General features: G+C 52.1%; 3 protein-coding genes across 3 annotated transcripts; all 3 read right to left on the bottom strand.

Moving 5' to 3' along the window:
- Window positions 1–6,873: 6,873 nt before the first annotated feature.
- Window positions 6,874–7,564, bottom strand: LOC131483076 (solute carrier family 52, riboflavin transporter, member 3-like). The gene has a single exon (XM_058679988.1). The coding sequence runs from the start codon at window positions 7,507–7,509 to the stop codon at window positions 6,874–6,876; it is 636 nt and encodes a 211-aa protein (XP_058535971.1). The 5' UTR covers window positions 7,510–7,564.
- A 4,178-nt stretch (window positions 7,565–11,742) lies between these two features.
- LOC131483075 (uncharacterized) lies at window positions 11,743–27,266 on the bottom strand. Its single transcript, XM_058679987.1, has 6 exons — window positions 27,225–27,266; window positions 26,829–26,981; window positions 26,046–26,220; window positions 25,006–25,142; window positions 12,919–12,944; window positions 11,743–11,874 (listed from the first exon to the last, which is right to left on the bottom strand). Exons 1-6 carry the CDS (start codon window positions 27,253–27,255, stop codon window positions 11,743–11,745), a joined length of 654 nt encoding a protein of 217 aa, XP_058535970.1. The 5' UTR covers window positions 27,256–27,266.
- A 1,811-nt stretch (window positions 27,267–29,077) lies between these two features.
- Window positions 29,078–35,639, bottom strand: LOC131483119 (TBC1 domain family member 26-like). Its single transcript, XM_058680193.1, has 8 exons — window positions 35,572–35,639; window positions 35,338–35,405; window positions 33,667–33,706; window positions 33,179–33,259; window positions 32,600–32,707; window positions 31,652–31,761; window positions 30,309–30,357; window positions 29,078–29,373 (listed from the first exon to the last, which is right to left on the bottom strand). The coding sequence occupies exons 4-8, from the start codon at window positions 33,215–33,217 to the stop codon at window positions 29,245–29,247; spliced, it is 435 nt and encodes a 144-aa protein (XP_058536176.1). The 5' UTR covers window positions 33,218–33,259; window positions 33,667–33,706; window positions 35,338–35,405; window positions 35,572–35,639; the 3' UTR covers window positions 29,078–29,244.
- Window positions 35,640–69,853: the final 34,214 nt, after the last annotated feature.

The raw sequence follows: 69,853 nt of genomic DNA, 5'->3' as shown, positions 1-69,853 counted from the left end.
GGACCTGGGGCTGACCCCTCCCAGAGTCTTCTGGCCACAGGCATCTGCCATCACGGTCAAATTTGGATTTACATTCTTTTTTCCAGTGTTGTCCTCTTCGGCACTTAGGACATATTCCAGGGGAGTGACTGTTAAAAGTATCCGCATGGTATTTTTGAGTTGAAGGAAGCATTCGGCAATCTTTTCTAAGGTGTCCTGTCTTGCCACAATTAAAACATTTAGCCTTCATTTGTTTTTGAATAGCAAAAGTTTCAAGTGCTGCTAGGCGGGCACGGTGTTTAAATGTCCCTATGTTGCGACAGGCTCTCAGGTAACCCAGAAGATCCTCTTTTTCTTTGATAGGACGAATAACAGCCTGGCAGTCCTCATTTGCATTATCAAAGGCCAGTTGCTTTAACAACAATTTCCTAGTGCCTTCTCCCCTAACTTGTTTTTCAATGGAGTCTGTCAAACGTCTTACAAAATCAGCATAAGATTCTCTGGCTCCTTGAATGACTTTTGTATAACTGCCTGCAAATTCAGACCCAGTCTCAATTTTCTCCCATGCCCACAATGCTACACCTCGTATATGCATGAACGCAGCTTGAGGTAGCTGTATCTGTTGCTCTGTAGTAACCCACTGTCCATCTCCAACCAACATATCATAAGTCAATTGTCCCCCACCAGGGAGTTGCCAACCTGATGCTCCTAAGGACAGCAGTTTTTCTTTAGCCATATCGCTTCTCCACATTTTCCATTGTAAATATTGAGAAGGAGAAAACCCTATTTTTGCTATTACTTCAAAATCATAAGGAATCCAGTTTGCTCCCTGGCTCCAGCCATTTAAATATTCTCACACATAAGAAGAAGTAGGTCCATAGGACACGCAAGCCTTTTTAAAAGCTATGATGGCATTAACATCTAGGCTTTCATAGGTAGGTTGATTATTTTCTTGACTAAGAATGATTGGAAAAAGCAATAGGAATTCATGAGGTCTCCGGAAAACATCAGGCATTTGGAAATGTCTTTGATCAGATTTAAGAGCAAGACGGCATGGGCTGATATTTAACTGTTGTTTTATCCCAGCCTCATTTACCTCACTAGAGAAATCCTGTGGTTTAACACTGAAAATTTTCTTTTTCTTAGTTCTGATTTCATTTTCAGTCACATTATGGTAACATCTTCCAAGTTTTCTTTTCCTAATTTCCACATCTGTAGTGTAAGGCCTTTCTCTTTTAGCTGCATTACAGTGGCATCTCCTCGTGGGAGGGTCTCTCACACATTCTTTCTCATCTTCATCTCTAGTATAAGCCATTTCTTTCTTAGCCACATTATGGTGGCGTCTCCCGTTAGGGAAATCTCTCACTGGCTCCTCTTTGCTGTCCTCCTCATCTGTACTATGAGGCGTTTCTTTTTTAGCCATATTACAGCGTCCTTTCCTGTTAGGTGGGCCTCTTAAGGATTCCCTTTCTCTTTCTTCCTTGTTCGTACTATGAAACACTTCTTTTTTAGCTACATTTCGGGGGTGTCTCCCCTTAGAGGAATTTCTTGCAGATTCCCCTTCTAAAATTATAATAATAGCTCTAATTAAAGCCGATATAATCCAAAAACTAACTTGAATATCTTCTATCCTTCCGGCCTTTTCACCATTTTTCTGAGTAAAATTCTTAAGTCCAGTTTCTAGTGTCCATTCATCTGGAGACCAGGAATTATATTCACTAACAAGCTCTAAATAAGAACGCAATTGCTGCCTAGTTATCTTCGTTCCACTTTTCACTAAAAAATTCTGCATAAGAGAGATAAAAGACTGTGCCCTACACTGGTTCTGACCCATTGTCCCACTCACCACTTTCTGTGGGGGTCTCCACTGCACTTTCTTTTCTTCTTTCAAGTCCCCGTTCAGGCGCCAGTTGTCGCTGTCCCGCAGCGATGGACTTGGTGCACAGAGCCGATAATAACAGGTGGACCCTGACTGATGGTCAAAAGCCGTAGTTTATTAGTAGCATCAGACTTTATACTCTGAGGGTCATATAGGATAAGGGAGGAAGCGCTGAGCTTATCAACAAAACCATTAATGCTTGTTTGGAACTCCTTTTGTCTTGTATATTCCACCAGGTGTTCTCATATACATATGCAGATGATATCCAATAAGGTATACAAAAGGTAGCCATTTGGTTATTCTCCTCCAAATATTATCCAACCAACTGTAATCCTGTGCTCACTGACCTTTTAGGGTCACAATGTCCTCCTACAAACGTCCATGATGATTTACAGTTTCATTGTGAGATCACATCTCCCCAAAAATTCTATGTGTCCCGGAAACCACGTATCTGATATGTTAGGGTTTTCCTACAGCGGGGTAATCGTTCTGTCTCCTCAGAGATTGGAAGAGATCAGGACACAGAGGATTGAGTGTGGTGACAGTCCACTGCCTCCCTCCCCAGTCCTTTTTTTTTAAAATATATATATATATAAAAATACAATAAAATATATATATATATATTATTGTATTTTTGTTGACAATCTTTACATAGTTAATTACAGAAAAAAAAAAAGGTTCAGGGGGTATAGGGAAGTGGGTAATAGTATTATGTCCATATTGTTTCCATCATGTATCTGAGGTAAAGGAGGATATTGATGGAGAAGCCCCACCCAGTTTCCCACCCACCCCAAGTCCCGGATGTGGGGCATGCTCTGAGATCCTTGCTCAAATGGCTTTAATAGTTCTCCAGTTATGAATCGTTGCCAGTTTCACTCGATGAGGTCGTCCACTGATTGACACAGTCCATCATAGAGTCTTCATTTGCCCAGTATTTCGCTGCCAACATATAGCTGAGGTGGTTGATTGACTTGCTCTGTCATCTGTCTTTTCTTGGCTAGGGTTCTGAGTTCAGCAGTTCGATTGGGGAGATCTCCAAAGAAACTTTGAAGTATTCCCAGATCAGATTCTTGTATGCTCTAGCAAGCACAGGGCCCAGCACAGTCCGTCACCAAGATCAGCTGGTGGTTTCAATTGCTGGGTTGGTTCTGTTTTCAGTCCTGATTTCCACTGGAACCAATGGGTGTTGTAGTCCAGCCTGGCTCTGCCCAGCACACACTCGGCCCTTGCATCAACCAGTGAGAGCTGCAGCCTAGTTGGGTTGACCCACAATAACCCCCACCAGGCCCACCCCCTACCCTGGCCTGCCAGTATATATAGCAGACTAGTCCAGTCTGTCCCACATACCATCTGGCTCTCATACTTCTCAGTGGGTATTAAAGCTAAGTTCCATCTAACCAATTCAACTCTCCAGCCCTCACGGATGTTGTTGAGTGCCTCTCTGTCTAGCCACCCCAGACCCCGTCTAAGTTTTCATGCCATCCCACGGGAGTAGTGACCCAAGAGGGGGAAACCCACTATTTCCCTCCCAGGTCTCTCTCAGTCCTGGTTTATGCACTCTGTGGGTGGTTCTGTGATTTGACTTGACAGAATTAGTCCCCAGTGCCAGCTTCTGCCAGTTGATGCTGCGGCTAAGCCCAAACATCCCTCACCCACTCTAATTTATGCTTGCACCAGCAGGAATAATCAGCCCAGCCTAGCTTTTCCCTGATCTAGTCCACGTGCAGCGCACAGGTGTTGCAGCCTTGCTTAGTCTGGTCTGTCCCCATCCCAGCCCAAGCTCTCCAGTGGGAGTAGCTGTCTGGCGAGGGGACCAGCCCCTTAATACCCCCGCCGGCTCTGCCCCTCCCTTCCTGGATCTCGCACATGCTGGTTGGGTGATGCAGTCAAATCCAGTACAGGCAACCTCACCCAGTGTTCCATAGTGTGCACTGGTTTTGTCGCGACCAGTCCCGGCTCGATCCACACTCTGTTCTGGTGTTTGGATTTACCAGTGTATGACATGAACCGATTCAGCCTGGTCTGCCCCTGACCCGTGCCAAATGTATGCCAGTGGGAAACTTTCCATGGCCTATTCTGGGCTGTTTCCTGTCATGCTTCTTGCGCTTACCTGCAGGGACTGTGTCCTGCCAGAGGAGTTGCCCAGGCTCCTCCATCAGAACCTCTCCCAATGCCAGATTTTGCACATACCAGGAGGTCCTTGAGCCAGCCCTATTCAGTTCACCTCCTGTCCTAGCAGGAACAGTGGCTTTTCCTGGCTTGCTTTCACCCCGTTCTGGTTCTTGTTGTTGGATGTTTCAGCCCAGCCATGGCTCGTCCATACCCACCTGCAGCTCACACATGGCTCAGTATGGGGTTGAGACCCAGCCTAGTCAGTCCCACATCCACCCTGGTTCTCCAGGACACCAGATGGTGTTGGAGTCTGGCCTGGCCTGGTGCATCCAATCCCAGTCCACACTAATGCCTCGGGAGATTGCAACTGTTTCCTAGATAGAATGCAGCCCCCATTCCAGCACACGCGCCCCTTGGTGGGAACCTCAACCCAGTTAAGGTGTCCCCTTACCTCCCCAACTGGGCCTGTTCCTAGCCTTAGATCATGTGCCTGCCAGTGGTTGCTCTAACTCACCTTATCTCAGTCCCTCACTTGTCCTGGCCTCTGCCTTAGACAGTGTGACTTAGTGTTCTTGACTCAAGTAGCTACCTAAGCAGCGATTCAGACAACCAATACCCCAGAGCTCCCTGGAACACACCCTACTTCTTCCATTCCTGTCAGGCCCAGCCCCCTCCTTGGCCCAGCATCTTCGCGGTCTACACCACCCATCACCAGCAGTCCAGGGTTGGGGTTGCAGCCCTGGCTGCTTCAGGCCTCTGGAGAGCAAGCCTGCAGATCTCCCAGGTGTTTGCCTTCCAGACATCAATAGATGAAGGAATCTGCAGATTCTGGAGCAAACTCTGGCCCCAAGGATTTCAGGAACCCCTAACCTTCAGAAACGGACTGGCCTGGAGGCGGGGTTGGTTGGTTTCAGAGGCTCCCCCAGGCCAGGAACTGTCTGGGAGCAGGGCTCTTCTGAAGGGGCTCACTTGTCCTCCTGTGTGGGGACATACCCCCTGGCCCCGACAAAAGTGCCAGGCATGGAAAGACTGCCAGAGTGGGATGCACTGCCCCAGAATCGACTTCTGGCACATAGAGGACTTGTGGCTAGTTATTTTGAGAAACTGCCAACTCAGGAACAGCTCTGCCAAGCTGCCCTTTTGCAAAGGAGATTCCCTAAAGGAAATACTCCTGCGCCTGGAGGAGAAAATGGGCAACATTTTATCACTGGTATGCTTGCATCTGCAGAGCAGGGTGCCACGTACTGCCCCCTCCTCCCTTCTGTTTCCTGGAATCCCACCACCCTGCAAAATCCCCAGGCCCTTGTTCCTTTTTCACCTACAGTTTTATCTTATTATTTTTATTTGAAAAGCAGATTGAGAGAGAGAGAGAGAGACCTTATTACTATTACATCCACTGATTCACTCCCCCAAATAACCACAACGGCGAGAGCTGGGCTTGTCTGAAGCCAGGAGTCTGGAGCTTCTTCAAGGTTTCCTACATGGGTGCAGGGGCTCAAGGACTTGGACCATCCTCTGCTGTGATCTTAGGGAGCTGGATTGGAAGTGGAGCATCTGGAACTTGAACTGGTGATGCTCATATGGAATGCCAGCACTGCAGGCAGAGGTTTAGTCTACTACCCTATGTGGCCGACCCCTGTCCCCTTACTCCATTTTTTTTTTTTTTTTCTGTAGCACAGGGTACCAAGCTTCCATCATCTGGCCCTTCTTGGCATCTCACATTCTCGTTGGGCTCACATATTACTCACACAGCTTTACCGGGGTGGGCATTTGGAGCAGCACTTAACATGCCCCTTAGGAACCCTGCAACCTGCATCCTGTATTGGAGTCCCCGAGTTTTGAGTTCAGACTCCACTTCCAAGGCAGCTTCCTGGCAATGTAAACCCTGGCAGGCAGCAGCTGATGGCTTGGCAGCCTGGGTCCCTGTCACCCATGTGGGAGAGACCCAGGCTGAGTTATGGGTCCCTGCTTTCAGCCTGGCCCTGCTCCTGCTACTGCAGGAATGGATGGATGCTCTTTCTCCCTCTACATCTTTCTGCCTTTAAAATAAAATGATAGAACTGACCCAATCATTCCAACTACCAGTATGTGTATAGACTGACATGAGTGACAGACTGAGCTGAACCCCATACTGTCAAACACACATGACTCAGGCCTGAGATCAGTTCAGACTATGCCCAAACTGAACCACTGGACTCAGAGGTCCAACCATAAGGAGAATTACAGGATCTGTGGTCTGATCATAGAGTGCATGAGTCAGAACTGAAGCTCCTAAGTGGCTAAGATGGGGCAGTGGACGGCATGCCCAGGTGCACATGGATGATATGACAGTCCATTGGGGCCTACAGAGGGCATCTGGTATCAAGGCAGAGTAAGGAGAGAAGAATAAATTGCTCAACTACCCCAGCCAAGCATTGGCAACAAATAGCTGGATGAATGGAGACTCTGAGGTGTGCTGTGTCAGCCGATGGACCTTGGAAGGATTTCCTCATCCTTGGATCAGTGAGATTGACAGCATTTCAGAACTATTGAAACCAATGAGCACAACCCTCAGAGCAGGTCCCACACTGGGAACCCTGGATGGCACTGGGTGGCCATTCCCCATTCCTGGGCACCAGGGTGATGGGGAGGCTGGTGCAGTATCTCCCATAATTTCCCTCCTTCCACAGATACAAGAAGGAGAGTGGGAATATTTGGAAATAACAGTCTTACCCACACTCCCCTAGTCCTCAACCCTTCCCACCCTGGTCAACTATGTAAACATCTTCATTGTCATCAAAACAATATAATATTGTGAAATATATGATACATAGTAATTAAAATTTATTTTTGCATCTGTAAAAAAAAATAAAATGAAAAGGAAATAAAATTTTTTCAAATGGTGCTTCTGTGGCTCATGTGCTTTAGGTCACTTTGTGTCCTAGGCCAGCCACAGAGCACTCTGCAGAGGTAGAGGGAAGTGGATGTGTCGTGGCTCTGGGCCATGCTGGGTACCTGTGTGATGCTGCTGTCCTTGGCAGTGACCAGCGTGTCTGTGACATTGACGCAGAGAGCCCTGAGCCCTGGGCCAGAGCAACCAGGGCAGGCAGGAGGCCGCTGAGCCCTTCGCCCATGAAGAAGGTGGTGAGATAGTAGGAGGGCAGGCGGCTCATGAAGGGCAGAAAGGTGACAGAGGAGGTGCAGTCCACCAGGGCCAGGAAGAAGGTGAGGACCACGAAGGCGACACTGTGCTGGCCGCCCTGCAGCCAGGAGGTCATGTTCCAGAGGAAGGCGATGAGCAGACAGGCCAGGGTGCCCACCCCCAGCACGGTGAAGATCACAGGAACCTCTGAGAGGCAGCCAGGCCGGAAGCAATGCAGCAGGCTGACCAGCAGGGGCCCGATGTTGGCCAACTGGATGACCACGGTGAGGTAGGAGGGCAGGTTCCAGCCTTCAGGCAGCTCTGTCACCAGCAGTGGCAGCTCCACCCACAGACCATTGATGGCCACCCAGGAGCCCGTGCCGAAGATGCAAACCAGCAGGTGTGTGAGCACGGTCATGGTGGTGTCCTCCTGGGGGCCAGCGGCTTCTGCCAGCCTGGCTCAGCCTGAAGGGGGACTGACAGAGAGGGATCCCATGAGTGACCCCAAGCCCACTGCTTAGCAGGAGACTGCTTGGGGGCCTAGGTTTTCTCTTATCACCCCCCTGCCTTACTTCCTGTGAATAAATTTATTAGCAGGAAGGGGGCTCCTGGGCAGCTCCAGCTGGACAGTCAGTTACACATCGATAAGCCCTGGTGACTCTCCTGCAGAATCCCCTATGGGCACTGGACGCCAGGCACCACAAGCCCAAACACCCACCCCATGGGAGCCAAGCTCCTTGGGTACCTGCCTGGGTTCCACCACAGCTGTGTGGCTTGAAGGGAATGACTTGGTCTCATGCCTGGCATCACCCAACCTCCTAAATGCCCCTGCTTCTGGACCTTGGGACACAGTGAAAAGCAGCCAGTAGGGACAAAGTGGAGAAGCAGGCTGGGAAAATGCCTGGCTGTTTCAGAGCAAAGCAAAGAAGGTGCTAGGGGAGGGGTGAAGCTGAAGTGGTGGGGGGCCACTTGGGATAGAGGCCTAGTACTCCATGTTTTCTCTCTCAGAGACGCGGGCTCCTGCTCCATTGTGCTGCCGCTGTGCATTGGCCAGTGCTCTCTGCTCTTGGCTGTGGGCAGGAAGCAGACTTTGAGTGGACAGCAAGGAAGGACATGTCTGAGGAAGCAGAGACTTGGGGAGGAGGCAGTGGTGAGTGTGAAGGGCCTGGAGTGAGGAGTGGGGAAGGATCCAGCAGGAGCCAGGAGCCAGTTGCCGGTAAAGCAGCCCCTGGGGGCACAGCTCAGTGTCCGCCTGGCAGACACAGGCGCTGCCTCAAGGAGATGACAGATGGATAATCAGGAAGACAAGGGGCCCATAAAGCACTGAAAGGTACCAGACCGGGTCACATCACAAAGCAGCTACCTCAGCATTCCTTTCTGATCAGGTCAACAATAAAGTTCTCTATGCTCACACTGTTTGGTGGCTTGCGAGCTAGTGAGCTGAGCGTCTGTGAACGGATCTGCAGCTGTGACCATATCCAAAAGGGCAGGGCACACACAATCCTGGTGTCAGGATTGACTGACAAGTGTCCCCTCTGAAACCCCGTGCTCAGCTGCCCCTGCGGCTCTCCCTGTTTCGCCATAAAACCGACCTTGGTGTCTGCTTACTCCCCACAACCCACCTGCCCTGTCCATGTTGTCATTTCTAGCTGCCTGCATCGAGACAAGAACAGACTGGAAATTCCTGTCCCACCCCATTCTGGGAGGCGGGGCCTCATCTGTCAAGTCCCAGGGCAAGATATGAGATCCAGCTGTTCAAAGAGCAGCCAGGAAGCCAGCTTGGCTGTGGCAGGAGTGGGATAAGGCAGCCAGCCTGGGGCCCATTGGGGAGCGCTCCACATGGCCCCTAGACACCTGCTCTCATTTAATTTTTAAACATGTAGCCCTCTGAGAGGAAGTTCCAGGGAGGAGTCAGGGAGGAAGAGGGGGTGTCCCTGGTATGGGAACTGCTGCAACACCCTTGGGGAAGCACCAGGATAACAGCAGCAATAATGGCCATCCTCTCCTGACGTGTGTGCGCACACACACACACACACATACACACACACACACACACCATGATGACTACATGGCATCATGATTGCATTCATTTTACAGATAAGGCAACTGAGGTGGCACAGCCAGTCTGTGGACTATGCCTCAGGGTGATGGTCTGATGAGGCTCAGGTCTGCCCTGAGCATCTCCCCCAGGCCACTCTAGCTCTCGGGAAAGTCTCCAAGCCCAATCTTGACCCTTATGGCCTTTTGGGGGAGTGGCCTGGCAGTGGGAAGCTCTCTCCCTCCCTGTCACTCTGTCTTCCAAATACATAAATAAATTCATAAATAAATGCTACAAAAGGCTCCAAGGCAGCCCGCAGGGCCTTCTGTAATGAATGCTTTGTGTGAGCTAGTGGAGCTACCCTGTACTGTGTGGGGTTGGGGTCTCCTGCATTCTTGCCTCACAACTGGAGGCTAAAACTGAGGGTTCTAGCCACTCAAAAAGAGTGCAGGGCTCTGTCCACCCTAGAGTGAGGACTGGGCCATGCCCTTCCCTCCCTGTTTGACCTTGGCCATTGGCGCTCTAGCAGCTTCCACTCCCAATGTTGCCGACTTCACATCTTCCTGGCGTTATCAGCGGCAGCTTGGTTCCAGGAGCTTATCTGCTGAGCGTTGAGTTCTCCCGAGGGAGGGTGAACCCCATGTGCTCTCCCTGCCATCCCTGTGCCCAGGTGGCCATCTGCTTTGTGAAGGGATGGACCACCTGACCCCCTCTCCCCCAACCCCCATCCAGGGCTGGCTCTGAAGAAACAAGCTGGCAGGCACCAAGCCCCTGGGCCAGCCTGCAAGGAGCCTGCTCAGTCACGCAGCACAGTGCCAGCTGCAGCCCGGGCATGGGACACATGCTGCTTTGTGTGTCACTGTGCTCGGGGTCCCAGCCTCCCGGAGAAGCACCCCTACCCGCCCCCCATGGGTCTTGTGGGTTGAAGACTGGAAGGAAAGACGGAGGGACAGACATAGGGACAAAGCAGCAGGTGGGGCAAGGGAAGGCCCGGCCCACCACCGACATCCCTGCATAGCCAGCAGTCACCCCAGCTCTCCCTGTGCTGGCCTCTTCCTAACAAGGCGCAGGTGGCAGGGACGGGTGGCTCCTTGCTTATTCCAATCTCAGACAGACCTGTGCTCCTGGGCTGTGTGACTTAGCAGGCTGCTCACCCTCTCTGAGCCTGGAGTGAAAGGTTGGGATGACCCGGGCGAGCTCAGCTCCCCTCAGCAGGGAGGAAAGGAGGAGATAACGGGAGCTCCGCTGGTCCACTGGCCGGGATGGCGTGTCTCTTCTCGCCACCCTCCCTAAGCTGACCTTGATGATGCAGCCTCCCCCAGGTCATCCCCTTCCCAGCTCTTGCCCCAGTGTGGCAGGGGCGGCCGCAGTGTGGAGGTACAACCAGGCAATGTTTAGTGCGAGCCCAGTGAGCAGGCTCAGCCTGCCTGATTCAACTCCAGCCCAACTTGCGGGCCAGGTGCACAGGCAGCCCTGATCACCAGGCTGTATGTCTGCTGCTGAGCCGGAAACCTGCAACTTGGGTAAAGTCCACGCTGGTTCGTTCTCCAAGGCAGGTGCTCAGCGTCACTGACCTATGCCCCCAGGTGGCGGCAACTGTGCCCCCCCAGCTCCGGCTGGCAGCTGCCCGGCTGGCTCTGCCCACTTACCTGCTGGTCCCTTTCCCAGGAGCTCTGCATGGGAGGGGTTGAGGCAGCTGGGTTAGTAGCAACCTGTTCCCGCCCCATGGCCTGGAGCAGCAGGCAGAGCCTACTTGTAGAGTGTGTCCCAGCCCTCAGTGAGGACTCACTGACCTGTACGCTAACCCACCCCTCCCCCCACCCCGGGGAGGCAGAAACCCGAGTCTTTGTGGTGGTTGTGGTGGCTCATTTCATCTGATGGCTTGCAAAGTTGTCTTTCAGGGACAAGTGCCAACACCAGCCCCTGGATGGAATGGCAGGAGCACGGGAGGCGGGGGGAGGTCCTGAAAAACCACCCAGTGGAAAAGGGAATTTCATCCTATTTGAAAAGGATACAGAGAAAGAGAGAGAGGTAGAGATCTTCCTTCTGCTGGCTTATTCTCCGAACATCCCCAACAGCCAGAGGCTGGGCCAGGGTGAAGCCAGGAACCCAGAACTCAACCCAGGCCTTCCGGAGGGTGGCAGCGACTTGCGTGCCTCCCAGGGTGTGCACCTGCAGGAAGCTGGATCTGGACCAGAGCCAGAATGCTGACCAGGTGCTCTCACACGGGATGCAGGGGTCGCACACGGTGTCTTAACTGTGACGCCAAGCACCCTCCTTCTTCACTTAGTTTTGGCACTCCGGTCTCCACCCCCGTGAAGGTGGGACACACAATGGTGGTTGGCACACGAGGCTGACTGGACGCTCTGTGAACCCGTACCTGCCCTTGTTTGCAATGACAAGAATGTCCCCTCCAGCGCAGTAATTTCCACCTGAAGCAAGCTGCCTGTTCCCTGGCTCAGGTTTTAGATGCAATTTCTTCACTGCAAACGCATCACTGCCCAATCACTCTGGGGTGTCTTCACTGAACCAGGAAGTGGGGTAATGGCTTGTGGTGGGTGAATACTGGATAAAGACCCTGCAGCAGAAATAGTTCAAGCAGTGGCATTTTAGCTAGTCACTGCCTGGGGGAGGAGGGGTGGTGGAGGTGGGCAGCACCAGCGGCCAGTGTGTGCTGAGCAGCTCCACGCTGGGCATGGTCTTAGGGCTCGTATGAAGGAATGCGTTGCTCTGCATATCAGCCTTCTGGGGTGATGGAGGGTCAGAGGTCAAGGGTCTTACAAGCTGATCTGATGCTCACAGAGCGACCCTGACAGACACTAACAAACATCTGATTATGTCTTAGCAGTTCCAGGAGGCAGGGGCCCCATCTGTGAGATAGGAGAATAAAAGAGCTCGCTCAAGGCGCTGGAGCCAGGACTGGGATTCAAATCCTGGCTCCGACACGGGCCGCATGGTATCAGAGCTCCCAGGTGTTGGCAGCCAGGACGGGCTCGGCACATGTGTGATGACGTGGGTGACGGACTCTGTGCTGCTTTCAGTGTCATTCTGGCAGATGTGCGGACTCCAGGGAGCGGCCACTGCCAGGCTGGTGCCTAGGATGACTGATGGGACACATTGGGAGTGGAGGCCCAGGCAGGAGTTCAGAAAGTGCTGGATTTATTTACTTAAAACGTTGATTTAGAGAGAGGAAGAGAGAGATGTTCCATGTGCTGGTTCATGTCCCAAATGTCCACAATGGCCAGACCAAAGCCAGGAGCCAGGAGCTTCCTTCGGGTCTCCACATAGGTACCAGGGCCCAGACATTTGGGCCATTTTCCCCGGAGCATCTGATTCCCTCCGAGATTTCTACATTGATTTGTGAACTGCCTGTGGAGGGTCACCTCAGGACACTGGGGAATTTTCAAGGCTACAGGTGGTGCAGGCAGCTCTGCCCAGCAATGCAAATCCAAACCAGTTGGCTCATGGGAGAAAACCTCACCCTAACTGAGGAGACACTGCAGCCACAGCATGCCTCTGAGCATGCAGCCCCTGCAGCAGCTACCATGTGGCTCTCCCAACTCTGTGCCCCCTGTAGCAGCAACTGGCCCCTATCTAGCCATCCTACCTGCCATGCGTTGTAGTAGGTTCAAAAACACAACCACTCTCCCATTCCTTATAATATCCAGAGGTTCTTAAAATAATTTCTTTTAGAGGGTTTTGTTCTTGGGGCTAGCACTGTGAGATGGTGGGGTCAAGTGCTACCTGCAATGTCAGAATCACATTTCCACACTTGCTTACTCTACTCACTGTAGGGCTGAAGTACTGAATTGAGTCTACGGACACAAAAGAGTGTGGGCCCAGTGCGGCAGCCCAGTTGCTAAAGTCCTCACCTTGCATGCATCTGCATCCCATATTGGTGCTGGTTCATGTCCTGGCTGTTCCACTTCCATCCAGCTCCCTGCTGGTGGCCTGGGAAAGAGGATGCCCCAAAACCATGGGACCCTGCACTGCTTGCACTTCACATGGGAGACCTGGAAGAAGCTCCTGACTTTGAATCAGCTCAGCTCTGGCTGTTGTGGACACTTGGGAAGTGAGCCAGCAGATGCAAGATCTTTTTCTCTCTCTCCTTTTCTCTGTAAATCTGATTTTGCAATATATATGGCCCAGTGTGATAGACCAGTGGCTGGAACCTCATCTTGTATCCACCAGGATCCCACATGGGTATGCTTGTGTATCCTGGCTGTTCCACTTCCCTTCCAGCTCCCTGTCTGCAGCCTGGGAAAGCAGTGGAGGATGACCCAAGCCTTGGGACCCCACCCCATGCCCATTTGGGGGACCCGGAAGAAGCTCCTGGCTTTGGATTGGCTCAGCTCCAGCCATTGCAGCCACCTGGGGAATGAATCAATGGACAGAAAATCTTTCTGTCTCCTTCTCTCTGTATATCTGACTTTGTAATAAAAAAATTAATAATAAATCTTAAGAAAAAAAGGAGAAGTGCTTGTGGCCTGGGAAAGCAGTCGAGGACGGTCCAGAGCACTGGGACCCTGCACCCGCGTGGGAGACCCGGAAGAGGTTCCTGGTTCCTGGCTTCGGATCGGCATAGCACCGGCCATTGCAGCTCACTTGGGGAGTGAATCATCGGACGGAAGATCTTCCCCTCTGTCTCTCCTCCTCTGTATATCTGACTTTGTAATAAAAAAAAAAAAAAAAAGTAAATCTTTAAAGAAAAAAAGGAGAGGAAGATGGCTAGTAGAGTCTTTCTTAGCTGTGTTCCTGGGTGAGGTCTACTGGTGGGAGGAGAGGCAACGGGCCAGTGGAGACACACCTTTTGAGGGTTGTTTGGGGTTGATGTAGAGTAGACTGGACTGGTGAGTAGGGTCAGGATGAGGCTTTTGTGAATGAGAAAGTTATTTACAGGCCACAGCGAATGCTGCAATAAGCCAACTCTGGAAATTGGGAGTATTTTCGATAAAGCCCTGCACCTTTACCTGGGAGGGGTGGGGAAACCGCCTTAGGGGTGTTGTTGGTGTTGCCCCCCCCCCCCAGTCGACCCTACACTCACTGTCATCTGGCACATCCAGGCCTTTGTTCATTGGATTCGTTTATTCACCTGAACTCATTTGTAAGACTGGGACCATGATATAGAAAAAAAGACATTATTGGGTGTGCGGGAGGATGGGATCCTAGGAGGGGAGAGCGGGCTGGCTGCCACCTGACCCAGTGGGCCTGCCTGGGTGTACGGGTGCAAGCTAAGGCTGCAGGACCAGTACTGCATGCCCCTCCGCACGCCCCACATCCAGCCCTGTTCTGGGGTGCACGAGGCTTTCTTCTTATCTCAGCTTCTTTTCAAAGAGGTGTGTGTGGTGGGGATGTCTGGTCAAGTCAGGTCTAATCTGGCCACTGCTGAACCTCCAGGACACCCCTGGGGCGGCAGAAGGAATGCGGGGCGCCACACAGCACACCGCAGCCTCGCCCCAAACACCCACCCCCATCAGCCGGCAGAGTGAAGATTTTCCTTCCGTGATTTCACTTTGGCCCTGGGGACGGCGATGGGCGCGGAGACGGGCAGGGGAGAGTGTGCCGGTCGCTCCCAGGCACCTTCTTCCCCTCAAGGCAGGAGCCCAGAGCCCCACGATGCGGGCCAAACCCCAAGGCCGGAGGCCTTCCACTCCTCTGCGCGGAGCTCCCGAAGAACCCACGACTGCCAGTGAACCTGAGGGACGCCCGGGGGAGCAGCAGCGGCTACAGCGGCTACAGCCGAGCCTCCAGCCTCCAGCCCACTCCCTCGGAGCGCCCCCGGGCCAACGTGCGCTCATCTGCGCCTGCGTGCCACGGAGCCCCGCCCAGGACGGTGGCCCCGCGGGGGCGGGACTTCCTGCTCTCCGGGAACGCGGGCGGAAGAGGCTGCTGGCCGCTGGGCGGCGCGGAAGCATCAGGGTTCCTGCTGCTGCGGGACCTTGTCCTCTTACACCAGGGCCTGAGTGTGGGAAGGGCGGGAGAGAGCCGCTTCTGAGGAGTCCGAGGGGTCCGAGGGACAGTCCAGGGTCCGTTTACGTCTCCTAGGGGCGTGCGGTGTGGCAGGATCCCCACAGACAGCGGGAGTCCGTGGTTGTCAGAAACAGTGTCCCCGTTCTAAATTCCTTACGGGTGTGTGTGTGTGACCACCCGGTGTGCTCAACTGCAAGGACATGGAAGAATCTGGAAGCCCGATTGCTGGTGGACAGCAGGGGTTACCTTTGGACCCGTGCGGGTGCACATGCGTGTGTATGCACGTGTCTGTGCATGTATATGCCTGTGTGTGCATGTGTGTATGCAGGCTTGCATGGTGTGTGTGTGTGCTTGTGTATGTATGTATGCAAACTTTCATGGTGTATATGTGTGTGTGTGTGTGTATGCAGGCATGCATGGTGTACGTGTGTGTGTGTGTGTGTGTGTGTAGGGAGATGGGGCACAGGAGCCTCTTGCAGCTGTGGAAAACAGCAGTGGGAAGCCCGAGACACGGAACTATCAGTGCGTGGGGACCAGGTTCCCACACGGTCTCCCGGTATGTTCAGTGTCCTCGTGTGTACAGTGAGTGGACCCGTGGAGGGCGGTTTATGATTCTGGGCACTTAGGAACATGGGAAATATACTGTATAGGAAAAAACACGCATGTATTTCAAAACGTTTTACACCCACACAAAGTTAGCTTCAACTGTTGTTTTTCCGAAGTGTTTGAAGCTCCTGGTCTGGCCATGGCCTTGGGGTTCCTGGTTAAGACCTTTAAAGGGGGCCTGGTGCAGTAGCGTAGTGGCTAAAGTCCTCGCCTTGCACGTGCCAGGGTCCTATATGAGCATCAGTTCGTGTCCCGCAGCCCCATCTCCCATCCAGCTCCCTGCCTGTGACCTGGGAAAGCAGTCAAGGACGGCTCAAAGCCTTGGGACCCTGCACCCACGGAAGACCTGGAAAAAGTTCCTGGCTCCTGGCTTCGGATCGGTTCAGCTCTGGTCGTTGAGGCCACGTGAGGAATGAATCAACGGACAGAAGATCTTCCTCTCTGTCTCTCCTCAGTATATCTGAATTTTCAATAAAAACAAAATAAATCTTGCAAACCAACCAACGTGTAAGGGGGAGGTTGCAGTTACCACGGTCAGCCACCAGAGGGTGCCTTCTGAAGGCTTTGAAGACCACTGGGTTGCGGGGGATGCCGAGGCCGGACGCCTTTCCCCTGGCTGGCAGTTTCTCCTTCAGTGACTGGAAAGGTCTACTGGACCCCTTTCTCTGGGACTGCATCGCGGTCTGGGGCTGCTGACTGTCCATGGACGGATCCCTCTGTGGGAGCCTGCCATCCCACAGCCCTCTGCTGCCCACTGGCCACCCCAGCCTCCCTGGCATCCTACCCCGGCTGTCACAGTATCTCCCGTGACTTCTGGCTGCTGCCCTTCCTCCACAGCATACTCAGCTGCAGGGAGAAGCAGTGAGAGCCTTTTCTCCTGGGACCTCCTCCGCTCCCCTCCCCAGCTCTACCACACTGTCCTGCTACATCAGGCCCTTGCATTTGATGCTTGCTCTATCTGAGGGGTTGGTGAGGGCTGATCTTCCACCCACTGCTTCACTCTCCAGATGACCACAGCAGCCAGGGCTAGGCCAGGCCAAAGCCAGGAGCTAGGCACTTCATCTTGGTCTCCCATGTGAATGCGCAGAGGCCCAAGAACTTGAACCATCCTCTGCTGCTTCCCAGGTTCCTAGCAGGAGCTGGATGGGAAGTAGAGCAGCCGGAACTCATACTGGTGCCGTGTGGGATGCTGACACTGCAGGTGGTGCTGCGATATTGGCTCCCAGTGGCCAATGTCTGACACCTTCTGTGCCCTTGGCTCCTCTCCATCTCTTCCCATTGCAGGCCTTGGGGGCTTGGATCCTTTGGAAACTTCCAGGCCTTGAGCCCAGGAACTCCCCTCAGTTTCCCCATCTGTCCCAGGAAGTGGACAGCGGGAGCACAGACCCCTGGGAAAGGGAGGACCGGGCTGGTGCAGAGGGATCATGCCCTGCCATCCTCTCCCAACCCCAGGCACCAGTAGAGTGGCCCAGTCTCGCAGGGTCTGGGGACAGGATGCTATCGGCTTCGTGGCTGGCCCCAAACCTGAAGACAGATGTCCGGGGAAGGGGAACGGTGAGTGGCCAGGCCCTGACAGCTGCTTGGAGCTACGGCTGCTGCTCGGGGTGTCCTAGGAAAGGGACACCAGGGATCTAGGCCCTCCCAGCCACAGGGCTGTCTCCCCAGAGTGCTTGCCTGGCTCTCTGATCTTCTCCTGAGCTGTGTGGCCGACCAGAAGGAACCCACCGGGGGTCAAAGAGCTGGGGCAAGGGGTTCCTGACTGCAGGAATGGGGTGTGCCAGGGCCTGGCGTGAACACCACAAGGGCCAGGCTGCGGGAGGAGGCAGGGCTGGGGCAGGCAGGAGGGCAGTCTGAGCTGCAGAAGACAGATGAAGCCAGCCCTGCTCCTGTCCTTGTCCTTACTGTACGCCCCGCCCTGTACTGGGGAGAGAGCCTTTGGGCCTGGGGTGTCAGCAGGAGTCCAGCCCTCCACAGGAGACGACATCCAGGGAGACCAGGAAGCAGCAGCACCCCCAACCCCCACCTCTGCATGCCCAGGGTAGGCTCAGCTGTGTCCAATTTGCATGGGAAGCAGAGAGGTCAAGTCGAAGAGACCTTGGGTGAGGCATCTCCACAAAGCCTGTCCCCAAGCATGGCCTGCTGTCCAGGAAGGACCCTATACCTTCCAGTTCCCCCCTGTTCCCCATAAGCCCCTGTGACCTGGCTCTGCCATCTGGGGTCGAGGAGGTGCCACGGGGACATCTGCTTTCATGAGCTGTCTGTGTGCTAGGACAAGGCCCCACCCCCGAGCCCCTACAGAATGCCATCTGTCAGGCCAGACCCGGACCTAGGACTCTGTGTAGACTGTGCAGGTTAGAGGGAGAGGAAGGAGGAGGGGAGACCCTTCCCCCAACCCTTGGGGAGACCCCAGCCTCTGTACTTCCAGCCTCCACCATCTGTTCTTCCTTTTTCGGCCACCTGTTCCTTCCTCCCTTCCTGGGCCCTGGTTTTCCCGACATGTCCCATGTGGCTTTGCTGACCCTGAAGTTTGGGTCCTACTTTTGGAATCATTGTTGGAGCTGCAATCCTCCTGCTCTCCAGGTAGTTAGGGTTTTTCCTAGGAACTCACTCTCCTTTCCTGCCATAAATTCCATTGTCTTCCACAATGCTGTAAGGAGAAAGCCAGTGTCATTGGTCTTGTGTAGAAACACACTGGGGAAAAAGTGGGAAGATCCCCATGGGAAAGCAATGGCAGGGAAATAAAGCAACCTGCGGAAGTCTGGCCTGGCCCCAAGTGACAGGGTCACACCTGTGTGATTCTGCAACACCACAGGTGGGGACGTCAGTCACGTGCTGTGGCCTTCCCGTGACCACTGCAAGCGGGATTTAAAATTCAGGCTTGTTTTTCAGTTGCTGATTTTCTGCCTGCGAACATGTCATAGATACCTGGATGACCCTCAGCAGAAAGAGGGGGCCTCACCCCTGCAGGCAAAATGCTAGGGAGACAAAACACAGAGAGATTACATGGTGTATGGTAAACCAAATCAGAACCTGGGGAGGGGTGGGTGGCCTGTTGCAGGCAAGTGGGGATTTCCAGTGACCAAAGTAGTTGTTGTAGGGGGTGGGGACAGACACCTGTCCCAAGTGCCCCCAGCACAAACCCTAAAATTGGGGAATTTTCTTGTGTGCATTATCTCATAAAGAAAAAATTTAATAAATGAAATTATAAAGGCCTCCTTTCTGGCTCAGAGTTAGTAGGGAAGGGTCCTAACGGGGTCTCCTGGCTGGCGAAAGGCCGGCTGGGGGCTATAGGGCAGATACAAAATGCTTCATCTCCAAGGAAGGTTCTTGCAGGCGGAACCCGAGAGGATCCTTTGTTTATTTAATTTCTTTGATTCCTTCATTCCTTTCTATTATTTGCAAAGCAGAAAGACACTCAGGGAATGGGAATGAGATCTCCCTTCTGTTGGATTCTGAAACATGTACAGCAAGCAAGACTGGCTAGGCCGGGCCAAGGCCCAAACCCAAGAACTCGACCCAGGTCTGTCACATGGGTTCTAGGGGCCCAGCCCCCTGTGTCCTCCTCTGCTGCCTCCCAGGGTGTATAGGAGCAGGAAGCTGGATTGCCAAGGAAGACGGGGGCCGAAGCAGGCCCTCGGATACAGGGTGCTGTGTCCCCCTTGTAGGTGTCACCACTGTGCCTGCCGCGCACCAGCCCTTCTCTGGGAGTTGATTGGCTTGGCGTATGCCAGCTCACCTCTCTACCCTTCCTGCTTTGACTTCCGGAAGCCCTGGACTTAACTTTCACCCCACTCTTCCCCCCTTGGATGCTCTCCACTTTGACTTCCCCTTGTCACTTGCTGCTGGCCAGATCTGCTTGTGCTCTCAAGCCCTGGAGGCCGAGAGCTGACCGCGCAGGCTGGGGGAGGGGCAGGGGAAGGAGAGGCAGAGCAGATGGAGGGAACGCTGGCCCTCTGAGGACCTCAGGCTGAACTACCTGAAGGACTTCCGGGCTCCAACGTCATCCCTGTCCCTGAGGCCTCGGGACTGGAGAGTCACCAGGGCCAATCTAGGGCTCTCAGGCCTGGCTGCTTTCTTCTCCTGTGTCTTTCAGTGCCAGCCTGGCCCCAAGGCCAGAGGCTCCAGTTGTCCCATGTGGGCCACAGGCTTGGCTGGATCTAGCATCCCGGCCTTGCTTTCTTAGCCAGAATCAAGGAGATCCAACAGAGAACCTCCCAGCTGCTCCGGGTGATTCTCTGTTAGGGATTCAATAGTTGTGGCCCCCAAATCCCAGACAATAGTGTCTGGAGATGGGTTTTGTGGAATGGCAATTATGCTATTTCTAAGATTTGTCTATTTATTTATTTATTGAAAGGCAGTTGTATAGAGAGAAGGAAAGACAAACAGAAATATCTTCCATTCGCTGCTTCACTCCCCAAAGGGCTACAGTAGCCAAAGCTAGGCAGATCCAAAGCCAGAAGCCAGGAGCTTCCTCCAGATCACCCGCAGGGGTACACGGGTCCCAGCAATTGGGCCACCCCCCACCTCTTTCCCAGGCCACAAACAGGTAGCTGGATTGGAAGTGGAGCAGCCAGGACTCAAACTGGATCCTGCACTGTAGGTGGAGGATTAGCCTGATTATCACCGTGCCGGTCCTGGGGGGTGACAATATAGTCATGGTAGGTGATTGGCACCACCGTTCAAGACATGTGCTTCCTGTCTGCTTCCCATCCAGGCTCCTGCTAACAGGCAGTGGAGGGAGCACAACAGCTGAGGGCTCAAGCACTTGGCCCACTTCATGGGCGACCCGCCTGAGTTCCCTGCCCCTGGCTCTGATGTGGCCTAACCCTGGCTGGGGTAGGCAACCCAGGGAATGATTCCCTCTCTGGCACATTCTCTCTCTCTCTCTCCTCCTCTGCCTTTGCTGTAGATAAATGAGCAGATAACCAGAGAGAGGTTCTGTAGAGACAATAGCACTGGGTACCAGCTCGGCCTGGGTATCTGCACACAACAGTGGTGACCCATGGGGGTTTTCAGAGAGCAGGAGGCCAGGGGAAGCCGGGCTTCTAAAGGCCAGACTGAAGGGAGTACATCAAATATTTCCACGTCATCTTGTCCCAATGGTGAATACCCAGAGTAGGGGAGTGTCCGAGGCTGAACACGGAGCAGCCGGCAGGGTCCTTGCTGGGAGGTCGATGCCACCTCCTGGTTCTGGCCGAGACTTTTGTACCAGTCCCTCCTGGACACTCGGGCGTAGGAACCTTCCCTCAGCCCCTCCCCACTTCCTCTCTGTACGAGGCTGGACCAGAGCAAGCTCATCCTGACTATGACCGTGTTCTCATTCTTGTCCCAGGAGGTCTCTGGAGTTCCATGAGGGCAGAGGATGAGGCTGCCATGTAGGTCAATGGGTATAATGGCCTTACACGCCCAGCAAGGTGGCCCCCTCTCTCAGCCCTGTCCTCAGACACACACACTGAACCTGAGTCTCCTGGCTGAATGTGGATGGAGATACAACAGGCACTGACTCTGCCAGCCAGACGGGCACTGCCCTTGTGCAGCCTCAGCTGAGACCTCATGAGAGACCCGAGAGAATCGGCCTCCTAGTGCCCTGCAGCCAGGCGATGAGCTTGTGGTCATTACCAACGAAGAACAATGCTGGAGGAAGAGCACCTGTCGCTCAGTCTTCCTGACTCTTCCTCACTCTCTGCTTATGAGCCGCTTCTAAAAGTGCCTGGCCACTCAGTCCCATCCCAGGCCCCCCATACAGCGTTCAGCAGTGCTGACTCCTGTGGTTTCGACACATGACTGTATCCTCCTCCAGAAAGAACAACTCAGGTTACCTTAGCAACAGGCCCTGGAAAGACATAGTTTTGTTTGTGCTGTCTAGTGTTCTGTTGCCTTCCAGACTTCTTTTGTTCTCTTGGGTCCTGGTGTTGTAGTTCTGTGAGATAAGCTGCTGCTTATGACACCAGCATCCTGGAATGGAGTGCTAGTTCCAGTGCCACCTGCTCCAGTTCTGATCCCACTTCGTGCTGTTGCTCCTGGGAAGGCAGCAGATGACGGCCCAGGTGCTTGGGCCGCTGTCATCCCCGTGGGAGACACAGATGGAGTTTCTACCTCTGGCTTCTTTGTGGCTGTTGTAACCATTTGAGGAAGAGTGAATCAGCAGACTTAAAGTCTCTCTATCCCTTTGTTGTGTTATTTTTGACTGAATGACTAAATTGTAAAAAAAGTTTTTGTAAGTTTTATTTAAGATAAAGCATGTGCACATATAAGCTTCCAAAGGACTAATTCATGTTTCATAAAATGCTTCCCTCCCTCCTTTCCTTGACCCTCGAGTCAGTCCAAATAGCTACTACTGGGACCTTCCAGAAACCTCCAGGCGCAAGAGCACTCGTGCATACAGAGAACATCCTTGAAACAAAATGAACAGAAAAAAACCTGGGCCGCTGAAGCCCAGGAGACAGTGAGTGGGTGTTGAGGGCTGACTTCACTTCTGTTTCAAGCTAAGCAGAGAGAACTCTGCCAATGTCAAGTTCTGGAGGTGGCAAATTGCACACAGGGAAGCAGCCGGAGGCATGCTGGGAACAGGAGGGGAACCTGCTGCTCATGTGCTGGGCAGGGATGGCAGAAGCCAGTCAGCATGGACTGGCACCAGCACCCATGTTAGGTGCTGACATTGTCAGTGTCAGCTTAAACTGTGTACCAGGATGGTGCCCCTAGAGCTGGCTTGCACCAAGTTGTACAGAGAGATGGCAGCTAATGTGATTTTGCCAGTTTCCATGTTTGTGGACTTTAATGTTTGGTTCCTTTTGTTTTTTTAGCAGCATATTCAGTTTGTTCATTCATATCTGTAGTCTTTGTATTCCTTCTTTTGAAATTTTATTACTGGGCCCGGCGGCGTGGCCTAGCAGCTTAAGTCCTCGCCTTGAACGCCCCGGGATCCCATATGGGTGCTGGTTCTAATCCCGGCAGCTCCACTTCCCATCCAGCTCCCTGCTTGTTGCCTGGGAAAGCAGTCGAGGACGGCCCAAAGCTTTGGGACCCTGCACCCATGTGGGAGACCTGGAAGAGGTTCCTGGTTCCCAGCTTCAGATCAGTGTGCACCGGCCTTTGCGGCTCACTTGGGGAGTGAATCATCAGATGGAAGATCTTCCTCTCTGTCTCTCCTCCTCTCTGTATATCTGACTTTGTAATACAATAAATAATTTTAAAAAAAGAAATTTCATTATCATTTTAATAGTGGTTACATAATTGAGAGGGATACATGCCAGGTGGGAGGGTCAGGTGTGGAGGAAGGTGGGTGGGACGCATGTTTCATCTTTCTGTTTTCTCCTGTGCCCACAGGGGAAGAAGGAGAAGGGACTGTCCCGTGCTGTCAACTACATCAGCACTGGGGGATGGGAAAGGGGCGATGGTCACTAGATGTCGCCTTAGAGACCCCCATGTGGGGAAGTGTGTTCTGAAGCTATTACTTGAGTGGTTTCATAGTTGTGACAAGTTGTTGGTTTCATTGTTCCAGGGTTGAGAAATTCTTTCCAAGGTCTATTGGTTGACAATGTCCAGCTCTGCTGGAGACCAGTTCCAGCTGACTCGAGAGCTTACAAAGGATGCGTGGATCAGTGAGAAAAACGAGAGACGTAGACTACTAAGACATGATTCTCGTAATGGACAACTCAGAAAAGTTGCCTTCTTTATACACAAATCATCACAAGCTTTTGCACAACATCCAATTGTTTCATTTTTACTTCATTATAAAAGAATGCTTATTTAAAAATCCTAAAAAACATTATTATTATTTTACTTCAGAGAAAATATTTTTAGCAAGCTATTACTCATTCAAACCTGCAGTGACCTGGCTGAAGCCAGGAACTCCACCGTTGGCAGCACATGCAGTGACATAGTGACAAGTGGTTTATTGCATTCAAAATCAATTTTCACTAAACATAAACTAATATTTCTTAAAATATCAAGAATACAGAATTAAAAGAAAAACTCATAAATGAAAGGAATTTATAAAAGCATGTAACATAGATTCTTTATTAAATCTTATAATCAATCATGCATTAATTACCATCACCTTCATCTAGTACTGATTCAATTGTTTTTTGTTCTTTTGTTAAAGGGCAGTGAAAGAGATCAGGGCAACTCAACCATTCCACAAACAGGGCCTTTACAATAAACTTCTTTTTATCTTTACAAACTGTTTTCTTTCCCTAAATATGAGTGCCAATATAAGTTAGAAGTTTTAAGCCATTTTTGGGGGAGTTCAAATTTGTCTCCGTTTAGAAGATCCTCCATATACTTTCTGCTTTCCGTGGTGAGAAACCAAAATGAGTCATTTCATGTGTTGTAACAGCTCAAGGAGCATGGTAAACAAACTCTTTGTACCTCCATGATTGCCATTTGTTCCAAGATATTATCAAGCCATTTCTTAAGGAAAACATTACTTATATTAGGGCACGCTTCAAAGGTGGGCACATAACAAAATGTTTGGAGACACTGTGACCTCAGTTGTACTATTGTATGCTTTTAGCTGTGTGTCATTGCCTTAATTGCTAAAGATGTTTTTATCATAATACGATTGATCAGTTTGAGGTGCTATACCAGTTACAGGAGTCATTTTACATTTGCAGAAAAACAACAACACCCCCGTAAGGAAAATTCTGTGAAACATCAGAGAGGTGATTGAGTATCCATACAGTGGGGTGAGGCAGCAATAAGGTGACCAGTGACATTCTGCCGGGCCTTGCCACGCAGCCAAAAACTCCTCCTAGTCTTGTTCCCACATCACCCATAGGGGAGGACACATGCAGAGCCTCCTTGCCTAAGGGAATGGGTGGGGTCTTGCCCTTCTGGGAAATCTATAATGTTACAGGAGTAGAGTAAGTGATGGAGTGACCCTGATGAAGTCATCATCCATGGTTCATGTTCATTGACACGGTGTCCCAAGTGGTGCCCACTGCACCCAGTCTCCCCTGAGGCATGGCCTGCCCTCAGATCACCTCAGGATCCTCCCTCCAGCTCTTGGACCTGCCCCAGCTCCCCGGGTGCACAGGATTACTTAAAAAAAAAAAAAGAAAAGAAAAGAGGTCACATCTTGGAACTAATGCATTGGAATGCTGAATGTCTGTAAATATCAGGAAATGCCCCCAAATCCCACCCTGCTTGTGCTGTCTCCACTGACCAGAGCATTTTCCAGGCCCTGGGTGCTAAGGGACCCTGGCAAGTCCTTGCCTGGGTGGTCCTCATATGACTGTGGGCTCCGGGGCTCTACCATCTTCAGGGCCAGCCCAGAGTGAGCGAGGCCAGCACACATACCCCCATCCCCATAGTGCTTCTTCCCCAGCAGGGCAGTGCAGACACCGGGGTCGGTCAGCAGGTCTGTGCCTGGAGCTGGGGGCCCGGGTGCCTCTGGCCACTCACCAGGAACCTGAGGCAACTGCTGCAGCTGGGCTCTGGGAACACAAAATGGGAGCAGACACATTCCAAGCAAACAATTTAATGAAGCCTTATTCCAAATTGAGGATCTATGCTTCCAAAATGAGTACAATTTAAGCATCAAGAGGGTAAAAGTCCTTGAGGTTCCTTTGAGAGTGTCCAAGGGGGCAGAGCCAGGTGGCTCGTGTTTCAGTGTCCTGACATATACATATAACTCTCCACTCTGCCCAGGGTGACGCCAGCAGAGGAATAGAGATGATGGCATTCAACATGGGGGGCAGGAGCTCTGTAGGCGAGGCTCCTGCAACAAGGGGGCCACCATACTTAGACAAGGCAGGCTGTGGCCCTTTCTGAGGTGGCCACTGCAGGGGCTCACCCCGTCTTCCAGGCCATCAGAGATAGAAAGCTGCCCCATGGAGTGGGCAGCAAGGAGGCCTCCAGCTGGGGAGGGCAGGTGGGGCTGTGCTCCCATCATTTTGCTGGCTCGGGGAGGCTCTAGTCCATCTGTGTAACCATATTCTTGGCATGTCTCTTGGACATTGTTGAGGGAAGCACTCTTTAGCCCTGTCCCTGGGGCTGGGCCTGCCTGCATGGGCCATGGGCCCAGGGGCTCCAAGAAAGGCAGGGAAGAGGCCCGGACACGGGTATCGGTTCCCAGCACTGGAGACGGGCAGTCTGCACTTTGGACAGGCATCCAGAGACGGGACAGACTCCACCACTGGAGCAGCCTCCCTTTGTCCCACACGCTCCATGGGGTCTGGGCAGGACTGGGCACACGTGAAGGCCCCGAAGCCTGCATTGGCGTGCCTAGGCCAAGGGACTCTGAGGGATCTTCATTGGCGGTGCATTTCTCCTCCTCCTCCTCCTCCTCTTTCTCCTCCTTTTCCTCCTCTTCATCTTTTCCACAGATGGGGCGAAACGTGACTGGTTCCACGGGGGGAGTCTCAGCAAGTGGTGCTGAAGATTCAGGGTGTGGGCACAGTGGCTCCAGGGCCTGAGCTGTCTCCGTGCCCTGCAGTGTTGTGGGGGCAGGAACTGGCTGCTCAGGGACATTGACAGGCTGCTGATCCAGGCTGCAGGACTGGCCAGGCATTGCTGAAAGGCAAACAGACAAGGTGTGCTTCTCCACAGACACCACATGGCCTGCAGGGGGCAGTGTCCGCACCTGATCCCTAATGTCCCTGTCTGCTTGGGTGCCACTGAGGACACCCAAGGGAAGACTGTGTGCAGCCTGGGCCAGGGCAGTGTTGGGGACACTTCTGGCTCATCTTGGAGAGCCTCACAGGGGTGCACAGGCCCTGAGCGCCTTGCCTTTCAGTCTCATCTCTGGGGACACCTGGCAGCTAAGCAGCACCTGGTGGTGCTCCTATCACCTAAAGCCCCTGCATCCTGTGCTGTATCATGGGAATGGCTGAGCTCTGAGTATTTGGGTCCATGCTTGCAGGAGTGGGGTGGTGCCTTTGTTTGGTTAACAGCCATCACCCTGCCCCATCCCACAAGAGCACACCAGGAAGCTGCCCAAGGCCCAGCCAGGTCTTGGGCTCAGAAGTGTTTCCAGCAGAGCTGAGGAGCAGGGGGAGAACTAGGCAGCACGGAATGGATAGAAGGCCCTGCAGCAGGTGGCCAGCCCGGGGCCCTCCACTGCAGACACCACCACCCCACACCCAGGGGAGATTGGGGCCTGAGCCCTGAGCTGGGCTCACCCTGGGGAGGCAGGAGGCATTGTCGCTTGGCCAGATCCCTCTTGGAAGCTTGAAGGTGCTTGACAATGATGTTGTCATCCTGGTCCCAGGCTTGCTTGAGAGTCACCTGCAGGAACTCCCGGATGTGGTCCTGGGGCATCTTCAGTAAGCGTTCTAGGCATGAGGGTGGGTGTCAGGCTGGGAGGGGCCCAAGGGATGGCCCAGAAGCCATGGCTGCTCTGATCCCATCTCAAGGCTAATGGGTGCTGGTTGCTGCCTTTGCAGAGACCTACCCCAGTGGCCCACGACCGGCCAGCCCTCCACATCCCCACCCAAACCACCTTCACTGCTCCTCAGCAGGGGATCCTGGTTCCTCTACCCACAACACCTTGGCTCCTTTGGTCCCTGAGCACTTACTTTTGTTCAATTTTAGGGTGACATAGGCCATGGTGGTGAGGACGTGTGCCCCTTCTAATATAAAAATGTCCCAAATCCTCACAGCCAGATGGAATGGCACCTAGGAAGATCAGATGAGAGAGGACCTCACCCATGCTGGCCTGAGCAGAGCCCTCAGAGGCTGTTGGAGTGCAGTGTTCTGCCCCCAGCACAGCCAGAGACCCCAGGAGGCTGCCTCACAGGAAGTCCTAGGCTCCTATGTGAGAGACCCATCTCAGTGACAGGTGGGACCATGTCTATCAGCCACATCTGAGCCCACTGAGCTGTCCACAGGCCCTGAGAGAGGAGGGATAAGGCCTGCCTGGCCAGCACAGCCCGTATGCTGGAGAAACCAACACACTTCTTTGCACAGTTTGGAGGCCACACGGGAGATGCTGGAGACCCTTGTGACCTGGGTGAGGAGTCAGTCATCCTGTGGGCTAACCCCAGGTGGCCTTCTACAAGTGAGACTGAGGCAGCCCAGTTACACACAGGGGTCGAAACAGAGGTCATTGGGGTCTTCCATTTCCTTCTGGAGGGTTCTGGACTTATTCAGGCTTCTGTGGATATGTGCTCATAGGACCTGTCTCCTACGTGCTTGCCCTGGAATGCAACTTCAGCCTGGGCCAGCCTCTGCTTTTCTGGGCCTGCATTGTGTGCACAGGCGGCGTGCTGCTGTGTCGGTTGGGCTGTACGAGCTCAGCTCTACTTTGGGCAATTGGATATAGGGTTGGGAGAGCCAGGCACTGTGGTGGAAGCTTCCTTGTGAAAGAGGTTCCTGGTTCGCGGAGCTGGGGATGAGGGAGGAGTGGGCACTTACAGCATCCAGGAAACACTGGATGAACCAGTGTGTGGTGCAGGTCTTGAGGCTCACTCCCTGCTCCTCCTGAAGGAGAGGTAAGAGGAGGTGTCAAGGTGTGGAGCAGGCCTAGAAGCCCTCCCTGCTCTGATTCCATTAGCAAAGCCCCCAGGGTGCAGGCAGCCCAGCAACAGGTACATCTGTACCTCACAGCCACACAGGTGTCTGAAGGGACACAGGTCCCCTCCAACCACTCTCCCTGGTGAGTCTCACAAGATCTATGCCAACTCTGGGGACCACTTGGCTAGGAGGCAAACCTGATGCCTGTACTGCTGCAGAGCCAAGGAACTAAGGAAAGGCTTAGCAGGACAGGCCTCCCTGGCCACCAGGGCCTGTAGACCTTGTTGAGCCTCCCTCATCCCTGTGAACACAGCCCTCGGGGTTGGGGAGGAGGCAAGGAGGCACTTTACTCACCAGGTGTTTTGAGAGAGTGGGCATTGTGCACTGCACAGTATCACCCAGATGTTCCTGGAGCTTTTCCAGCTGTGGCAATCCAGGTTTGTAGAGACCTGAGCAGAATCAGCCCCCACGCCTCACATCAGAGCCTCATCCCAGGAAGGCTGCAGAGCCACAGGCAGGGGCAGAGCCTTTCTGATCACCCAGGGGAGGGAAGGCAATAAAGGGGCAGGAGGATGGACAGACAACCAGGGCAGTGTAACCTCAGAGTGTGGGTTCCAATGCAGGACTGTGTGGGTTCCAATGCAAGTCGCCCCCAAGTGACTGCTGGGAACACTGCAGTCAGACCATGTGCATCACGACATCCCAACATTCATGAATGAGGGGGCTGGGGGTGACCCTACAGGGATGCTGCCCTCTGGAGTGCCCTAGTGTGGTTCAGTGGGATGGAGTCTGTGTAGATTCCAGGAAGAGGCCAGTGAAGACATGTGCCACTTGGACAGACAGGACTCATTGACCTGTAGGCTCCCACACAGGTGACAGCCTGGGCAAGGCCGCAGGACTTGATGATGGGAAGGGAGGGGCGTGTGGTCAGTAGAGGAGGCCTCTGCCAGCCCTGGCTTCTCAGGAATCCTCCAGAGGAGGACTGCCCTATACACCCAGCAAACAGTAAGGGAGAAAAGACTGAATCCCATGCCTTCATGGCCATGTGAGTGGATGTGCACAGAGTGGGCCCACCATTGTGGTCTACCTACCATCCATTGAGTATTTTTCCTTCTCCATGAGCTGGACCAGAGCCCAAAATGCATCCTCCTCACCTAGCCACATTAGCAGCAGGGCTGCTACGTGGCTCAGGCCCTGGCCATAGCCCACCTCCTGCAAGAAAACCCAGAACACTGTTGAGTTACCTGTCTGCTTAGGCTGATCTCACATGGGTTGGGTGACCTCGCTTGGAGGGCTGGGTCACTGATGAAGGGAGTAGGAAGATGGAGGTGGCAGCCCCTGGTCTTCCCTTGCCCCTGGGTGTCAGGACTTTCACAAGTAGAGCATGTACCAGGTTTCCCTGTTCCTGGAAGTCCTACAGGGCCTCAGCTAGGCAGCGTGGAGACCAGAGGCAGGGGTACAGGTGCACCCCCAAGAACTCAAGGTGAGGCATGCTGGTCTGAGAATCCAGACTCCATCCCATGGTCACCTCTGGAGCTCTGTGCTATCTACCCTGATGGGGTCATTTCAGACAAAAGGAAGAACTAGGACTGTGAGACCTGCCAGAGCCAGAACAGAGAACAGACAAGTGATGGGTGTGGACCAGGCTTCCTGGAAGCACTCCTCTAAGGTCAGGGAGTGGATGCTCTGCTGGGGTCACTGGAGGGAGTCCAGCAGCTGTGTCTCCTGGGAAAGGTGTGTGTGGGTTTGCATGGTCATGGAACTGTGTGGAGTGGAATTCCGGCTAGTGGCACCTGCCACATGTCTGATGGGTGCAATGGCATCAGGCGGACCCAGACTTGACTGTGATGACCACAGCATAGTTGCACGGCTTGTCCAACCCCTTGTGGAAGGCTGGTACTCAAGAGGAGCATCCTCCACCCTGCCTGCTTCCTGGGATGCAGAGAGCAACACAAGAGGAAGGCACTCCTTCTGTTCCCAAAACTTGAGGTTGGGACCAGGGAGGCTGTTAGCCTGGCCTCTTTACTGGCTTTCTCAGATGTGGCTTGGGGAGCCCCCAAAAAGCCAGCTTGGTCCTCTGTCACAAGGCACACCCTGAATGGACAGCCTTGGAATTGGACTTGTGGAGCTGATCCCCAAGTACTCACCGGCTTATACATGGCATAGGCCATCAAGACTTCGAACAAACCTCGCTGCCTGCAATGAGAGAGGAGGTAGCAGCGTTTCCTTCCCTGCTGAGGCTCTTGGTGCAGTCCTGTCTCCCAGACCCTGCCGGCCCCAACCAGGGCCCAGTCCACCTCTCCACCACGTGAGCAGGGCCGTGACCTAAGGCACCTGCATGTTCTGCACCGTCTGGGTAAGAGTTGCCTGCCAGGACCCGCACACACCTCAGGGTGCAGTTGTGTGTGGTTTAATCTTCCTCTGGTAGATTTCAGCTTTCCTGGCTTAGCATCGTTCTATCAAAGTATAGTCTGACAAGGTTCCATGCCATGGGGAATCAATGAGCCCACAAGGCAGTGCAGGCATGTAAAGAGCAACTCCTATATCCAACAGTTCCCCATGGGTTGTTTGGGGCAAGCTCTCCACCCTCCAGCAGCCTTGGCCACCCTTGCCTCATCCTTGCCTCTTGGCCTTGGACACCTTCAGGTGCCCCCGAGTGGATCACAGCCTAGCTAGCCTTTGTGGGTCGGGCTGCTCTGAGTAGAATGCACCTGAGATCCACTCATGTCGGCCCACGGCCCTGCATTTCCTGCCTCTCCCTGATCCTGCTTTGTGACTCACATGCAACACAGAATGCTTCTCGGTGCCCAGCTGACCATCACTCAAACTACTTCCATGTTAGTGATTGTGAACACAGCAGTGACTCTAGCAGGCAGGTTTTCTTGGCCCTGAGTTTCTCCTGGTTGGGTGGTGTGCACGCATGTGGTTGCTTCACTCAGAAGGTGAGTGTTGATCTGTGACAGTCTGCCTTGCTGTTTTGTTGAGTGTCGTGACTCTGACCCTTCCTTCCTTACAATGACCCAGATTTGTGCTTGTGTCCCACACTCACTAGCAGCTGATGTCCTCATTGGGTTCATTCCACCAATTCTAACAGCATTTACTGGCACCCCATGTTGGTTTAGGCATTAAGCACGTGTTCATATGTTGACAGGATGAATTGTGTGTGATTTCATGAAGTGTCCCTTCTGAGCATGTGTCCGTGGGGTGCTGGGGCGCTGTCCATTGCCTTGTTATTGAGTTTAGGTGTTCCTTGTGTATTCTGCAAATAACACCATTATTTGATGAGAGTTCAATGTATTCTCTTCCCTTGTGCTTTGTTGATTTTTTTTCCATTTTCTTCTTTCATTGTTGTCTTTGGAAAATGTATATAAATAAAGCTGCATAGATCCTTTTTTTTGTTCATAAACTGCCTGTGCTTTAGGTTTGTACCCCATTTCTCCCAGGAAACTAGCTCTCAACCCCCTGGGACCCCTGCAAACCAGCATCTCACTTTAGTCCATATCGTTTTTGGAACATGAGGTGGTTTCTAAATGTCCAACACACCGCAGAATCAATTTGATGAAATTGATTGGAGCGCAGCTTGGCTTGCTCTTTAAGCTCCTGCAGAGGGGACCACTATGATCAGCATCAGCCAGGGGCTCCCCCGGCTCTATTTGTAACCCACCTCTCCCCCACCGTGCCCGCCCACAGTGCTTCTCAGTCAACAGCGCATCAGGCCTCCAATCCTCCTCCCTAGGGTCTCAGCCACATCCTCATCAGCCCACCCTGCTGCCCCTCCAAGAGGGCCTGTCTCCACCTAGACCTTGGAAGCTTCTCCTGGCTTTGCCTGGAGCCTGAGCAAAACATTGCTCCAAGCCCAGCACCCAAGGACAGCCCCAAACACAAGGCTTGGAGGAGAAATTGGTTGCATCCCCAGCTGGGCTCTGTTTCCTGATGGCAGCCTGACAGGGTGATAGTGGGCAGTTGTTGCCGACCCTCTGAAGTCCTGGCTTCTACATCTCCCAGAAGCAGCTGAGAGCTAAGTGTCACAAGTCAACCAGTCACCTGAGGTTTGGGCACTGCTGGTTAATGCAAGGCCAGGAGAAGGCAGGCCCAGGTGAGGGCAGCCCATGGTAGCACAGAGCCTGTCCCCAGGTTGGGGGCTCATGCCAGGAGCCTTGTGCCCATCATTACTGAGCCACCAATCAGCATCTGCCCTGTGACAAGTTTCCCAGGGCCCGGTAGGGAGAAGGGCAGGGCCTGGGCAGAAGTATGGATGTCCAGGCTGAGTTGGGCATGGAAGACGTGAAGGGATGCTTGCAGGTGAATGCAGATGGATTCAGGCAGGATTAGGCGGCAGCCCCGTGCTCCTTTGCAGGACCGAACACCATGGGGAACCCACTGCTCTGCTAAGGCCTGAGCAGGGTAGCTTGTTTGTGGGTTGAGGACACAGACCCACCTCAAATTTTCCTGGGTTCTGGGCCTTCTTTGCATCCACACCCAGGAGTAGCCTCCACACTTTCCCGTGCACCTGACCAGGGATTCCCTTAAAAATGCGTTGATGGAACTGCAGGAGAGAAGAGGCTCAGGTGAGTGGGGCCATGACTGCTCAGGGGAAGGAGTGCAGGCAAGGTGTCAGGAGGGGGCGCCCTGGGCTCCATGCTGTGTCCTCAGAGGAAAGATCTGCCTAGTCCTGGTGACCCAGCATGAGAGGGGGGCGGGGCTGAGGACACAGTTTTGCTGTGCACTGCCTGCTCCCTAGGGAGCCGGAGAATGCATGTGCACCTGCATCTGGGATTCCCACCCATGTTGATTGACCTCAGAGGTTTCACCAGGACTGTGAAGTGTGCATAGGGACAAGGGGTGCAGATGACCCATGTAACTCTGGGCAGGACAGTGGCCTCAGGCGTCTGAGAGCCCAGTGGTGTCCAGCCCCACTGGGGGAGCTCCCACTTCCCACTTCCTTTGTCCCAGCAAAGGACACCCCTCACCCCTGCTTTGCTCCATGTGCTCCCCAGAGGTGTTCTCCCCACAGTACCTTCTCACTGTCATGGTACTTGCTATAGTTTTTTAGCATTTTGACCCACTTGGTCAGTCTCCTGGACTCTGTTCGTCTCTGCTGGAAAAGGAGAGAAGATGGCATGAGCCCAGGGTCTAACCTCTGAGCATGGCCTTTAGATGCAGCTCAGGAGCCCAAGACGCTGCAGACCTGGGCCCCAGAGCTAGTGTCAGAGGAAGTGCCGAGGGCCTAGCCTCTGAGCATAGCACACCCCATGCTCAAGGCAGAGACCCCTGAGCTGCCTTCAAGACAGTCACAACCACGCAAATGGGTTGAGGTGGCTCACAGTTCTGGAAGCCAGATCTACAGCCAGCTTTGGGACAGGTGAGTGAGTTCCCACCCCCACAGGCACCTGCAATCGCTGTGGGTTCTGGACCCTAGGGCTCCCACTTCCCACCTTGTGCACCCACAAGTGCTCTAGCTCTGTTTAGCAGAAGAGGGGCCCAAGGCCAAGGCCTAGCTCTCACCTTAGTCCCCAGTGTGTTGTCTTTGGGAAGTGGCTTCTCACTGGAAAGGAAGGGGAGGGAAGCAGAGCTGTGAGGCTAGGTCCTAGACCAGGCCCTTCTACCTGCTGCAAAGCAGCCAGGAAAGAACGAACTGCATCTCCTCAGCTCACGGGATGGAGAAGAGGGGAGGTGGCCTCCCTGATGGCAGATGCCAGGCAGGCCTTGGGGCCTGGGAGCACAGGGATGCCAGGGCCACATGAGCACTCTCACTGTCCATGGGGGTCCAGTGCTCTCCCGAGGCCCATGCTCTGGATGTGGCAGCCCCCTCTGCAGCAGCTGTGAGGCTGCTGTCCTCAGAAGGGACAGGCTGCCCAGGGCTGAGGGGGCTGTATACCCACATCAGCCAGCCCTGGGAAGGCAGCCTGGAATTGGCCAACTCTAGGAGGCCTAATGCATTCTGCTCTGAAATGTGAGTGTGCTGCTTGGGCTCAGGGCACCTGGGAGCACCTCCGCCTTTCCCAGAACTGCCTCCTCTTCTCTCCTCCCTTGTGCACTCCCAGCCTGGAGTACCTGCTCCCACCGTGGTCCTCAGGAGGCCAAGCCCTTGGTGTTCTTTCCCCCTGACTTAGACCCTTCTTCCCACCTGGGTTCTTTTTTAGACCACGAGGCAAAATTCCCTGCCTAATCCCAGTCCTAAGGTGAGCTGCTAAGACATGACCAGAAACAGCCCAGGCTCCACCCCTACTGGCCACTTGCATCCACCCTTCTGGGCCTCTCTGCTGTCCTGCACAGCATGGGGGGGGGGAGCCTCAGTCCTGGCTGCTGCACCCCAGCCCTACTATCCTCTCAGAGCAGACCCAGGACCAGGGCCCTCAGCTGCCAAACCTCCTACCTAGTCTCTTCTTCAGAGGTCCCAGGCAGTTTGGAGCCCTGAGACCACTCCCTGGCTGTCCCTGAGCCCTGACCTCAACAGGCCTTTTGAGAGCCAGGCCCCCAAAGGCAGGCACCTGCTGGACAACTGCCAGGCTGGTGCCTGAGCCTGTACACACAGTTCTGGAATGCTGATGGCCAGGCCAAGTCCTCTGAGAACAGGCCAGGACCCTCACTCTGCCCCCTGAACTCAACAGAAACCTCCCTCAAAACAAAGTGTCCCACACCTGCCTCATGTCCAGATCCATCCCTGTCATGTCCCGAGTCACTCATTGGGTCACCCTGCTCTGGCCAAATGATGACCCCTAAGATGGCAACATGGATCCAAGACAGGATTTGGGGAAAGGTGTGCTGCCTCATGTAGAGGGGCTTTCTTTTTCTCCTTTTAAGGATTTGTTAATTTGAAAGATAAAATTATAGAATGAGTAAGTGTGTGTGTGTGAGAGAGAGATATCACTGATGCATGGGTTCACTGTCCAGATGGCCACAACAGCTGGAGCTATGCCAGGTCAAAGCCAGGAGCCAGGCAATTCATCTGGATGGCTCACTTAGGTTCAGGTCGCAAGCACTTGGGCTGTCTTCCTCTGCTTTCCCAGACCATCCACAGGGAAGTGAATCAGAAGTGGAACAGCCAGGACACAGAGTGGTGTTGTCTAACATGCCAGCATTGGTGGTGGAGATTACCCGCTATACCACAGTGTCAGTTGTAGGAGTTTGAAAGCTATCCCTGCCCAGAGATGAGCTTGGATGCGAACAAATCACCACAAGAAACCAAACCTGTCCGGAACAACTTCATCGTCACCATCATCGTCCTGTCCAATAGATGGTCCCTGCAGCCAAGAGGGGACCTCAGTCAGACCCCAGGGCTGTTCAAAGTCCAGGACAGCTCTGCAGCCCCTCTCTCTTTAGTATCCCCTGGGATCCCAGAGTCTGAGGATCATAGGCACAGCCAATGAGGCAAGGGACCCCCATCCTCTCCCAGCACCTGGCCTGTACCTGTTGATACAGGGAAAAGACTTGAGCACGTTCCTGGTCCCTGCGGGTCCTCAGGGCGGCCCCTTTGAATCTGTAAAACACAAGTACAAAGCACAGGTGAGTTGATGGGAGCTGATGGCCCAGGAGATCTGTGCCCACAGTCAGAGAGAGGGCAGCCAAAAAGCCAGGTAGGGAGGCACCTGCAGGCTTGGACCCAGAGCATGGGACAGTGGGATGGACAGTGGGATCTCCCTGTCTGGCCTCCCAGTAGGGTATCCTAACCCAGGAGTTCCTTTCTCTTTTTGGATTTCCATATCTCTGGGACCCTCAGGGCCAGACCTGCTGCCCCCAACCTCGGCTCCAAACAAGAGCAGAGCAGAGAACAGGTTGTTGTGAACATTCACAGAGGCCTAACTTGACACATTCACACCTAACAACTTCACAGTGTAGGAGTGAGGTGACTGTACACATGCCTTGCACACAGGGAAATCCCTGTGACTCAATGATGTCACCCATGGACACAGGTGTGGGAGACCAGGGAAACCCACCTGGCAGGGGTTGGCATCACACTGTAGTACAGAGAACAAGTCCCACTCACCTCCATCGGAAATCCATCGTCTCTCTGAAAATCTCTCCTGCTTTGGTTAGCAACAACTTTACAGTGTACTAGTCAGCAGACTACTGGTCACCAGTTGCCTCATGCCCAGGGGAGTCACCTTCAGCGAGTGTGACATCATAGATACCACCAGTCACTCACAGCTGGTGTCCATGTGGCAGGTGAGGGTCCTAAGCCCCACCTTCATGTGAGGCCTATGATCTTTCGAGGGCACAGAAGAGGGCAGAGCTGAGGTTGGGATGCCATGAAGCCAGGGGTGCCAAGACCCTCTGTCACCCGCCTGAAAGTTCCCAGGTCCCAGGAGACTTCCCCTCCACCCCCTTCAATTCCTCCTCTGCATAACAGCTGTGAAGGCCTCTTTCCTTGAGCACAAGGTAGCACCAGAGCTTACATGTGCTGTGCATCCAACTGAAGTCCCCACAGGCTGTGTTTCTTGCTGCAGTGACCAGACCTGGGAGCGCCAGGCCAGCTCCTGTCCTGACACAGACCCCACTCCAGCACTGCTGTCCTGGCTGTTCCTGCTCACACTCGTCTTGCTCCTCCTCCCTGGTGCTTTAGGTGTGGGCACCAGTGGGTCCTCCTTGGATGCAGGGGAGGAAAACAGCCAGCTGAGCACTACCTGCCACATCTGGACTGCTCCCTGCCAGGAGAGCCAGCCCTGGAGGACACAGCAGCCACTCTTGGCAGCAGCTCAGCCCTGCCAGCATCTGGGCCACCACAGTGGTCATCATGGACCCTGCAGGCGACCCCAGTGGCTCTTCCCACACTGGGGATCCTCTGAGTACTCAATGGTGTCACCCATGGACACAGGTGTGGGAGATCAGGGACACCCACCTGGCAGGGGTTGGCTCCATGCCACAGCAGAAAATAAGTCCCACTCACCTCCATCAGAAATCCATCATCTCTCTGAAAATATCTCCTGCTTTGGTTAGCAACAACTTTACAGTGTGCTAGTCAGCAGACTACTGGTCACCAGTTGCCTCATGCCCAGGGGAGGCACCTTCATTGACTGTGACATCATAGATACTGCCAGTCACTCACAGCTGGTGTCCCTGTGGCAGGAGGTGAGGGTCCTAAACTGTGCCTGTCTTAAAAACCAGCAGTACCCTACATTCTTGAGCTAGTCACCCAATTACTGAATTGAAAGGCCATGGTCTTTATTCTGCCATTGGAATGGTGGTAGTTTGGGTTGTTGGCCATGGGGTCCCATAGTCACTTCACCAGGAGACAAGGGCAGGAGTGTCTGAAGCTGCGATGAGGGAGATGGGGGATCAGCAAGGAAGTTAGGCAGCAAGGCCATGACATGGGTTTGTGAGTTTCACTTGTAGAAGCAGAGAGTATGGTCCAGCCAAAGGTGATGGAGAAAACCCCATTGGAGAGTGAGGGTAGAAGCACCAGCCTGCTGGCCGAGTCCCCTGCTGAGACTCAGGGAGCAGGACACAGCAGCAGGAGCCCTCAGGCCATGCGGGGGGCGGGGGGAAAGAGGTGGAGGAGGAGACCCTGTCCTTTTTGTGGCTGCTAGGCGCTCTCCACTGCCAGGGCCACACCTCAGGCCTCACAGAGCTCCCATTCTCCTGAGCATTCAGGAATCAAGCCTGACTTTCCCAGAGATGTCTGAGACCCTGTGTTCGCAAAGGTGGCCTCACCACAGCTGAGCTACTTGTGTCAGTGTCCCTACACCCACTTGACATGATCTCTGCCTCCTGGGCAGCTAAACTGTCACACAGCAGGTGGCCAGAGGAGCCTAGAGTCCTGCTGGCACCCAGTAGGTCACGTGTCTATTGGGATTGAAGCAATGGCAGGGGCTCAGTGCACAGAAGGCAGAGCTGAGCGACAGTGGGCAGGAGAAGGCCAAGGCTGCTTGGGTTCCTCTCCTGAAGGTCAAAGCAGCTCCCGTGGGGCTGAGGAGTAGCCCCATGCTGGGCACTAAAACAGCTTTGCCTGCTGTGATTGCTTCTCTCTTGTGCTCTTAGTTTAAGAAGATGTAGGCCTTGTGGAGTGTTAAGAGAGCCTCATTCTTTGCTGCCTTCAGGGAAAAGATGGAGGGTCCTGTGTGCAGAGAATCCCAGGCCACGAACAAGAGCCTGCAGAGTTTTCTGGGGGTTCTATTTGTTCCTGTCTTCCACTGCCGTGTGCTGAGTGAGTGCCTGTCCTCACGGTGAGTGGTGGATTGTGTCCTCATGGAGCCTGTCCTCTGTCCTTGGGTCTGTCCCTATCCCTCCATTGGGATAGGGATTTGCAAGAGTTGAGTGTTGACAGCGGGAATGTTGTGTAGATGTTCCCCTTATGGGTCAATTTTGTAAGTGAGGGTGATGAGAGGTGCTCATATGGGCACAGAACAAGGGAGGCATTCAGTGGTAGAAATGACAATCATGGACTCCACAGGACATGCTGGGGAAGGAACCCCAAGCTGGGCATGACCGGTGCCACAGAAAGAGGCAGATGGGAGAGGAGGGTCGGAAGGAGGAGGGAATGTCAGGTCAGATGGACGAGGGCCTTGTATGCTGCACAGGGCAGGTCGAAGCTGGAATCATGCCAGTTTCCTCTTCCTTGTCCAACAGAAGGTGGTCTCCAGCTCCAGAGAGAGGGGCCATCATGTCAACCTATGTTCTGGTCCACTGCCCTGGCCATCCCTACAAGATGGAAGCTGTCAGGCTTGAGTTCTTCCTCCAAGGCAGGTGGGAGGGGTCTTTTGAACTGGATGTGACTTGGGATCCTGGTTTACCTGAGCTGTGATCCTGCCTGCTTTGCTGTGTAAGCACAGGAAGTGACTTCACTGCTTTTCTAATGGTCAAAACGCGGGCCATCTCCTTGTACACACACACACACACAGCTTTGACAGTTGTACATATGTAAGTGTGTGTATGTGTGTGTCTGAGATTAGGGGTACTGGCAAATCAAAACACCTGCCCCTTCATGTTGAGCCCTCCTCCAGCACCCCTTGGGGCTGTTTGGTGTGACAAACCACTGGCAACTTGACCTTGAACCTCACATTCCTTTTTCTTTTTTCCTGTTGTGATGGCAACGGCTCCACAACAAGAAGGAGACATTCAAACAGAGGAATCATCTGGAACCTTTGAATTTGCCTTCAGCCGTTCCCACTCCCTGGACCCCTTCCCTCGGGCAGTTGCAGTGCCCCTGCCTTGGTGCTGGACTGGCATGTCTTGGTCTGCCCAGCCTTCTCCTGATATCTTCAAAAAGAAAGACAAAGTATAAGCAACTATACTGTCACACTGGCACAGGTAACACACATTTGCCCTGAACCAGGCCCAGAATGCCAGCCAGCTGTGGCTGCTCTTCTCCAGTGTAACACTTGCCCAAGTACAGGTCAACCTCGGCAGGTGCCAACAGCTGGGGGTGTTCCTTTTTAGCAGAAGTCCCCCCAGTTACATGAATCAAGAAGCAGTAAGTCTATTTTTTCTTAAGATTTATTTATTTTTATTTGAATGTCAGGTTTAGAGAGAAAGGAGAGACAGCAGGGAAAAAAATCTTCCATTTGCTATTTCACTCCCCAAATGGCTGCAATAGCTGAAGCTTGACCTAATATGAAACCAGGAGCTAGGAGTTCATGCAGGTCTTCCACGTGGGTGCAGGATCCGAAGGCTTTGGGCCATCCTGTGCAGCTTTCCCAGGCTACAATCAGGAGCTGGATAGATCATGAAGCAGCTGTCGCGGCTAACTGAGCCGGCATAGTAGGCACGGCGAATGTCCGAGTGAAAAGCACCGGCACACGGAGACCATGATGGTGTTACAAGTGGTGGGAGCCATCTCTCCACAAGCCTCTTTATTACCATATTATCTCCTCTTCCCCCAAGCCCATTTACAGGACAATAGGACGCCAATGAATCTGCAAAGGCCAGGTGCTACTGCAGTAGGCCTGATTCCTGAGTGCTCAGCTAAAGGAATGTAAATCAGCTCCTCAGCCCACAACATATTCCCCCTTCTGTATTAAAGCAGACTTGAATGCACCTGTCTTAGGTTGTGGACTCTCAGGTTTAACAGCCTTACCCATCATGGGGAATCTCCGTAGCATGACAGAGTCCCTGTCTTAGGTCGGTCAGTGCCTGTGTCCATCTTACCAGTCACTGGCTGCCTTTCTTTTTTTTTTTTTTTTCAATTATTTTTTTTATTTATTATTTTTACTTCATTAATTACATTGTATTATGTGACACAGTTACATAGATACTTGGGTTCTCCTCACCCCTCCCCAAACCCTCCCACCATCATGGATTCCTCCACCTTGTTGCATAACCACAGCTCAAGTTCAGTTGAGATTCCCCCATTGCAAGCGTATACCAAACATAGAGTCCAGCATCTTATTGTCCAGTCAAGTTCAACAGCTTCTTAGGTATACCCTCTCTGGTCTGAAGACAGAGCCAGCAGAGTATCATCCCAGTCAATTGAAAGCTCCAACATACCATCAGCAAAAATTTACATCATTATGGAATTAATTGACATAGTAATGTGTAACCAATATGTTAAAAGTAAATGCGAGTTCCCAGCCACCTTCTGTGACCACCTCACCTATACTTCAATTTCAGTTTATACACAACATATAACATTCAAAACATAACATGTTATACATGACATCATATCATCTTAAATTAAGGCAAACATGTGGTATTTAACCTTTTGGGATTGGCTCATTTCCCTTAGCATTATGGTTTCCAGTTTGGCCCATTTGGCCACAAAGAACTGCATTTTGTTTTTTTTAATAGCTGAGTAGTATTCCATGGAGTAGATGAACCATAGCTTTCTTATCCAATCCTCTGTTGATGGGCATTTTGGTTGCTTCCATGTTTTTGCAATTACTGATTGTGCTGCTATGAGCATAGGAGTGCATGTTGGTTTCTCATAAAACAATTGTTCTGGATATATTCCTAGGAGTGCTATTGCTGGATCATACGGTATGTTGATTTTGAGTTGTTTGAATATTCTCCATACTGATTTCCATAGAGGCTGTACCAGCCTGCAGCCCCACCAGCAGTGGAGTAGGGATCCCTTTTCCCCACAACCTCGCCAACAAGTGTTGTTGGTGCTTTTATTCATGTGGGCCAGTCTGACTGGCGTTAGGTGGTACCTCATTGATGTTTTAATTTGGATTTCCCTTATTGCCAGGGAACTTGAGCATTTTTTCATATGTTTATTTGCCATTTGGGTTTGTTCCTTTGTGAAGTGTTTGCCCATTTCCCGTGCCCATTTCTTGAGTGGCTTGTTTGTTTTGACATTTTGGTTGTTTTGTAGCTCTTTGTATATTCTGGAGATCAGCCCTCTATCACCTATGTCATGTGCGAAGATCTTCTCCCATTCTGTGGGTTGCCTTTTTACTTTGTTGATTGTTTCTCTAGCTGTACAGAAGCTTCTTAGTTTGATGAGGTCCCAATTGTTTATTTTGGTCTTGATTTCTACTGCATTTGGAGTCTTTTTTAGGAAGTGAGGGCCTACCCCTAAGTGTTGCAGTGTGTTTCCAACATTTTCTTCCAAAAGTTTGAAGGTTTCTGGATGTAGGTTTAGATCTGTTATCCATTTAGATCTGATCTTAGTGTATGGTGAGAGATGTGGATCTATTTTTTTGTTTCTGCAGGCTATTAACCAGTTGTCCCAACAGCATTTATTGAACAGACATTCCCATTTGCCTGGATTGTCGTTTGTCTTTTTGTCAAAGATTATTTGGCTGTATCTGTGTGGGTTCCCTTCTGCTGTTTCTATTCAGCTCCATTGATCTTCCTCTCTATCTTTGTGCCAGTACCACGCTGTTTTGATAACCACTGCCCTATAGTATGTCCAGAGGTCCGGAACTGTGATTCCCCCTGCTAACTTCCTGTTCTTCAGGATAGTTGTAGCTATCCGTGTTTTTTTGTGCTTCCAGATGAACCTTTGGATCATTATTTCCAGTTCCATGAAGAATGTTTTGGGCAATTTGATTGGGATTGCGTTGAATGTATATATTGCTTTTGGCAGTATAGACATTTTAATGATATTGATTTTACCTATCCAGGAGCATGGGATGTTACTCCATCTTTTGAGGTCTTGTTCAATTTCTTTTTTAAGTAGTTTGTAGTTTTCTTCAAATAAGTCTCCTACATTTTTGGTTAGATTTATTCCCAGATACTTCATACTTTTCTCTGTTGTTTTGAATGGTATCTTGCTGGTTAAATCTTTTTCCATCTTGGGGCTGTTCGCATACACTATGGCTGTTGATTTTTGTTCATTAATTTTGTACCCTGCCACTCTACCAAACTCTCGTACAAGTTCTAGCAATCTCTGTATTGAGTCTCTTGGCTCTTCTACATAAAGAATCATATCATCTGCGTATAGTCTGAGCTTGACTTCTTCGTCTCCCATTTGGATTCCTCTGATTTCTTTTTCTTGTCTTATGGCCTCAGCGAGTACCTCTAGGACTATGTTGAATAGTAATGGAGAAAGTGGACATCCTTGTCTTGTTCCAGATCTCAGTGGGAAGGGTTCCAGTTTTTCTCCATTCAGTATGATGCTGGCATTGGGTTTTTCATATATGGCTTTAATTATGTTGTGGATTTTTCCATCTATGCCTACCTTGGTTAGGGTTTTTAGTATGAAGTGGTGTTGGATTTTGTCGAAAGCTTTTTCTGCATCTATTGATACTATCATGTGATTCTTGTTTTTCAGTTTTTGGATGTGGTGTATCACATTTATGGATTTCCGAATGTTGAACCATCCCTGCATTCCAGGGATGAATCCTACTTGATCTGGATGAACGATCTGTCTGATGTGTTTTTGAATTCTGTTGGCTAGGATTTTGTTGAGAATCTTAGCATCAATGTTCATCAAAGAGATAGGTCTGTAGTTTTCCTTCTCTGTTAGTTCTCTGTCTGGTTTTGGGATTAAGGTAATGTTGGCTTCATAGAATGAGTTTGGAAGGGTTGCCTCTTTTTCTATTGTTTTGAAGAGTTTGTAGAGGATTGGGGTCAGTTCTGTTCGGAATGTTTTGTAGAATTCTGTAGTGAAGCTGTCTGGGCCTGGGCTTTTCTTTGTTGGGAGGTCTTTAATCACTGATTCAATCTCTGCTTCAGTTATGGGTTTGTTCAGGTCGTTTGTTGCCTCTGGGCTAAGTTTTGGCAGGTGGTAGAAGTCTAAGAACTTTTCCATTTCTTGGTGGTCTTCTGATTTGTTGGAGTACAGTGCTTTGTAGTAATTTCTAATTATGGCCTTAATGGATGCGGTGTCTGTTGTTATGTTGCCGTTTTCATCTTTGATGCTGTTAATTCTTGCCTTCTCTTGTTTTTTTCTTTGTCAGTTGGGCCAGTGGGGTGTCTATCTTGTTTATCTTCTCAAAAAACCAGCTTTTTGATTCATTGATTTTGTGTATGGTTTTTTTTATTTCTATCTGGTTGATTTCCTCCCTTGTTTTGATGATTTCTTGTTTCCTATAGTGTGTGGGGCTCTTCTGCTGTTGTTTTTCCAATTCCTGGAGGTGTGTGTTTAGTTCCTGTATTTGGCGCCTCTCTTGGGCCTTGACATGAGCTCCAATTGCGATGAGTCGATGAGTTTACCCCGTAGCACTGCTTTGGCAGTGTCCCACAAATTTTGGAATGTTGTGTCAGAGTTTTCATTGGTTTCCATAAATTTTTTTATCTCATCTTTAATTTCTTCTCTGATCCATTGTTCATTTAACAATATTGTTAAGCCTCCAAGAGTTTCTGTATTTCCTGGGGGCATTTTGAATTGCTGATTTCCAGCTTCATTCCATTGTGGTCTGAGAGGGTACATGGTATGATTCCTATCTTTTTGAAGTTATTTAGGTTTGCTTTGTGTCCTATCATGTGGTCGATCCTGGAGAAGGTGCCATGCACTGCTGAAAAAAATGTATAATCTGTGGCCTTATGGTAAAAAATTCTATAAATGTCAACCAAGTCCAGTTGTTCTATTGTTTGTATGAGCTCTGTTGTTTCTTTGTTGAGTTTTTGTTTTGTTGATCTGTCTATAGTTGGTAGTGGGGTGTTAAGATCACCCACTATTATTGTGTGCCTATCTATGTCTCCCCTTAAGTCCGTGAGTAATTGCTTCACGTAGCTAGGTGCATTTGAATTTGGTGCATATATGTTCACAATGGTAATTACTTCCGGATGGATCAGTCCCTTCACCAATATATAATGTCCTTCCCTGTCCTTTTTGATGTGTGTCAGATTGAAGTCCACATCATCTGAAATTAAGACAGCTACCCCAGCCTTTTTTTCTCATCCATTGGCATGAAATATCTGCTTCCAACCTTTCACTTTCAGCTTCTTCGAATCTCTTCTGGTTAGATGTGTCTCTTGTAGGCAACAGATAGTTGGGTGCTGTTTGATAATCCATTCTGTTAATCTATGCCTTTTGATTGGTGAGTTCAGGCCATTTGTGTTAAGAGTTAAAATTGAGAGGTTGTGATTTTGCCCTGCCATACTTGTTTTTGTGGGTGTTGATATCTGTGTTATTGCCCTTCCTTGTGTGGACTTTAGTGGGGAGACCTTCCTGTTTGCCATCTTTGCTTACGATTCACCTTCTTTTTTTCTGGATTTAGTGCATTTCTAAGGAGATTTTGTAGAGCTGGTTTTGTGCTGGCATATTCTTCTAATTTCTCTTTGCTGTGAAAGTATTTGATTTCGTTCTCAAATACGAATGAGATCTTTGCTGGGTACAATATTCTTGGTTGACAGTTGTTCTGATTCAGGATTTGGAAGATCTTTGTCCATTCTCTTCTTGCTTGTAAAGTCTCTTCAGAGAAGTCAGCAGTGATTCTGTTTGGTTTTCCCCAGTATGTGATCTTTTCTCTGCTTCGTACTTGTCTTAGGATTCTTTCTTTGTCTTCGTTGGAGTGGAACTTGAGCACCATATGTCTGGGTGAAGATCGCTTTGGGTCATATCTGTTGGGAGTCCTCTGACCGTCCTGGACTTGGGCTGGGTTCATGTTCCAAGTGCTTTGAAAGTTTTCCTGTATAATTTCGTCGAGCACGATTTGCATTCCTGATTCTTTTTCTGCTCCTTCAGGAAGGCCAATAATCCTAATATTTGATTTTCTGAGGTTGTCTTTCATTTCTTGTATGGTCTTATTGGCTTTGTTCAGACTTGTCTCCAGCTGTTTAATGAACTGGGTATGTTCATTTTGTGTGTCTTCCGTTTCAGAGATCCTCTCTTCTGCTGTATTTGTTCTGTTGGTTAGGCTCTCAATTTTGTGCTCTAAGTCAAGGATTTTACTTTTCATTTGTTGTATTTCTGAGGCTATGTGGTTCTTGAATTCCTTGAAGTCCTCCCAATTCTTCTCATTGTCTCTGACATATTTTAACATTATTTTTTTGAATTCCTTGTCTGGTAGATCTTCTATGTCTTCATCTCGCATCTCCGAAATAGACATTGGCTTTTGATCCTTTATTGGTAGGGTGTTGGCACTCTCATCTGGATCATTACCTTTTCTGGTATTTCTTCCCATTGTGTTAGTGTTTCTTTTTTGAGAGACCTAGGCACCAGTGTGCTGAGGGGTCTCCAAGCACTATCCTGTAGAGATCTGAGTCTGCAGGAATGGAGTAGCAGGGTGTGGGAATTTTCAAGGCACTTTTGGTGCGTCTCCAGAACACTGGACCTCAGGGCGCCACTTCCAGGGCCCAGCGGATTCAAAACGCACTCTCAGCTTGTCCCCTACAGGTATGCTACCACAGGGCGTGGGGGAGTGAAGGCACTCTGTGCGCGCCCCCTGTGCGCGGAATCACTGGCCTCAGAGGATTCTAGTTGCTTTCTCGGTGTGTCCCCATTACCAGGGTCTGCAGGGCGTGGAGGTTCCAGGTGCTCTCTGGGAACGCCTCCTGCACGCGGGTCCGCAGTGCTCTCCTGGTGCGTCTCCTAAGCACGGGACTATAGGGCGTGGGGTGGTCCAGGTGCTCTCTGGAAGCGCCTCGTGCGCAGGCCTGCCCACCCCAGCGCTTGCAGGGGACCGACCGCCCCAGCGCTAGCACGGGACTGCCCAGGCCAGAGGTGTGCTCGGGTTCCTGTGGGATAGCACCGCCCAGCTGAGTGCCAGACCGCAAAGGCACAGGGGAGTATTCCATGTGCCTTTTGCCTTTCTCCTCAGTGCACAGGACCACTGTGTGTCACCTCCCAGACACAGTTTTGGCAGTTTCAAGGCACTCGCCCTGTTTCCCTAGACGCTGGAGTCTCGGGGGGGAGAGGCGGGGAGATGGGGCCAACTCCCGGAGCCTCCGACCCACCACTGTCCCCACCCAACTCACTCAAACCTCAGGTTCTTGCAGTCTGCCTCTTCCTCTGGTGGGAACCCTCGTCACGGGTGCATCTCCTGGCGACTGCATCTGGTGCAGGTCCTGGCGAGTCCCAATGGAACTTGGAGACTGCGGCTGGTGCAGGTCCCGGCGGGGCTTGGCGACCAGGGTGGGTGGATGCCAGTGGGTCCCGATGACTCCAGGTCCTGATGTCCGCAGCGGGCGCAGGTCCTGGCGGGTCCTGGCGAACAACTGGCTGTTTTTCAACGCATTGTCTGCTGCAGCTGCTCAAACCATACTTGGGGAGGCTGGAAAACCTGTTCCAAGGCTAGGAGTGACATCAACTCAGTAGCAATGAGCAAACAGCAGTTCCCGGGCTCGGGAAAACAAAGCACTTCACAGGTGAAACATACATAAAAGGCACAATGGGAGACAAGAGGCCATGATCTTAGGAGTAACTTAGCTCAGTAACAATGAGCAGACAGCAGTTCCCAGGCTAGGAAAAACTTTTGCACTTGTACAGATGATACACCAGAAATGCATACAATACAACAAAAAGGCATATGATGGGGTACAGGAGGCCTAGACCAAATCTAACAGCATCTGCTATTTTCTTTTCCAACAAATCAACCCGCAGTCACAGCATAAGCATGCCCACCTGCTCATGTTCATCAGTAAAGTCCTGTTGTTCCATAACTCTGGCAGTCTGTTCTGCGACCTTGTTCACAGTCACCACGGCAGCTGTTGGTGGGGGCTGTTGATGTACTGGCTATGATGGTCGCTGTTATGTCAAAGTCTCTTTTATTCTTATCAGGCCAACATAGGCCTCTCCGTCAGTCCCAACAGGCACAGGTGGGATTCAGGGCAGCTGCAGGATAACAGCAGAATCACAATTGCCACTCCAGCATGCTGTCAGGGTGCACTGGAACTTGGTGTCATTCCTTTCAGAGGCATCTCCTGTACTTAAGAGAGAAGCATAGGGATAACACAAGCAAACACAAGCTTCAAATTCAATGAGCTAAGGTTCACTCACAAGAGTGAGTCCTCAAGATCCTCTGCCAAGGTGGCAGGAGGAAAACCAAGATAGAAAAGCCTGTATTCATGGTGGGAAGAGCATTTTTTAAAGTTTCCTCTCAAAGCTGTTTCTCCAAAAACAAAGAAAATTCCTGGTATCCAAGGTACCTGGCCTTGGGACAAAAGGCCAGAAAGGTGTCACTGGCCCACTTCCTTGGTCCCTTTCAAATGATAAAGAGGCCAGTCTGAAGCCCTCCCCCTAGTAATGGCTGGAGACAGAAATGGGCTGAGGCTTCAGGTGGGGAATAGAAATGCAAATGTCACCCTAGTCTGTTGGGGAAGAAGTACCTAATAAGATATGCACTTGTGCTCTGGTGAATCCAAGACAAGGTGGGGAAAATAAAAACAAAAGGAGGTCTAAATCAAAGCATGGATGGGTATTAGGAAGGCTCAATACTTCCTCCCCCATCCCACATGGCTCTCAGAGAACAAAGTCCAAAGCCACCGATAAACTTCGGCTTTGTCATCAGTCAGGGAACACGCTGCAGAACAGCGACAAAATACTGATATACTTATGTTATATATAAAGGCCTAATATACTTGCTTGTCCCGTCGATCTTCCGACTCAAATGCCATCATCTTGGCCAGTATTCGAGCTCTCACCAGACTCCGCAGCAGAAGCTTGCCGGACAAGCCTCTCAGGAATCCACCTCGGGCCATTTTCATTTTCTGGGAAAACACAAACTGATCCTCGCCCCCAAATGAGGACAGGATCTGGGCCTTGCCACTTACCAGTCAAGGGATCCTTCCACATAACATAACCCTTCTGCTTCTGAGACGGATTCCAATGACGATCTGCAGCAGACCGTCCTTCAGCATCCAATGTTAGAAAATTTAAAATAAATAATACAAGATTCAAATGATCTCGGGGAGTGCTATATTCCCCCTATTTGGTTTCAATAAGGTAATCCTTAATAGTACGGTTGGCATGTTCCACAATACCTTGTCCTTGAGGATTATAAGGAATACCTGTAATTAGTTATATATGGTGGGAGGCAGCAAAATCACGAAATTTACTGCTAGTATAGCAAGGGCCATTATCAGTTTTGATAACTTTAGGAGTTCCCAAGATGGAAAAACATGCATAGCAATGGGCTTAAGTATGTCTGACTTGTTCTCCTGTTTGAGGAGTAGCTAAAATAAATCCAGAACAAGTATCGATAGTGACATGCACATACTTTAGTGTTCCAAACTCTGGGATGTGTGTCACATCCATTTGCCAGACATGATTGGGCAACAGTCCTCGGGGATTTACACCATAACGAGGAACAGGTAAACACTTAGGGCACACTGAGCATTGCTTCACGATGGTTCTGGCTTGTTCCTTAGTCAGACTAAAGCGCAAACAAAGCGTGTTAAGAATTCAAGTGAAATCTAGCATGTGCCTTTTGAGCTTCTTCAAGAGCTGAGGCCACCAATTTGGTGGCTGAATCTGCAGCCACATTTTCTGATGTCAAGGGCCCAGGTAAACCGGTATGGGCTCGAATGTGAGTCACAAAGAATTTATCTTTGTGGGCCCAAATACAGGCCTGAATTTTAGCAGAGATGCTGCTGTAGAGTGGGAAGAAATTTGGCCAGCAGTCTCCAGCACAGGAAGGGAATGGGCAACATATCCACTATCAGAATACAAATTAAAGGGCTGCATGGAAAATGTTTGAAAGACAGCAAGAACGGCCACAAATTCTACAACCTGTGCAGAGACAAAAGACGTGGGGATGGTGGTAACCTGGCCATCTACTACAAAAGCTGCCTGACCATTTGATGACCCATCAGTGAAAACAGTTAAAGCTTCTGGCAATGGTTGAAGAGAGGTTACAAGTGGAAAAACAACGGGATGCAAAATAAAAAATTGTACAATGGGGTCCTTGGAATAGTGGTTGTCAAAATTAACATTTAAAGTGCTCAAAAGTATAGACCAGGTCTCTTCCATATTCTGCAAACACAAAAGCTGCTTCTGAGTGTATGGAACGATAATGGTATCTGGGACCTTTCCAAAATGTCTTAGGCTGCTCTTAGTGGCCTTTTGTATCAACTCTGCTATGGCCAAATAGTAAGGCACAATTGTCTTAGCAGGAGAGACATGCAAATGTTCCCACAAAATAGGTCCCTGCTGATAAAATACCCCTGCAGGTGTATATGAGGATGCTATAACAATAAATAAAAGTGGGGTACTGTAATCCATCTTGGTCAAATGGGATTGTTCAATAGCTAGCTCAACTTTGTGTAGGGCGGGACGTCCCTCCATAGTCAACACCCTAGGGGATGTTGGAGAGGAGTCACCTTTTAAGATATCAAACAAAGGTTTCAAATCTGCATTAGTAAGTTTCACACTTGGTCTCATCCAATTTATATCCCCTAACAATTTCTGAAAATCATTAAGAGTTCGCAACTTTTCTGTGGCTATGGAAATTTTTTTGGGGTTTAACACAATTCTGAAAAAGCTGAAATCCCAAATAATTAAATGGAGAAACAAGTTGTATTTTGTCTGGGGCTATAGCTAATCCCGCTTTTTCTAACTCTTGCTGTAACTTACACAAACAGGATTGCAACACCTGAGTAGATAGAGCTGCCAGCAAAATATCATCCATATAATGAACAATCATAACAGAGGGAAAGCTGGCGTGCACTGGTTTTAAGGTGGCAGCCACATAAATCTGACACATAGTAGGACTATTAGCCATTCCTTGGGGTAAAAATTTCCATTGGTACCATTCAAATGGTTCCTGCAAATTAACAGAAGGCACACTGAAAGCAAAACGAGGCGAATCTTCTGGATGAAGAGGAATGGAAAAAAAAAAAACAATCCTTTAAATCGATCACAATATTAAAGTCTTTTGGAATGGCAGAAGGCAGCGGTAATCCTGGCTGCTGTGATCCCAATATCTCCATGGTAGCATTCACTGCTCTGAGATCCTGTAAAAGTCTCCACTTCCCTGATTTCTTTTTAATCATGAAAATAGGTGTATTCCATGGCGAAGTGGAAGGAACAATATGTCCAGCAGCTAGCTGTTCTTGAACTATTTCCTTAACGGTGGCTATTTTTTCTGTAGAAAGGGGCCATTGGTCAATCCAAATGGGTTGAGAACTTTTCCATGTAATCTTCTGTGGAGTAACCTCAGCCGCCATTACAATGGCCCCTAGGGAAAATGCCCTAGCCCTTTCTTATCCTTCTTATGTTCCACGGAGATTGGTTGAGTAATTCCTTGCAGCTTTCTTCCTATACCTTTTCCAGGAATGTAGCCGTACCTCTCCATCTGCTGCATAGCTAATTCCTGACCAGATACTAATACTGCCCCCATTTGTTGCAAAACATCTCTCCCCCACAAATTAACTGGCAGACCTGGTACTACATAGGGGGTAACATGGCCACCATTTCCTTCCTTATCTCTCCAGGCTAGAGGCTTGGAGCTAGCTAGGGGGCTTTGGGTAATCCCCAATCCTTGCAAAGTGGTCATGGTGGGTGTAACAGGCCAACCTGGGGGCCAATATTTCTGTGAAATAAGAGTGGTGTCGGCACCAGTGTCTAGAAGCCCAGTAAATTTCTTTCCTTCTATACTACTTTCCAACTCCAAAGTAGGGCGGCCTGCCATATCAGGGACCCAATAAACAGAGGCTTCACCACTGGAACCAAACCCTGCTTTCTTCTGTCCAGGCCTGCAAGCATTATCTGACTTCACTGTGGGGAGCAGCACTAACTGTGCTATTTGTGCCCCCTGGGGCAAAACTGCAACTCCAGCATGAACTCTGGCTAAAACTTTAATTTCCCTTGTATAGTCTGCATCAATCACTCCTGGGGTAATATGAACTCCTTTCAAGGCTGTGCTGCTACATCCCAGCAGAAGCCCTACATAGTCAGGGGGTAGTGGCCCATAAATTCCTGTAGGAATAGCCTGTACCCCCATTTGGGGTGTCAATACGATGTAGGAGGTGGTATGGAGGTCCCATCCTCCACTGCCTGGGCTCCCTCGGACAAGGTCATGAATGGCCTTTGTCCCTGAGGAACAAACGGAATCGCTGCCCCGTACATTGGTGCTTGCGGGGCCCGGGGCTGGCCCCTGCTCCCGTTTCCCGGCACAGATGGCTGCCTGGAGATGTCTGTCTTGGACCTGCATTCATTTGCCCAATGTTTCCCATGTTGGCATCGAGGGCAAACTCCTGGGGACTGCCTGTCCATATTAGCAGCCTGTGCACAACCTTGTAGTGGGCAATTCCGGCAGATATGCCCTAGCCGGCCACATTTGAAACATCCTTGTTTTGGGCGAGCTCCCGAGCCCATGGTTGTGCCATCACGCAATGCCTCTGCAATGATTGCACCCATTAACTGTCCTTTCCCAATGTCCTTACAAAGTTTAAGATACGTGTTAAGGGGGCTCATGCTTCCAAGGTCTAATTGCTTCCTGGCACCATTTGTTGACATTTTCATATGCTAGTTGCTTTACAAAAGGCATGGCTTGATCTGCATCACCAAATACCCTATCTGCAGTTACCAGTAGGCGATCTACAAATGCCTGGTAAGGCTCGTCCGGGCCTTGGACAATTTTAGAGAGATGTAAATGTAGCCAGCCCTTAGGTGATAAAGACTTCCAGGCCCTCACTGCAGCAGCAGCGGTCTGTGCATAAACTCCTGGGTCATAATTAATCTGATCCTGTACATTAGCAAAATTCCCCTCTCCTGTCAACATATCATGATTTCTCTCAGGAAAGCCTGCCTGGGTATTTTGCTGTGCTGTGTCAAGACAAAGCTCCACATTAGAAAATCGCCCCCATTCAGAGTAGCCTTACAGAGCTATTTCCAATCGGGCGGAGTCAAATTGTTAGGTGCCAAGGCTTCAATCATGGAAACAGTAAAGGGGGCCGATGGGCCATACGTGGCAACAGCATCCCTCAGACTCTTTATGTCCTTAAAGGACAGTGCCAGGTGCTGTCTAATTCTCTGCCCCTGCTGATTCTCTACCTCAACTACTGGGAAGGTAAAGCGCCTAGCAAGGGTAGCTGCCTCAGGGTCTCCCTGCTCCTGTGCTTGCTTTACCGCACGTTCCACAGCTGAGAGAGAAGTTGAAAGCGGGGGTCCAGCACAAGCCCCAACAGTGCATCCACTATGTTCCTGCCTCAACTGAAGGGAGAGGCGCTGAAGTTGCTCTTGTAAATCTTTTACAACTGTGCTCAGACATGATGGCACCAATGGCTCAGGCGGCGCAGAGAGCTCTGTGCCTGTCCAAGAGGGACTTTTGTTTGGCACAAGCTCTACAGGTGGAGGATCCTCAGCAAACTCACTTCCATCCTTTTCCTCCTCAGCCTCCTCAGAAGAGGACCGTGAATCTCCTTCGTGTACTTTCTCCAGACTTTGTCTTGTCTGGGGTCCCTTCTCCTTATTTACCCTAGTTTGTAGCTGTCTCCTACTTTTAACGGACAATTTCTTACGGCGGGCTTCCACCACTGCTTGACAGGATGACCAAGCAATATTTAGCAAGTGCCAGAGAAAAAGGATGACTACAATGAAAGCAAACCATGGGACTACGTCACAGACAGTTTCAAAAAAACTCTGCGAGGCCTTAAGCGTAGTGTCGGTGCCTAGTGACTGGAGCAGATCTCTGATTCCCTTAATTACCTGCATTTTAGAGAGTTCTTGCCCCATGATAAATTATACTTATGCCCCTGCAAAAATTTTAAAACCTGCCTCTAGATTTCCGGGGTCCCTCAGATTGTCCCTCGTGCCCCTGAATGGGGAGAAGGTCTGGGGATGAGATTAATTTGCCCCTCCAGAGTTCCAGGGGTCCCTCAGATTGTCCCTCGTGCCCTAGCACAGGGAGAGGGTCTGGGGATTAAATCAGTTATGCCCCTGCAAAATTCCCAAATTCCAAATTCTTAATTCAAAATTCCTTAATTCCTAATTCCTAATTCCTTACCTTCGTAGTTCCAGGGGTCCCTTGGGCGTCCTTTGCACCATTTGTCGCGGCTAACTGAGCCGGCATAGTAGGCATGGCGAATGTCCAAGTGAAAAGCACCAACACACGGAGACCATGATGGTGTTACAAGTGGTGGGAGCCATCTCTTCCCAAGCTTCTTTATTACCATATTATATCCTCTCCCCCCAAGCCCATTTACAGGACAGTAGGACGCCAATGAATCTGCAAAGGCCAGGTGCTACTGCAGTAGGCCTGATTCCTGAGTGCTCAGCTAAAGGAATGTAAATCAGCTCCTTAGCCCAAAACATTATGTGACCATGGTGGGACTGTCTCTAGGAAACTTTGTCTCTCCTGTGTTTTGATAAAACCACACAAAGCAGAATCCTGGATTCTGTGGCTGGTGGAGTGTGCGTGTGAATGGCAGAGAGCTGACGATGATACCAGCTTGTGGGAATGCTGACCACGGGGCTCCTGACCGTGGGGAATCCTGACCATGGGGACCCTGACCACACGGGAAATCTTCACCACAGGAAACCCTGGCAGCTTCTCTTCTGTTTTGTTTTGTCCCATTCTAAACTATCTTTTCTTGTCCTGGACTTCATTCTCTACCATGAGACGGATTGAATTTCATTCTATTTTCTTCCATTCAAAATTGCCACCACTTAAAAATGCATGGCAGCTCAAAGCTGGGAGGCAGCAGCAGTTCAAAGCTGTTTTCTGCAGATTCAAAAACGAGGGAGCCTCCTTCCCCCGTAGGACACATGCTGGCTCCTTTTGTCATTGCCTGCAGATGTAGCAGTGAGGTGTGGGAAAAGGGAAGGGTACAGGTGACCCCTGGGATGGGTTCTGTGGGAGGGGTGGTGAGCTAGAGACACTGCCGGCAGCTACATGCAGCGGCCTGGCATCCCAAGGGCAGCCTGGCATTCCAAGGGCAGGCTGGCATCCCAAGGGCAGCCATGGCACACCGCCCACCCAGCAGCCCAGTGCCGCATGCACGTCTTATCTGCACGCAGGTGTTCTCGCTGCTGCCAAGAATCCTCCTTCTCTCTGGGTTGCTGCCCTGTTTTCCACTCAAGCCTGGTCCTGCTCCCTGAAGAGGACCTTCCAGGCGGGTAGGGAGGGTCTCTCAGGGAGGGTTTGTAGGTGCCACATGCCGGAGACCAGCTCCAGCCGGAGTTCGGAACTCACGAAGGGTGTGTGGAGTCAGCACAAAGAGAGAATAAAGAAAGAGACGGACCACCAGCATTCCTTGATCGTAGTGGACAATGCGAGAAACCTGTCCGCTTTATTTATACAGAAATAGTCAAATTCTGGCTCAGACTTTCCACATCATGGTCAAGCGGGTGTTTCTAAGGACAACCCTGCCACCTGCTTTCCCCCAAAACAATAGAGGTTCCTGCTACAATTCTTATTCTACAACTTAATCTTGTATCACAAAGAAAAGGAGAACCTAAAGATCAAGGAAAGAATGAAGCCCTAAATATAGGTCCCTTGATTAGCATAAGGTCAATGGGGACAACCAAGACAGTAGGAATAATAGAAGGCCCTTTTGCAAGACATTATTATTGACATTAACCTCCAAGCCCACATTGAGTAAAAAGCCAGCCTCACAGTAGCAAAAATGTCTGAATGGATTAGTATTCTTCCACAGGGTGGTCCAGCATCCATGCAAAGGAAGGTGGAGCTGCATCCAGGTGGCTGCAGATATCTGCCCAGGCCCTGCCTCACAGCAGGAAGTTCCTTGCAGCCCTGCCTACAATGAAACGATGTCTTCACACCCTCGTGTCCCCCACATCCACTGCACGGACCCCAACACAGCCACATGCTCCCGAAGAGCTCCTCACCTTCCCACACCTGCCCAGCTGCGGGAGGAGACTCTGGCTCAGAGTCCAGTTTGGTTTCTCCGCGGGAAGCCCAGGCAAAGCCGACTCATCCCGGCCCAGAGTACGGGTGACAGCTGCCCCGAGGCCACCGCAACAAAGGCTGCAGCTCTCTCAGGCTCTGCCCGGCCCTCGGTGGCCGATCCTCGGACATGACTGCTGCTGATGTCTTGGTGTAAGAGCGTAAGCGGTGTTTGTAAGCCTCCTCCTGCCCGGCATGCTTGCCCATCTCAGCTTTTCACCTGCACAGCACACCTGCCCGCATCCACACCTGCCCACTCACGTGTCCTGCCCATCCTCCCTGGCGACCGCCTGTCTACTTTCCATCTCTACGGACTTGTCAGTTCTGGACAGTAAGTAGAATCAGGCACCATTTCGCCTTTTCTGTCTGGACTTTTTCAACTTGGTAGAGCATTTCCGAGTACGTGCTGTAGCAGGTGCCAGCACCTCCTTGCTTTTCTGGAGAGTGGCTGCCATGTTCTCTTTGTCCACTCCTCAGATAGCAGGCAGCCAGGCTGGCTGGGCTCTGCTGCCAGCTCCTGTGCCCCACACAGTCCATTTCGGGGCTTCCTGCTGGGCATATCCTCTCTGATTCCACACACATTCTGGACACAGTGGTATAGCAGACGGCAGTTAAGGGCAGAAGATGGCACCCACTGAAGACACGTTCAGGTGGTTAGTAAGACACTGATAAACAACAAGACATTTCCTGTGGCTTAGCCCAAGGCCTCGTGTCTCTGTCCCATGACTTTTCCAAGGCTGGGGCGAGTTTAGCAATGTTTCTCCTGGGGCTGTGATACTGCTGAGTCACTTTATAGTCCTGGGGGCACAGCTCTAAGGCTGAAGCTTGGAGGCTGTGAGAGAGCTATAGCGCTGCCAGATGGCCAGTGCTGTCACCAGATGTCCCAGGTGCATGGCTGTGTACTTCCTTCCTGGGTTCCTGTCACAAGTGTCATTTACCACAATCCAGGTTACCCTCCGTCTGCCTCCCTCCCCCAGCCCGCACATGTGTGCACACACACACACGTGTGCCACTGACATTCACTCTGATGTCTCCCTTGGGTTTGGAGAGGCACAGCGGTGTGTGTGTGTGTGTGTGTGTGTGTGTGTGTGTGTGTGTGTGTGTTGGGGTTAGTGGGCCTGGCAGGGATGCCTGAGCTCGCTCACCCGTGAGGAGGGGTAGACCCTGTGTGATGTCCTGGTTTTGTTGCCATGTTGCCCTGTGAGGCTGTTTGCAAGCATTCTGTGAGGACACAGCACCGCCTGCTCAGTGGCATAGGGGGAGCCTGGTGCCTGCAGGACCCGGTCAGTGAGATGTTTGCAATGAGATGGCTCACTGTTAATGATGTGTTCATGTGCTAAATCAAGTTTTTTCTGTATTTTTGCAACTGGCTTCAGTGATGAGCTCTCAGTGTTTTGCAATGTTTTCTGCTGTTTTTGTTGCTGTTTGGTCTTGAAGTTTAACTATCTACTGGTTTTTAGTGCCGTCCTAGCTCTGATCAGATCCGGGCTACAGTGTTTACACCTAGAGCAGTGCTCGCTATGAAGAGGAGCAGATTCTGCATGTGAGCTTGTACGTTCTACTAAAGTGAATGAAGATTCTTGGTAAAGTTTCAAAAGCTGCTAATGCATATACTGCTGGTTATGTTTATTGGTCAAGTTGTCTTTTAATTGTGAAGCTGTACCAAGTTGTGGGATTATTTGTGTTCTTGCATTGTGATTATTCATGTTCTAATTTGCAAAAAGGATTGTTAGTGGGATTTTGTCTTACAGGAAGACAGCAAGTTCTTAAAGGATGTATGGTATGATTGAACATATTGTGCACACATTTTCTAAATGTTCATCTTTGGGACAATGGAATTGAATCTGATTTGCCAGTGAAATAGTTTTTCTTTTAAACATCTCTAAGTTATTTTCATCTTATTGGTGACTAAATCTGCTAGCTAGCTCCAGTATAATAATGAAATATTAACAGACTGCTATTAGTACAAATGTCAAAACTTCACTGAAGTCTAATAATCTTATTGCATTATTGTTTACAGCTGTTATCTTAATGAAAAAAGCCTAGAGGCCTAAACAGTACAAGTGAGTGTAAGGTCTTACAGGTGGTTCCACAGTGTGCTGTGTAAAGTAAATAGATGTTTATATTGATATTTTATAATTCTAACAGGGGAAGCTTAATTTTCTAGGTTCCAACAGATTCATTGCATACATTGCAAATAGTGCTAAAGTTGAACAGTAACCTACAAGTTCCAACTAAAAGCATTTTTAGCTTGGGTTATTAAGAGCAAGGTATAATTTTAAATAACTGGTAACTTTAAAAACACTTAAGAAATTGTTGTTGATGTTATGTTGTGGCTTTAAATTGATCGGGATGATATTCTGCCAGCTCTGCCTTCAGACCAGAGATGGTCTCCCCAAGAAACCGTTGAATTTACCTGGACAATAAGATGTTGGACTCTATGCTTGGTATACGCTTGCAATGAAAGAATCTTGACTGAATTTGAAATGTAATATAGCAACAAGGTGGAGGAATCCACCATGGGGGGTGGGTACGGGGAGGGGTTGGGGGAATCCCAGAGCCTATGAAACTGTGTCACATAATGCAATGTAATTAATAATATATATATATATATATATTAAAAAATAAAAACACTTAAGAGATTTTTCAAAAAGTGTCACAGAAGCTGTTTTGTTTTATAATGTTACCTGATATGCATGTATATGTTTATGTGGCCGCTATGTAGTCTATTTTAATTGGCTTATAGGTGAAAGTGTTCATAAATAAGAATTACTAAACTTAAATTTTTATTTTGATTTAAATAAATCTCTGACATTAGGGCCACAGAGAAATCCCTCAGCTTCTTAAAATGCTTGAGGAATGACTTTGAATATATTCTGTTAGATTCTGTGTGGAGAACAGGTGATGTATAGATAATAGATTCTTAACTGCCCTGGACATTAGGAAACAGCTTTAGAAACTTACAAATGGGAACTGAACGTACCCTGATTCTCTCTTAAAGGGTCACCATGGTCTTTTACCTCAGAGGCCAGGAGGGAATCCCATGGCAGAGAAGGCTGAGAGAGGTGTGTGCTCCTGGTTCCAGTGAGACCCCCGGAGGCCTCCCAAGTGCTCTTCATTGCAGAAGCGATGGACACTTCGCCAAGGATCATCAAACAGGACGCCCAGGGCCATGTCCCAACTACCAAGGAGGTCACTGGAGATCTGACTGTCCTCGAAGGCCAAGTACTTCAGGTCAGTTATTTCCCATTGGATCTCCCACAGGCGGACAGGAAGCAGCCCAGGAACCTGCACAGGCTCAAGGCCATCCACGGACTTCAGTGACATCGGAACAGCACCCAAGAGCCCCGGGTGGTTCTCACAGTGGAAGGGAAAACTGTAAGTGTCCGCCTGGACACTGCCTTCTCTGTCCTAGCTAGCTTTGGCTTCTTCCCTCTCTTAGGATGACCATCAGGGTCTCTCAGGAGCCCCAGATTAGCTTAGGTGACAGACAGACTAATCTAGAAGCTCAGAAAAGAAGCCTCTCTAAGGAAAAGTTAACCTGTAACTGCTAAGCCTGTGTCACTGACCAGGCTCCCGACAGGGCATGTTTGCCACCTCCCTCTTCAGTTCTTGCTAGACATCACCTGGGTAGAATGCCCTCACTACTCCAAGGCAGGGTTCATGTCTTCCTCATTTACTAAATTATTGGGGATATCTCTGTTCATCTAAGACTCTTCTGTTCTCCAATTGTCAATAAGTGGCTTGTTACAACTATAGGACTAGTTCATTGCTTGCCTTTGCCTTAAGGTGTTAATTTTTGTGAATTCTCACTAGAATGCCATGAACTGCTGGGTTATTGTAACTCACAGCTAGTTTAATCTTTTGCCATCTATGCTACAACCAGATAAGTCTTGTAATGAAATATTTTCAGTGTTGTGCTTTATGTTCTAGGTGACATATCTTCCTAAGACTCTTAGGGTTTCCAGCAACTGATAAAGTACAATTGTTTAAAAAAAAATCCAACACTTGTATTTTCAATCTAGATACAAAACAACTGTAGCATTTTCAAAAGTCAAGTAAGTTTAAGCCTTATTTCAGAATTGTCAATGCTAAATTAAATTGTAACTCCATAGAAACTTGACTTAACATTTACCTGCCCTGTATGGGTTCATATCCTAATGCCACGTGTTAATCCTTTCATTGTTTTTGTGTCTTCTAATGGACCTACATGCCAATTTCATATAGTTTAAAAGGTTTTATATGTTCCATTATGTTCTTTGAGTTTAATTGTTTCAAAACTTGAGCTTTAAAAGTGTTAATTTAAACGGCTAAATCATAGCCTTAAACTAAGCTGCTAAAGTCCCATGTTTACACTGACAAAATGTTTCTCATCTCTAAGTTCTAAAACCCAAGTATTCAAGTTGGTGTTTCCAACTGATCCCATTACACACTACGTTGGGAGAGGAAGATTATAATTGTCTTTGTTTTTTCATCTAGACTTCAGCAAGAAGGAATGCTCGGAGCCCAAACAACCTGCCAGGCACCTCTGATGACTTCTGTGCTCTACTGGGAACCTCTAGACCACCCCCCAAAGAAGCCCCTATTGCTGCTGATTCTCAACAATGTCCCCTGTCAGCAGGAAGCAGCCAAGAGCGGTTGCCGTCCCATTTCCCCTAACAGCTGTTGGGCTTCCTTCTTCCAGGGGGTGGAATGAGAGAGGAGTTAGACTGGGTAGTAGGCAATTGGGGTATACTGGATCCCCAGAGTTGGTGTCCACCCTGCCACTTGGGGCCCTGGGTGGCCGTATCTGCTGGAACCGCCACTCTCCCACTGGGACTCATTTCCCTTTTGACTTTCTGCCTTCTGTGGATTTAACGGGGCACTCGGCTGCCCCTGGGGGTTCTGTTCACAGCCCCCCTGGCCAGGAGACCTGGCTGTTGAGCTGAGTCGTCCCCAGGGAGCATGACCTTTGATGAGGAGGGCGAAAGCTCTTCACCGTTGGTTCCCTTTTTCGTCCCTCCTCCCTGGGACCAGGGATTCTAGGGCTGGCAGGCCCCAGCCAGGGCGGAGGGGACAATTCCTGGGACGACCAAGCACTGAGGCCGGCCAGGGTAGGAGAAGCTTGGCCTCTGGTGGGGCACATGTGGCTGGACACTTCCTGGTGGAAACGTTTGTGCTTCGGTCTGCTTGGAAAGCTGATTGACCCCTTTAGAGACGAAGCCACTAGGTTTCACGTTGTGTGCGTGACCAACGTGGTGTGGGGCTGCCTTAAAGTCACGCAGGCTGACTGCAGACCATACGCTCAGGGTCTCTGCAGGCCCAGTCACCTCTCTTAATGGCCTCAGTGAATGGCTGGGGGAGGGACACTGGCAGATGGAGCATCCGCTTGTATCCACCCAGCAGCTGACATTCTGGAAACGCTACTGGGCCTCTGTGGGCAAGGAACCCGAGCAGGTGGCCTTACAGGAAAGACAAGATGGAGCAGCCAGGCCTACAGCCCGTGCTTGGTTCCTCTGTCCTCAGGGCCCAGGGGAGCCTGGGTTCCTTCCGGCACCCGTGGTGTCCTGTGGTGTCCTGCACCGGCAAGGGCCCTGCTTGGCATGACTGCGGCATCTCAGGTGCAGCCAGTTTCCTGCAGTAACACGAGGACGGTGAGGGGAGGCCTCCCTTACCAGAGGCTCCCAGCTGAAGGAAGCCCCCGTGTCTCCTCAATGGTGATGTTTCTGGAGCCCCAGGCATGTCCCTCTAGCTGGGGCCACTTTCTGCTCTAAGACGCGTCCCCCACTTAATGGAGAGGCCATCCCTGGTCCCAGAGTCACCCGACACCAAGCACCCACGCTAAGCCCCACTGTTAGTGGCCCCGTATAGCCTTTAATGTCCCTGCTTGCTGCCCCAGCTCCCTCCGAGGTCTTCACCTGACAGATCAATCCAGAAAGGCACCTGTGCCTTTGAATGCTGGAGGGGTGACGCGGGGACACGGCTAAGGCGTGAGGGCGGAGTTGAGTGAGAGAAACGGCTGACAGGAGATGCTGTTGCTTTGTGAGCCCAGCCTGCATTTCCTATCCAGAGGGTTCACGTCCAGGATGGCCAGCCATAGGTGGAAAGAGTTGCCAGGGCCAACCCAGCCACCTGTGCCCATGCCTGGCACCTCAAACATTGTTTCCTGACAGGGCAGCGCACATAGCCATGACCTGGGTTGAGGGTGGGTTAAGGCCCACCCAAATCCATGGGTTGCGATGTCCTGGGGCCGGCGTCTGAAGCCTTGGCTATGTCACTTTCCCTGTCCTCCTACAGGTGCTTGGTGAGAACTTGCAAACTCCACCTGTGAGGACTGAGTCCAGAGCCGGGCTATCCTGCCCCGTGCTGGCACACACTGGCACAGAATTGATTAGCCATTGCTCAGGGCTGGCTCCTCAGCCTGCGGCAGGCCTGTGTGTGGCTAATCCGGCGCCTGGAGCTCTCCCCTGTCCTGCCTGCCTGGGTACCAGGTCCACAGGGATGGCCAGTGTAGGACAGAGTTCCCTGCAGCCAGCCTGGCCAGCCTCGTCCTTGGGGTCTGAGTTCCTCAGGACTCCAGGAACAAGACACAGGGAAGCAGAGGCTGACGGGGGAGGCGGGCCCGTGGAGTGTGAGAGAAGCAGAGGCCGATGGGGGAGGCCGACCCGTGGAGTGTGAGACAGGAAGAGGAACATGTGTCTACTGCCAGCAGCTTCGGGTCACTGGATGTTTCCAGAAAATGGCCAGGGCAAGGAGAGTTCGGGGAGGGCCCGAGACAGCCTCCTTTCCGGCCCAGGAAGGGAGCCATCCCCGGGGGCAGCAGGGCAGGTCAGCGAGGGGGCAGGCAGCTGCCCGTCTGCTGGAGGCTGCCGGGTGACTCTCTGGATGCGGAGGCGGCAAGACAGACTGCGCAAAGTGCAAAGGCGTGTTCCCAGGAAGGGCAGAATATTCCGGAGGGTAGGGACCAGCTGCCAGGGAGTTCTGTGCTGACAGCCAGCTCTGCAGAGCCAGCCGGCCGGAAGGAGGCAGGGCCGGGAGGCAGGAGGGGGCTGTGCGGCCTGCCCAGGGCGTGGGCCAGGGGCCTGGCCCAGAACTCGCAAAGCGACGGGTTCCAACTGCACAGAGAAAGCTATCAAACTGAGGCTCATGGGACTTCACTCTTCAGTGATTTTCAAGAATGAGTGGAGGGGAGGGAGGGTTTGCCTTGCACAGTCTGGAGCCCAGCAGAGCAGGACAGGGCCAGGACGGGCCTCTGGAAGTGGGCCTGGCTTCCAGGCACGCACTGGTCAGGCACGGCCAGTCGTCAGGACTCCAGTCTCCGCCCTGGGCTGGGGGACCTGGGGAGTTCATTCAGCTTTTGCTGCAGGCTCAGGTCCCATGTGCGGGTCTGGGGTCCCTGTTAGGCTGGGACTGCTCCGCAGTGTTTCACCCCCACCCTCCCTTCTGGACAGGTGTCCTCTGGGGCTGCAGCACCGCTTCCCCTAAGCCCAGGGTGGGCAGAGGCGACCCACCTCCAGGGGCTGCCTCACACCACACTGCCCACTGTCTAAGAAGGTGGGACCCAGGAGCTGGCTGCAGGGTGGGTACAGGGTCAGTGTGCTCACTGCTGTGGCATTTCCCTCATGCTGTGGGTCAAGGCCACAGCGCCCGAGGACCGCAGACCCTTCCAGAACCAGCCCACCCTTCCGCAGGGCAGAGGGCCTGCTGTCTCCTCAGTGCCCGCCCTGCCCCCTAGCTGTTGAGCTGCCCCAGGACCTAGGCACTGCCTCTTGCCTCTGCTCTGGGTGGCTGGGACCCAAGCTCCGGAACCGTCCCCTGAGCCACCCCGGTGGGTACTGGCAAGAAGCCGGGTCAGAGGACAGAAGCTGAGTGGAGACCCAGAGCTGTGCTCTCGTGGGCGGCTGTCCCAAATGGTGCCCTAACCACTGTGCCAAATGGCCACCCCCGGCCTTGCACTTGTTAAACATAACATATGCTCGCGTTCTATTATTGTCTCTTCCTAATAAGACGCCAGCCCCGGGAGAGCAGGGCTTCTGACTCTAAGCTTTCGTCTCCCCGGGATTGTGGGCCCTGTGTGGCATACATTGGACGATGCCCAAAGCCTGCCAGAGGTGAGGCAAAGGCCTTTAAGCTTCTGTCCCACTCACAGATCCCGTCTGCTCCCACCCCCAGGACAGGAGCGGCAGTGGCAGGGCACCCAGCACCTGCTCCTCCCTGGACAGGGCCACATCCCCTCCTGTGGCCAGCGGCCCCATCTAGATGGTGCCTTCTGATCTCACGCTCCAGGGGTCTTGCTGGGAAGCACTGGCCAGCAGCCACACCCGGAAGGTCTGTGCAGAAAGAGGGACGTTGTATTTCCTGGGCCCTTCTTACACTCCAGTGACCAGCTCTAGGTCACAGAGCACGTCCACCCAGGTGGCCCAGAGCCCACCAGGCTCTGGAATGCTGAATACCTTGGCCTAGTGCATGAGCAGGTGGCTCTGCCCCCCTGGAGCCCATATACCTTCCCCACGTGGGTGCCTGCCCAGGGGCTAAGCTCTCAAGGTGTGGGGCGGTGCCTGGAGGGCCGGGGAGGGATGGTGAGGAGTGGCCAGGGGCCACGATGGGACCTCCCGAGGCTAGGTCTGTGAGTTCGAAGCTGTCCAGGGTCCAAAAGCTGGATGTCCAGGCAGGACAGGGTGATGTTCAGAATTAAGCAGGGCTTTGGGGCCCCACAGTCCACGCTCCCACACCAGGGTCTGCAGCGTGAGTGGACTTTGTGCCTCAGGTAGCCCCAGGTCACATCCTGACCCCTACCTGTCTCCCACCTGACGTCCTGGGGAGCTCATAGAATTATTCAGAGCAGCTGGCGGGGTCTCCCCACCCACCCCCGTGGCTCTGCCTGGTCACTCTGTCCCAATCCCCAGGGCATGGCCTCTCCTGACCTGTTGGGTCCCCCACCCCTGACTGTGAGTCCATGTGACTTAGACTGTGGTTCCTCTGCCTGGTGTGGGGCGACCTGTGCTGCTTGTCCCCTTGACGTGTGGGGTAGGGGGACAAAGGAAACTGTTGGAAATGCTGTGTGGGTCAGAGTCCTCAGAGGGAAATAGAAGTGACCAGTGGACAGCTGGCCCTGGCCAGCGGAGAGGGGGCTCAAGGCTGGGGCAAGGACCGGAGTTGTCAGAGCAATGAGCCAGGTCCCTGTATCCCCGCACATGTGCCACCAGCTCCCCTTGTCCACTGGATACGGGGCGTGGAGGCCAGGAACTGGGTTCTCTTTGCACCTGCGTCCTTTGTGCCAGCACAGGGTCAGGTGCAAGATTGTCCATCAGACAAATTAACAGAAGGGTGAGCAGGGAAGTGGCGGGTGGCCTGACTCCTGTGTGGACATGTAGCCTGCTCGGTCTGCCCCTCAGGTGTCCTGCGGCAGGTAGAGGCTCCTGCAGACAGAAGGGTCCTGGAGGCCTGGAGACGCCCCTCCTGGAGCTCAGCTTCCCATGCAGGAACGGATCACATGTGATGGGGCGGGGAGATGGAGTGTGTGGCCAGGGCTCTCAGATGCCAGCAGCGGCTGCGTTGGGATGGGGAGGGGAGGGGAGCATCTGACCTGGGGCTGCGACTGGAGGCAGAGGCCGATTGCAGGCCCAGCCAGGGCTGTCTGGTGGCCAGCAGGCCACGTTTCCCTTGGGAGCAAAGCGAAAGCTGTAGGTGCCTCGGTGACAAGTACGGGTTGCATAGGGGGTCACAGGCGCAGCTCCGGGCTCCTCCACAGGTGCCATTAGCAGCTGGACTCTGGGACCATGGAGGTTCTTGGTGCGTGTTCTCAAGTCCAGTGAAGGGGCGACGAGCAGGAAGCTCAGGCCAGGCGCACCATGCACACGGGACAAACAGGGGCATCACTGGAGCTCATAGCAGCCCTGTCCATCTCCATGACAGACGGCTGAGGTCTGGTGGCTGGCAGGCAGGTGGGCCAGGTCCATAAGGAACAGAGGGACGGAGGCCCTGACACGGCACAGGGGAAGCGCTGGTCTGAGTGAAGCAATGTGCAGCTGCCTTAAAACTGGCTGGCCCTTACAGAGAAGCAGGTGGATGGGGGCCCAGGCTGGGGGCGCAGGTCTCCTGAAGCAGAGGGGAGAAACCCAAGGTGGATTGGATTGTGGTGATGGCCACCCAAGGCATGACTGCCCGGACCCCTGTCCCGGACCCCCACTGGTGTGGCGAGCACAGCTGAGCTGTCTGTCCAGCAACTTTACAAAACGAAGAGCATCAGCAGAGGTGGACACCTTGAGGACAGCAGACGAGAGCCATGTGTCCCTGTGGTGGGTTTGCCCTGTGTGCCCCCTGCACAGAGGCCCCAGCCTCAGAGTCCCTTCCCCCTTTCCTGCCGGCACCCCGGCACCTGCCTGCCTGGAGAGCTAACCATAGCCGGGGGCAGAGCTGCAGTGGGGCAGGGACAGGTGTCGCCCTCTCTGGCCTCTGGGGGCTCAGGATGCGCTCCGCTGCAGCCCCGGCTGTGTGGGAGGAGAGAGCAGCCAGCGCCTGCCCATCCTTGACTGCTGACCTCACTCTGCAGCCAGGGATGCATGCGTGCCCTGCTGCAGCTTGCTCTGTGCCCTGCCCCTCCCTCCCTCCCTGAGCAGGGCCGGCTCCGTTCCCTGGCTGTGTCTTCCCCTCAACTCGCACACCTCTCCCAGCCTCAGGCGGCTCCCCAGCTGTGCTCCAAGTTTTGCTCCTTATCTTCCCCGTGGGGGAGGGGCTTCCCTTTCCAGCTGCTTCACCCACCAGCCGTGACCGGGACCACCCAGACGCACAGACGGCCTGAAGGTCACCCAGGACGCAGGAGCAGCAGGGTCTGGCCGGGGACATTAGCACGGTCCCTCATACTGGACTGTGTGGTTGTCCTGGGGGCTTGGCCAGGCTGAAATGTGGGTGTCCTGCATGTGTATACATCCCCCTCAGGAGACATGCGCCTGCACATGTACACACAGTGATATCCATGCACACACGCAAAGAAATGCATGTACACATGTACATACACACTCCCTTACATGGTCACACACCTGTGCACACACAGACATGTGTGTGTATGCATGGGACATGCACGGGCAGCTCTGCACTCACATGCACGGAGATATAACACACATACGTGACAATGCATGTACACAGACATGTGTGTGCAGAGAACACCGCTACACATTAGCACAAACGCACTGCTCGGACAGTGACATTCCCTCTGAGCCCTTGCTTCAGGCCAATGCGTCCTGACGACTTCCCCGGTAGTGCTTTTGCTCTGTTCTTTTGCAGAAATGACACAGCCGGCTGGGCGCCTCCAACCCCAGGAGGGGCCTCCCTGCTAGATGAGGATGGGCCTGTGGACGAAAGCAAGACATTTCTGTCCACGCCATGGCTGGTGCCACGGACCTGAGACACTGCTGTCCACACCACGGCTGGTGCCACGGACCTGAGACACCTCTGTCCATGCCACAGTTGGTGCCACGGACCTGAGACACCGCTGTCCACACCACGGCCAGTGCCACAGACCTGAGACACCTCTGTCCATGCCACAGCTGGCGCCATGGACCTGAGACACCTCTGTCCATGCCACAGCTGGCACCACGGACCTGAGACACCTCTGTCCACACCACAGCCAGTGCCACAGACCTGAGACACCTCTGTCCATGCCACAGCTGGCACCACGGACCTGAGACACCTCTGTCCACACCACAGCCAGTGCCACAGACCTGAGACACCGCTGTCCACACCACAGCCAGTGGCACAGACCTGAGACACCTCTGTCCATGCCACAGCTGGCACCACGGACCTGAGACACCTCTGTCCATGCCACAGCTGGCACCACGGACCTGAGACAAGTTGCTCCGTCTCTTGTAGTTCGAGAGGTAGGTGCCACGCACTCACACAGGGGTTGAGCCCAGCCGGGGTCCTGGCTGGTGGGGGGATTTGGGGGTGTGTCAAGTGGGGAGGGGCACTTCCTCCTGACTGTTCCTTCATCCTTGGAACCCCCACCCCAGGGGAGAAGCTTGGAACTACAGGGCACAGGATCAGCCATCGCGCGGTGACCCAGGAGCTGGGCACGGTCACTCGGCTAAGCTGTGCTCATGTGGTGTCCTTGGCTGATGCTCTGCAGGGCTGGTGCATGGTGGTAACACTGCGGCCTTCCCCACGGGGCCAGGCCTCCTCCAGGCCACTGAGGGGCAGAGGAAGGCTGAGTTCACCTCTCCGTCTGTGTGAGGAGGCGGCTCGGCCTATGCTCATGGTCTTCTGTCGGGCAGCACCCTATCCCTCAGGCCCTGGCCTCAGGGTGCACCAACTGCCGGCTTTACAGCACTGTGGGCGTTACAGCTCCACAAGCTCCCAGACTCGGCACACACAGCATTAGGCACACACAGCACGCGTGTGCACACACACAGACACACACACACACACACACACAGGCTTATACACAGTGTGGATTAGCCACACAGCAGACACACAGCCCTACAACCACACAACACCACACCACACTCAGGACACACATCTACACAACATGTAAATGAACCAGACATGCACACCAATCATGACACACACTCCACACAGTGCACACAACATGTACACACATCACACACACACGCATACTGTGCACACACACAAAGCACAGAGGGACACGACACATGAGGTCACTTAAAGAGTTCACGGGGGAGGACGTGAAAGAGCTCCTGGTGCAGAGGGCGAGGCCCGGGCACAGCAGGTGTCTTCAAACGGCTGCGGAAATGTATTGACGAAAACACTTCATAGATTACCTCTGAACTGCTTTTTCCAAACTTTATTCTTGTTTCTCTGAAAGGAGGAGAGAGAGAGAGATCTTCCTTCTGTTGATTCATTCTTTAAAGCCCACACCAGGGGCTGCTATGGCATAGCGGATAAAGCCACCAGTGACAGTGCCAGCATCCGATCTGGGGGCTGCTTCATGCCCCGGCTTTCCCGCTTCCAACCAAGCTTCCTGCTGATGCGCCTGGGAAAGTAGCAGAGGCTGGCCCAAGGTCTGAGCCCCAGCACTCACTTGGGAGACTCAGACGAAGCTCCTGGCTTGGGTCAGGCTCAGGCCTGGCCATTGCAGCCATCTGGAGAGAAACCAGCAGAGAGGAGCAGCCTCTCTGTAACAGCACTGAGAAAGAGAAGCTCACTTAGGTGGCACTGGGCGAGGCTGAAGACAGAGTCCGAATCGCCCGCATGGTGGCAGGGCCCACGTCTGCCACTGCCTCCTGTCCCAAGGTGTACCTTCACAGGAAGCTGGAATTGGAAGAGGAGCTGGAACGAAATCCAGGCACGCCAGTGTGGAAAGCAGGTGTCCCCACACTGCGAAGGTCTCGGGTCGCACTCACTCTCCTGCAAGAGCTGGGGAGAGTTCACTGTCCATGGTGGCCAGGGGCCTGCGTCTGTGGCCACACCCCATCTCCGGGAGGCAGGACAGGCGTGGTCGAAGCTTCCCCACATCCCTCTGTGAGGGCAACACAGGAAAGCAAACTGGGCACGTCCCTGCAAAGGCCAGGGCTGCACTCACAACATGTCACGAAGTAAAGAAAGAGCAGGTCCATTCCGTGGATCCTTAGCTCCAGATCCAATGTCATCGAGGACATAACCCAGGCTTGTGATGTCACACCCCAGGCCTGTGATGTCACCAAGGACACAGCCCAGGCCTTTGATGTCACTGAAGACACAACCCAGGCCTTTGATGTCACCGAAGACACAACCCAGGCCTGTGATGTCACAGCCCAGACCCATGATGACACCGAGGACACAGCCCAGGCCTGTGATGTCACCGAGGACACAGCCCAGGCCTGTGATGTCACACCCAGGCCATGCACCTGGCCTCTGCTCTGACGTGCCTCCTGGCTTTGTGACTGGAAGGAGGAGCGCCTTGAAGGTGTGCATGGTTCCAGAATCAGGATTCCAAGCTAGCACACCTGTTGCTGCAGCCCCAACACCTGAACGCAGCCTCCAGTGTGGGACCTTTAAAAGACCCCCGGCATCCATGGGTCTCGCAGACACCTGACCCCGAGATCAACGTGGCTTTTCCTCCTACTTTCTGTGGATTGGTCGTGGATTGGTGGTCTTCACTGGCATGGATTGGCCAGGGGTCCCAGCACACGGTGCCTACAATTAGGCAGTTTGAACTGGACTTTTCTCAGCTCCCAGTTCTCTGGGCTGCAAGTCGGAGCCCGAGCCCCGACCAGGGGTGCCTGCTGAGGCCCCTCGCCTGGCCTGCCTCTGCCAGCCTATGGCCTCTTCTTGTAAGGGTCTGTGGTCCTCCTGTGGGATGAGGCCTGACTCCACTGCCATGATCTTGGCTCCTACCATCCTTAGTCCATCTGAAGCCAGGTGCTCAGACGCCAAGGGCTGGGCCTATGACGGGGGAGCTTAGTGGGATGCATGGTCGCCTCCGCTGAGCCTCTGCGGGGCTCCACGGAGCGCTCACAGCTCGGGATGCCTGTGGTGTGGGACGGTGTGATTGTCAGGGGCGCAGCAGCAGACAGTCTATGTGGCTCTGTGTGCCCAGCGCGGGCTCCCTCGATGGCAAGTCTGCTTGGCAAGAGGACAATGCCCCCTGCCAATCTTCAGTCCAC

Source organism: Ochotona princeps, chromosome 23 (genome assembly GCF_030435755.1).
Source record: "Ochotona princeps isolate mOchPri1 chromosome 23, mOchPri1.hap1, whole genome shotgun sequence".
Classification (NCBI taxonomy): Eukaryota; Metazoa; Chordata; class Mammalia; order Lagomorpha; family Ochotonidae; genus Ochotona; species Ochotona princeps.
The sequence above is the reverse complement of the archived record's forward strand: the minus strand, read 5'-3'. Positions and strand labels throughout refer to the sequence as shown.

Excerpts from the sequence above, each read along its gene's own strand:
- LOC131483075 (XM_058679987.1), bottom strand. The coding sequence starts at position 27,255 with ATGGCCTATGTCACCCTAAAATTGAACAAAA. Across the intron at positions 26,982-27,224 it reads CACCCTAAAATTGAACAAAA|AACGCTTACTGAAGATGCCC; the intron begins GTAAGTGCTCAG and ends CCTCATGCCTAG. Across the intron at positions 12,945-25,005 it reads GAAGCACTATGGGGATGGGG|ACTCAATTCAGTACTTCAGC; the intron begins GTATGTGTGCTG and ends TTGTGTCCGTAG.
- LOC131483076 (XM_058679988.1), bottom strand. The coding sequence starts at position 7,509 with ATGACCGTGCTCACACACCTGCTGGTTTGCATCTTCGGCACGGGCTCC.
- LOC131483119 (XM_058680193.1), bottom strand. The coding sequence starts at position 33,217 with ATGCTAAAAAACTATAGCAAGTACCATGACAGTGAGAAG. Across the intron at positions 30,358-31,651 it reads CAAAAACGATATGGACTAAA|GCAGCGAGGTTTGTTCGAAG; the intron begins GTGAGATGCTGG and ends CTCTCATTGCAG. Across the intron at positions 29,374-30,308 it reads CCTATGCCATGTATAAGCCG|GAGGTGGGCTATGGCCAGGG; the intron begins GTGAGTACTTGG and ends GTTTTCTTGCAG.